The following is a 58,107-nucleotide window of genomic DNA, read 5'->3' as shown; positions in this document are numbered from 1 at the left end:
CAAACTTTAGATGTTACATTTTATTGTTCTGTTAATTGAACATCATTTTCTTCACCATTCCTTTTATGTGGTGAAACTGTGAAAGCCTTGAATCAGAAATTTTAGTTAGTTTTTTTATCATTGACATTTTGTTAGTAATTTTGCATAGCAAAGGATGAGTAGGATTTTTTTCCAATGAAATAAAAATGAAAGTAGCAAATTATGAATGCCGATAATAACTTTCGTCTAAAGCTTTGTTTTGCACTGGATCGGCCATAGGAATGCATATATGATGCTCTTAAGGAAGCATAGAGGAAGAGATGTCTGCATTTTAAGGGAGAATGTTGTGAATAAAGTTTAACTGATGAAATGAAATGAGTAATTTTCAAGCATAAAGGGCATACAAACAATCAGGTCTCTTAAAACAAAAGGCAGACCAAAGAATGATCTGTAATTCTGTATACAAATTTGCAAAACTGGATGGTGCTCCTATATTGTTCAACTCCCTTCTTCAAAGACTTGTAGTTATGAGCGGTTCACCGGAGCTGACTGACGGTGTAGGTACCTGATACATAGGAACATGCATATTTGTAGGAAGATTTTGCAATTCTGCCTCAAAGTTCAGAACATGAACAACTTGCCTTAGTGAGGGCCTTAAGCTTTTATCAGGGTGAACACACCACAATCCTACAACTATCATACACTCTACTTGCTGTGGTGGGTTTTTCTGTATTGCTACGTGTTCATATTTTAGTTTCTGCCACTATTGTGCCATGTTAATGCATTCTGCCACTTTGTAGTTTGTAATGAAGCATTGAAGATTTGAAGTTAAATTGTATTTGTTCATTGTTTGTTTATTAATAGGGCTTCCTCGATGGCATCTTCCGGAGGATATGGAGAAGAAGAGTTAGAGGCTTAGGCTTGCAATTGTTTTATGTATGCTTATTTAGGACTCTTTTAACATTTGAATATTCCAGATGCAATTTTATTACTCTTTTAAGTGTATATATTTTCAATTACATAAATAGAAAAGCTATAAAAATAAAATAAAAATTAAAAAAATACAAAACTGCCTAGGCGCCGCCTAGCTGCCTGGGCGCTCCTCCCCTGCCCACCGCCCGACTAGCGCCTAGCGATTTTTCGAACCTTGGTTAGAATAAATGAATTTTAGTCTTTTGATAGGTTTGTTTGTTAGAATAAATGAGCTAAACTTATTTGCAATGAGTGGTACTTGTCAGTTTTGTTTGTTAGCTTAGTTCATAAAGGCTTGGTCTAAGACAAAAATTGATGTACGTGTAGTTCTTGCTACGATAAGGAATGAAATTATCTGTTTCTTAAAAAAAAAAAAAAAACTAAAGACTTTAATAATAAAGAATAAAGAATAAAGTTGTGTAGTACACTCCTCAAGAATTAGGTGTTGTGCCAACTGGTTATTTGATTTTAAACAAGTTATTAAAAAAGTTTGATTGGCTAGCAAACTCTAAGCACACCATTCTACACCTTTTAATTTCTTCATTTTAAAACAATTTTTTTATAAGAAAAGTACATAGGAAATTACAGGTTGGTGCCTCTAGGGTATCCAGAACCTATTCTATCCAGTCAAATAAAATGGCTCTTGAAATACTTGGGGGCATATAGTTCTCCCAAACCTTCTCCATAGAACAATTGTGACCTAGATGAGCACAGGCATCCGCTGCAAAATTTGCTTATCTATAAATGTGACTGAAGGAAATGGAGTCGAACTAGCTTGCAATCTTCTTGATATCGTTGATGATCTAAGTTAATCTCCAAAGTGGGGTTATTATGTTGTTGACTGCATTAATTACCAACTTGCAGTCTCCTTCAATCTTGATGTTTTTGTAGCCTTTTCTAAAGGCCATCCAAAGACTGACTCTCAAGGCTGTTGCTTCTGCCATCGGTACAGAAGTATTTTCAATGTTTTTGGACACTGCTAGAGCAATGCTTTCGGTTGAGTCTTTGAAGATAAATCCACAAGCAGTTGTTGAGCTGGAAACAGAACCGTCGAAGTTAATTTTAACCATAGCTTCAGGAGGAGGGAGCCATTTAATTGCACCTAAGTTGGTTTGAGTATCTCCTCTGTGGTTGATCTGATTACGCTCTGTATAATTTTTCAGGGATGCAGCAGCAGCTGCAATCGCTGAACTGGGGTTTGCTATGATATTTCTGAAGCAGCAATCATTTATAGCCTTCCAAACTTGCCAGCAGACAGCAAGCATTTTCATAAAGAGATCTTTGTCATAGTTTCTGCTTAGAAACAAAGCATTAAAAACATTTATGTGACCATTGCTCCAGTTTTGAGCATTAGTCAAAGTCATGAAGTTCCACACCTCCTTTATTGAGAGACTACTTTAGATTAAATTCAAAAGGCGCCCTACTTAGTTGAAAAGGGCAATCACCAAAAAGATGATATGCAGTTTCATTGTCAGAATTGCAAAGAACACCGCTATTATCATTAATAAGAGAAAACCTTGAAAGTCTATCTTTTGTTTTAAGCCTGCCTCTAAGTAGCAGTCAGCTGAACATTTTGATTTTGGGGGGCATATTTAAATTCCACATACATCTTGTTAATAAGCTTTATTTGAGGATGCTTTATAGGATTTTTACGTTCAAGTCAAGTTGTAGATTTAATAGAAAACTTACCATTTAGAGTTGGTTCCCAAACAAAGGTGTCTTCTTGATCATGGATGGGAATAGGGAATCCCATTATTTAAAAAAAATCTTTACAGCTTCATTGGCTTTAGTTGATGGCGAGGACTAGTGGACATTAGATGGATGGCTAGTGGCACAGCTAATGTCAATAAGCTAGAAGAGATAGATTGAGTCTCTACTTGGTAGAAGAGATAGATTGGAGATTCCAACTACTTCACTTAATAAACAAAATGTTCCAATGAAGCTAGGGCTTAGTCAGAGTAATGTGATTGTTTAACCAGGGGCGGAACTAGGATTTATTGTTAGGGGGGTCGAGACGTAAAAGGTAAGTTTAAACATATGACATCAACTTTAGTATTTTCCTTTTTTTTTTTTTGGTGTAAGATACTATTATTATTGGAAACATGAGAATTATACTCTTTTCATCTTCAAATCAATAAATTTTTCATTCAACCCATCTCTAAGACCAAATATAATTCATTCATAATATCATTCAAGAAAATAATCAACCAGGTAAGTTTGCTATCTTTCTTTTTCTATTAGACTCATGCGGGCCAATGTTTATGAAGTTCATTGTGAGTGGGCTGAAAATGATGTTGGGGGGGGGGGGGGGGGGGGGTGGGGGGTCTGATCAATGGTATTAAACGTTTCATATGCTTTTTACAACCCTATTACATGACTTTTAGTTGATCTACTAGAAACAGAAAGGGGGATCCGGACCCCGGCGGGCCTCAACACTGTTCTGCCCCTGTGTTTAACCAAGAAAAAAAATTGTTGAAATTCATTGTTAAGATTACTGAAAAGTTTTCGGGACTTATCCAAGCTCTGGAATGTGTGATGGTGCAATTTTCGGTTGGTGCGAAGAAGAAGAGGGGAAGGCCTCTTGGTGCGTAAAATAAAGTTCTTGCCAAAGCAAAGCAGAGCAAGGCGGCGGTTGGTCCTTTTCGACTACGTTGTGAAATATATGCATATATTTTCATAACAGTATTAACATTATTACTAATAGTATATTAAAAGAACATACATTAATTTTAATTAAATTACAAAAAGAAATCATATATTATTGAGTAACTGTACCTAATAAATCGTTGAGAGTTTTTATTGGGACCTCCAAATCTGCTCACTTGACCTCACTCTATTATGAATTATTAAATGACATATATAACCTACTATAAAATGACTATTAAGGACAATAATTATACCAAAAAAATATTATATTTATTTTATGTAGACTTTCCAATTCAATAATATTAGATTGTATTCTTTATTATTTTCCTTATCTATTTTCATTTTCCAATTTCACTACATACTCATTAAAGCATTCATATATATTTAATAAGAACTAAAAATATGATTAAGATCATGTGACACAAAAATGTATGATATATATGTTGAACGCATATTGGTGAGGGAAAACAAAATAAATCCTCTTATGATTTATGACCTAAATCTAAGTCAATCCATTATATTTGCCAAAAAAAAAAAATCTAAAAATATTTAAATAATTAATCGTGTGGTACAAAAAATACAGAAAAAAAAAACATTAAAAAACGAATGATTTTTTTTTTTTTTTGAGAATAAAAACAAATGATTTATGCTATGTTGTAATCGTGTTACATATCGAGTTATCTTTCCGCTATGTCACTGCTATGTTAAAGCAAATAGAGGAGCCAATTGGACACTCTTTGCTAGTTGGTGCTTGTTAGAATACAAGTCTCCTGTAGAGATTTCTGATATTATTTCAGAAAATACTCTAGATGCTTATTGTAATCAGGGGTTTAGGCTCAATGTCCCCCCCATTGTATTCGCCAGTTTCATTAATCAAGGCTTGAGGGCAGCCGCACCAGCCCTTTATTAAAAAAAAAAAAAAAAGTGAGAACTTGAAGATGATGTCTTGATCAATATAAACCAATACTTAGGGGGGTGTATTCAATTCAGATTTTAAAATATTTTGTTTGAGTTTTTATAATCCATGGATTTACATAATCCACAGATTGTTTAAATTCTATATGGACTCTCATTGATTCTAATGGATTGATTTACTAGTATTTGTTTAGATTTTACAAGTTTTTATGATGTTTTTGGTAGGTTAATTTTTCTTCTTCTTTAATTAAGCAATGGATGTATGGATCCAACTATAATGTTATATCAATGACAAAAAAGTATGGCAATCTACCATTCTTTATGTTGTATACAATGATATATGAACAATAAGAGAAAACTAACCAGCCAAAATGTTTCACAAAAAATAAAGTAGTAAACTAACGACATAATTTATTTCTTATCTAATTTACAAAAGAAACATGTGTATATGTACTAAAAATGAGCCGAGCCGGAGTCAATACCAGGGTGATCATGTTCGGCTCATTTGTTTTTTATGGAGTTCGAGCCGGGCTAAAACTTGAATTCTTTCTTCCATGCTCAAGCTCGGCTCGGCTTGAATATTTTTCTTAAGCCCGAGGTAGGCTCGACTCTCGAGCTTAAATAGGCTTGGCTGGGTTCATTTGACTTTAAATTTAAAAAATAAAAAAAGAAGAAAGAAAATTTAAAATAATAATTCAAAATTTGATGTCTAACCATCACACAAATCCCTTTTGACTTTATTGTAATTTATTTTATTTAAATTCTCAGATTCTCTTCCAATTAAAAAGGAAGGTAATAAAAAGAATTAAAGATTTGAGACTAGAAAAATTATATTTTTATTTATACTATATATAAATTTTCATGAGTCGAGTTTTAACAAGCTAGAGCTACTCATGAGCTAGACGAGCCGAATACATCCTTGTTCAAGCTCGGCTCGTTTTTTGGTCGAGCCTAATATTGAGCTCAAACTTGGCTCATTTATCTTACGAACACGAACCGAACGAGCTAAAATCGAGCCGAATACGAGTCGAACGTACACGAGTTGTATCGAGCCTATTTACAGCCCTATAAATACACCCCTTTTAGTCTTTCACATGCACTAAAAATGAAGTTCAAACCTGGAACTCCTATATATGCTCAATGTCCAATCATATATACTTCTTCTTGGCTATTCAATCTGGCTCCATCAATCACTATTATCTCTTTCATCTATTAATCCGGGTGTCTTCCACAATTGCAGTCAAGCGCACAAATCCTTTTACCCAGATTGGTTTACAAGACGAAGCTTTTCATGGAGCCACCCCAAAGCTGAATATGAAGAAGTTGTAATTAATAATAGTGAAGGTATAAAGTTTCTCACCTTCAGAATTCTCCCACGAATCATAAAGAGCAGCAAACAGAATAGACCGACCATCCCTTCTACAGCAACTAGTCAGCGGTTTTTTTTTCTCATGTTCATGGCATAAAGCCAAAAGATGTAATTGTTATTCAAAAAATTTTATTCTCAATATCACTCATAGAGACCCCTGCATAGGGTTAACTCTTCTCATCTCTTTAACCTCTCTATGTACAAAGAGAGTCGATGATATCAGGGTAATCATGTCAAGCCTTATTGAAGCATAATCATATATATGGAACTTGACTAACTGATCCATAGTTTCAAACATGTAATATTGAATAAAAGATCAAGATATATTTGGGTGAAGAAAGAATAACTGATGCAACTTTTCAAAAAATGCATACACAATGCAACTTTTCAAAAAATGCATACACAATTATACATTGAATAAAACGTACTCTATGTTATATGTATAAAATATAAAATTTATGATCAAATAAGTAGATGAACACAAAGTTATGACAGTTTATAAAATTAAAAAGAATACATATGTGTGGTCAAATAAGTAGATGAACACAAATGTACTCTATCTTCATTCTAATTTATATTTCAAAAAAATACATGTCGTGAAATTGGTAATACCGAAACTGAGATGCCAAATTTAGTGCAAATGGTTAAATACAAAACATTTTGGTAGGTAAAATGTAACTCATTTTTAAAACCAAAAACTTTAGCTTTGAATTAGGCATTACCTATAAGCGATTCAAACTAACCGAGTGGCAGCCCTACAATATTACATATTTTCCCTCTCCACCGCCTAAAGAGCAATTGGATAATCGTCTGACAAATGATGTCTTTAACCAACTAGAAGCCACACCAACCGACAACTTCATCGGCGATTTCTCGAGGGTAGTCATGACCATGAACAATGAAATTTTTTAAATTATGTTATATTCTTTCTAATTATTTCTTTGAGGATCATATACCATCTTCTAGATGGTCTTCTTTTTCTTTAAAGTTTCCCCCTTTGGTCAAGTTTTGATGGTTCAATCGGAGGGGGAAGGGATAGTGTGGCATGATTGTTTTAAGACATGCCCTTGAAGAGATGAAGATCGATGAGTATTAGTATTTAATTTGGGTTTTAAAATCTCAGGTTTCATGCATTTTCAATGATAGAAACGCTACTAGGTTCCAAGAGGGCCTTCAGCAATTGTTGTTCAACGCCGATGCCTCATTCCTTACTAAATTCCACCTATTAGAGTGCTTAATGTGACGAAACACATAAATCTCCTTTTGTTTCAAATTCCGTTTAATGAAAGAAGCACGCCTTTTTATTGGTTTTTATGTCAAAGCTTGTATGCGGCGTGCCAAGATGTTCTTCTTCAACTATGGAATTGTTCATGATTGTTTCTAAAAAGTCTAAAATCGGTTTTCAAATTTAGAAAAGCGCTTTTAGATGAGGAAGCACTTGAAAAGTACTTCTAAGACTCACTCCTGAGCCACATTCTATTTTTTTTTTCCAGTTTTCAATTATTTATTTTTATTAATTTAAAACTATTTCTGGGTGGCGGAAAAAGCAATCTTAAGTAAGTCCTATACTAGCCCCTTAACATGTGCTCCGCACATGTCAATTGACTTTTATTTTATCTTTATTTTTTAAATTAAAAAAAGTTACAGCAGCTAGATTCTATCATGATTTTGGGGAAGTTTCTCATTTTTTTCATGGTAGGTATTGCAATTTTTTGAAATATAATATACTATCTTTTTTTTGAAGAATATCATGTCGATATATATTAATACTCAGGTCAGAAAGGACCATTACATATCCTCCCTCTACCATCTCTGGGTAGATAAAGAGTTTGTGGAAAACCACAGCGATACATAAATTAGGTCCGATCATTTGACGGTACCCATGCTCACTTATTTAAGCAAGCTTACAGACTATGAAATAGCATAGTAAATAAGCAAGCCTAAAAATCAAACTTATAGCTGTCCTAAAAACAAAAGGAATTAAAGTTCCCTAAAACAAAGGGAAATATTGTAACTAGACTAACTAAAACATAAAAAGGACTAGGGCAAAAACTCAGTCCAAAAACTCAAAACCCAACTAGGGCATCCACCAAAGGAAGTCCACACAGGCGCATCAGCAAGGTCAAGGTCCAGTCCACCTGCTTGTCCCCTCCCCGTCGTACGAACCCGCCAGGCAGAGCTCCATCCACCGTACGCCGCCTCGGTCCCTGCCGCCACAACCACGGCCCGAACCGCAGCGAAACCAAACCGTCATGGCCCACGCCAGCATGGAAAACCAATCCCCAATCCAGATCCTTGCCCAGCACACGGCCAAAGAGTCGGATCCGTAGCGCCGCCAACTAAGAACCTTCATCAAGGATCGATCGCCTGCCCTGTTTGCACAACCCTCCGCCTTGCACCAACCCAGCCAAAACCAGCCGACAAGCCCGAGCAGCACCTCATTTGGTGGAACCCCGCGAGCAATAGCTGGCAAAACCTGTCCTACAACAGACCTCAAGATGTCAGCGTAGCCGGAGGCCATCCCAGACGCCAGGGCACCACCGGACGAGCTAGAAATCGCACTCGGAAAAAACCGGCCTTTTGTGATCTTTAGATTTGGTTATATGATATATATACTATCTTATCTTCATATAAAAATAATTTATTTATTAGGACTAAATTCAGTTTGTCCCCTTCAAATTTGGAGCAAACATCAGTTTGGTCCCTGACCTTTTTTTTTAATCATGATGGTCCTTGCACTTCTATTTACCATCACGCAAGTCCAAAATTCAAATTTGGCTCGAAAGATGACGTCATATGCTGAGCTGGACCGAACATCCGGGCCCACTTTTTAGATTTTGAATCGATAAGAAGGGCAAAATTGACATTTCTAATTTAATCTAATTTCTTTTTTCTTTTATTATCTAATTTCTAATTTTTTTTCTCTTTATTTTCTCTTTCTCTTTAGCTTCACTTTGCCTCTCTCTCTTGGCCGCACGACCTCTCTCTCTCTTCCCAGACCTCTCTTCTTCTTCTCTTCCTCTGCCATCACCGGAGACCACCACCTCCGGCCACCACTTCACTACATCGCCACCATCATCTGAACCACAACTGAAAACCCGACCAAGACCCAGTCTTTTCATTGTCGATCAAGACCCTCCGTTCACTGCACTCAACCTCCAAACCTCTAAAGCTATTGTTCCACGACCCTCACAGGTTTCCGGCCATCTCCTCGCCACACCACCATCACCACTGCACTCAGCAAGCAATGGAGAAGAAAACCCAGAAGTTTCATCGCCACCCGAAGCCGGACGACGCCTTATGTGCCGTCGCCGGAATCTAGGTTATGCAAGGGCCGATTCGTCTTTTTCTGCCACTTCTGAGATGCACGACCACCCTAGCTGGAATCAGAGCCTCATAATTCATCAAAACCCCTTGGTCCCGACCTTTATTTGCGACCAGAGCCGCCGTTGCCCACCACTTCTCTGCCGCCAGATTTCCATGCCACCATTATTAGAGTCTTGAATTATGACTCCGAAGCTTATGAAGAAAGAAGTGGGAACATAGGCTGTGTGTATTGCGAAATTAGGCGAGGTGATGAAGTCGGTGGGTGTGCAGATGGGGGGTTTGACATTCCCAGACCTGTCCAGGTGGTGGTAATGGGTTCTAGTGACCCAAAAGTGATGAAAGGGATGGTGGTAAGAGGTTGTGTGTGTTGGAGAACATAGGCTGCTGGGATGATGCTCTGAGCGGCTCCCAGTTGAGTTGTGATGTGGTTTTGGAACGAGTTATGATTTCATTTTAGTGTTTCTATAGATCGGTGAAGCTCTTCATTTTGGGCTCGGAGCAAATCAAGAGATTGTTGAAAGCTGGAGATTTGATTTCGGGGTGATGAAGTTGTGGCTGCAATTAACCCTAAGCGGCGGTGGGAGGGTTGTGAGTAAGGAAGAGAGAGGAGAGGAGGTTTTAGTTTTTGATTACTGGTTTTCGATCGTGTAATGGGGCCATAATTGACTCAAAACAGTAACAAGGGTTACTTAGGACATTTCGCGCAAAATGAGAGGACAAATCTGAAAAGTGGGCCCGGATGTTTGGTCCAACTCAGCATATGACGTCATCTTTCTAGCCAAATTTGAATTTTGGACTTGCGTGAGGGAAAATAGAAGTGCAAGGACTATCATGATTAAAAAAAAATGTCAGGGACCAAACTGATGTTTGCCCCAAAGTTGAAGGGGAAAAACTGAATTTAGTCCTATTTATTTGTGAGGGAACATATGGTAGTTCAAAAATTTAACTATTCCCTCAAGAATTGGCTTAATTATATAAGATATAGTAATTCTCACAATCTCAGCCTCTTGGTTTTTTTTTTATAATGGAGCCAGTAGAGCGAATATATATTCATCAAAAGCCAGAATAGGCCATTACATACCATTCCGCTGCAATTTAGACAGACAAGAAGATAGTGGTAGTACCCAATACGGTACATAGAAAATAGACCAACTCATTGTACAATCAATACGTAGACATAGCGGGATCCCCCTTTGGTACTACGCCGGAGGCGCTAGAAGGGTCCGGCCCTCCCAACCTAACTCTTAACCAGCAAATCTAATTGCCTAGAGACCTCAATTGGTGTACAACTAGAGACACTGAAAATTAAGTCAACAAGACCAAGACCAAATACTAAACTAGATGCACAGAGGTGCCTAGAGTGTCCCTGAATGTAGGGAATTATTGAAGACTAACCAAAGTAAATAGGGACCAAGACAAAAGCAGCCCAAAATAAGGCCCAAGAGAGCAGCCTAAGGAAATGAATCCAGCCCAAGGCCCAACAAAAGGTTGACCCGAGCCAGCCACCAAAACATCCTCCTCCAGCGCAGCCGATCACCACCCAACCTGTAGTGGCCACGACCCCCGACAAGATCGCGCAAAACCGCCTAGCCACGCTGCCACCACGATCGCCCCAGATCCATCATGGCCCCTCCCCTACAGCGATCCTCCCAGACCACCAAAGCTGCGTTGCCACTCCGATCTCCCAGAAAACCGCCATAGCCACGCCAACATCACATGTTCAGGAGAGCTCCTAACGAACCCCCGCCGCCAGCAGTCGTGGAAGCTCCGACGACCCACCAAACCTGCACAAACCGATCAGCCTGGACTCCTTTGCCAAAACCTCGAGCCACCCCCATTCAGAAGACTACACGGCCATTGCTTTCAAAACCCGCCCGGCAGCAGCCCATTCGGCATGGCGAACCACCACCGACGAGCGCCGCCGGACGAGAAGGCTAGGAGATCTTGAAAAAAACCTACGCGCAGTCCGAGTTTTTTGGAGTGAATGTGATGATATATTTTACAATCTCAGCCTCTTGGTGATCCTAATCCATGTGTACTTACAAGTCGTAGTTAGGCTAGATCTTTGGATTCTCTAGTATTAACCCTATTATGTTAAGAATTAGGAGAAAATGGTTGTTTAGTCAGTACTTGATTAAGGCATAAATATAAATTATGAATATATCTTGTTAGTCAAGCTTGCACGTGTTACTAAAGAAAGAGTAGTAGCTGCATAGTAGATGGATATTGTGCAAATGTTGGTGTCTCAATCTTTGGGGCATAAATGGGTGGCTGTGACAACGTGTGTGGGTGAAATTGTGAGTCCTCGCAGTTTAGAGATGATTGCTTTGGTGTTAGTTAAGCTTGCACGTTTTACTCAACCGCACTGGAGTGGCCGCTGTTTGATAAGATGATGCTTTCCAGCACGTCCTATGGTTTTCCCTTGTTTCCTCATCAAGGACTTTGTAATTTGGTGCACGTATAGATTTCACAAGGACTACTTTGAATTATTATTTCTATGCCCAACAAGAATACGTAGTGCATTGCGTCAACAAAGTGAACAAACTAATGGTCGTTCAAGACTTTTATATATATGGGATGAAACCCTGACATTTTTATAGGTAAAAAAGAAATGAAAACCTCCCTTCAAAAAAAAAAAAAGAAAAAAATAATGAAAACCTAACATGGGCATATTTGGAGGACCTTATTATGAAGTAATTAAAAAGAGTTCTGTTTCTCACCAAAAAAAAAAAAGTTCTGACATTTTTTTTTTTATCGAAATCATATAGTATACTCAAAGGCTTCCTAAGCCCAGAGACTAATCCGTGTGCGGGAGGTCTTGTTAAAACGCTTCCTCCCCCCTGGCCACCAAGAATAGATTGGGATGATTTAATATTTTCTTGTTTGACCCGTAGTTGGAGGCTAACAAATCACACCCTTGTTTTACCCTAATTAATCTAGTTTCGACATTCTCTTATTTACTTCTGCTATCAAGTTATCAACACCTATATATATATATATATACAGATCCTATCCAGAGCGGAGTTCCGCTTTGAAATTACGGAGTGAACTTTGAGTTTTGGATCACTTTTAGGTCGCATATCCGCATCTCGACCGTTCAGTTTTTAGGTACTAGTGTATAGATCGTCTCTGCAAATTTTCAGCCAAATTGATGATCATTAAGGTATCTAACTCGCTTAAACCAATCGACATACTGAATCTGTCCAACCTTAACCGTACTAGCTTTAAGGCAGTTATCAATGTCTTAACGGTCATCAATTTATATATATATATATATATATATATATATATACATATCCTATCAAGAGCGGAGCTCCGCTTTGAAATTAACGTGTGAAGTTCGAGTTTTCAGTCACTTTTTGGTCGCATATCCACATCTCGACCGTTTAGTTTTTAGGTACTAGAGTATAGATCATCTCTGAAAATTTTCAGCCAAATTGATGACCGTTAAGACATTGATAACTGCCTTAAAGCTAGTACGGTTCAGGTTGGACAGATTCAGTATGTCGATTGGTTTAAGCGAGTTAGATACCTTAACGATCATCATTTGGCTAAAAATTTGTAGAGATGATCTATACAGTAGTACCTAAAAACTGAACGGTCGAGATGTGGATATGCGATCAAGAAGTGACCGAAAACTCGAACTTCACACGTTAATTTCAAAGCAGAGCTCCGCTCTGGATAGGATCTGATATATATATATATATATATATATATATATATATATATATATGTTTATGTGTGTGTGTGTGTGTGTGTGTGTGTGTGTATGTTTATGTATATGTATGTATATGTTGATTAATTAAGATGGTAATATTCAATGTACTATTGTAGATCGAGGGATACATGCAACGTTGCAGTTAATCACAATTTTAAGTTAGCGACAAGCTAAACTAATTAATTAGAGCCTCCGATGGAACTAAGAAACTGCACCTACCTAAGCAATTAGGGACCAGACATTGATTAGGCTCTTTCTGAAAATGAGTCCCATGAATTTGGAGTAGTAACTGGCTAGTAATTCTCCATGAATTACTATTTTAAAGTAAAATATGTATTTCTATATATAATCTCATTGAGAGTATGTACAATAATTTACCGAAATCCTACACCTTAAACCTTAATTGCTATCCTCATGAATTTGGGGTCATCATTTTTATATAGAGCAAAGTATGCATTTGACAGATGCAAGAATATAATGAAACCTTCTTATTAACAAGAATACAAAGACTCCCAAGATCTGCTTGATCATAAACATGTGGAGCCTTTCTCCTTGCTAACCTAAAATTAACAAGGGGTTTTTTAGTTTATAATTACTTAAATTAGGCCAAGACTCCAGTACCACAAAACGTTTTGACCATGTCTAAATGTTAGAGCTGATAAATTAAATATCTCATGCTGTCATGCATGCATCTAAATCTTAAGTAAAGCCGGTTTTGATACACGAAGTTGACTAAGATTATGGGCATGAGGGCATCTTTTATTTACACATGAATACTCAAAAGTGAGAAAGCTTTGATCTCTGGCGTGTTAACTAAGGAAATAGATCTTGTAGAATTCTCTCTGGAGGTAGGCATGAAAATTCAGGCTAGCATAGAAACCGAATTTAAGGTGTTAAGAGCTAGTGGGAAAACTGACATGCATTAATTTGACATTTTGACCAACATAAAAATATCAATCTGGTAAATAACTTAATGGTCTTACATACTGCAAACATATACGTTTCTGCTAAAGCAAAACCAGAAGCTTTCCTTGATCAATCTCATGAGTTCGAAGTACTCCAACAACTTACTGCTGATATTCCCTAAGCAGTACCTTGATTAAGTATGAATAACAACCTGAAGTAGTTGAAACGCTTGAGCCATAGCCATACTCGTGTGGACACAGCATCCCTGAATCAATTTCCAGTTGCACCCTTGGGCTTGGCAATGTTCGATCTCTTGCACAGTGATTTCTCGCCGGTGTACTCACAGGAGAAGATGGCACCGAATAGTAAGTTATTGAAGATGCTGACGATGTGGACGATGACCTTGAATTTGATGGAGAAGAAGAAGAGGCCGGTGATGATGGGGTTGATGATTTTCTTGATCGTAGCTTAGGGAAAATGTTGTGTAAAAGAGGAGTTTTTGAGTACTTGGTTTTCGTTTTAGGCCTTTTTGTGGAATTTGTGTTGTAAAAGTAAGAAGGTGGGGGTGTGAGAGGAGGTAGAGTAAGGCTTTGGTGGTACTTGGATTTTGGAGTACCTGGTTGAGACTCCCAATTGAATGGAACTGAAACCAATGCAGAGGCTCTTCCATGGTAGTCTTCAAGTGATGATGACAAGTTAGCCATGGAAGATTGCTTTAGCAGTTGCTCAGAGAAGTTGTTGTTATACTTAACTAGTCTTGCTGCTTCATTTGGATCGGAGTCTAGGGGCTTTTAACTCTTGTCTCAAATAATAAATCAAAAGAATACACTGATGACTAACCAATATACTAACACATGCATGTTTGCTAATTTGAAGGATCGATGTATGAGAGACTTCAACTTTATTTCTACATGAATGCTTAGATTTATTAGCTTCAATTCCTGTATATAAAATAAGGGTTTATATGTTCTACTGTAGTTTATTGTTAGTGGAAATAAAAATAAAATCCCAGTGACATAGTATTGAAAAGGATCGCTTGCCAACTAATACCCTTCAATTTAGTATAATTTTGGCACAATGTTTAGCTTCTAAGAATGATTATGATGTTTCTAGGCAACTTGAATCAATCAAACCCCAGACGTCACGTACTCCTCTACAATACAGTAACCCCTAGTTTGGATTTATTGTAAAGTGAACTATAAAATACATAATTCCATGCAAGTGTTTACTTTACTGTTCTCAATAGATTACCATAATTTAGTCGGAATGAAAAGGATTACCATGATTTTGATGCACCTTAATTTGAATAGTACGTTCTGCAGATATAGGTTTGCAGCTGAATAACAAATGCGTTTGCGTACTTGGTGTAAATAATTAGTTCGACCATTACTGCAGAATTAACAAATACATGATGTAGCGGTACTACTATTATATATAGCTTGAGCCTTGAGGTCAGATTCATGCCATGTGAGTCACCGAATTGGTTTAATTCTGAATCAATTATACAATTGATTAGGGGACGTAGAAAAATAATGGCCGATTATGTTGGGTGGCTTTTAAAGAACCTATGAGACATTTTTCCTACAATTATTGCCTTAAGAACGGCGACTATGGCGATCTGATAATCAATCTTAACCGACTCCACAGTATTATTGAGAATTTGGCCTTAGAAAGGCATATTAATTAGTCAGCCTCTGCAAAAAATATTTAACTACTTAATCGAATTAACAATTAATATTTAAAAAAGGCATAAAGTCATTGTTTGAAACAGTTTCAACATTTTATATCTTGGATTATAGTTTCTTAATTTTTAGATAGATTAGCCCACTTTGCTAGTCTAGGTCATGTTGTTGACCTTTCTTTAGAAGAGGCTCCTGATTACCTACAGGATGTCCTCTATGAGGATTTTTGTAAAGCTTCTATGAGCGCTAGGGGTTCAGATATTACGTCCCCCCCCCCCCCCCCCCCCGATGCGTCAGTCTATAATAAATAATAATATGGGCGTGGGGCTGAGCCTCCCAGCTTGACTGGGTTCCAAACCCCATTTAAAAAAAAAAGTAAGAACAAATTTGGTTTTTAATCTCAATTGGTAGACAAAATTCTTACCCCCTAAACCCTAGAGAAGGGATATTTTAATTATATATATATATATATATATATATAGCCCTTCTACTAATGGATTCATTTTTTTGGTCTATTATAGGGATAGAGCATTAGACCAAGTTTTCGATCACATTTTGGCATCTCAACAATTCAGTTTTTAGGCCCTAATATGTAGATCGTTTCTGCAAATTTTCAGCCGAATCGGTGATCGTTAAGGTATCAAACTAAATTAAATCAATGGACGAACGAAATCTGTCAAACTTAAACCGTTCATACTTATAATATTAAATCGTTATTTTGAATGCCTTAATTATAATCAATTTGGCTGAAAATTTACAGAACTAATTTACACATTAAGAACTAAAAACTGAACGGTTGAGATGCAAAAATATGATAGAAACCTATCCCTAGAAAAGACCAAAAAAGATCCCTATATATGCGCAGCTCTTTTGATTCTGCAAGTTGCTCATCAAGGGTTTTTCCTCATATTGTGTTAGAGACGGATGCTGAGCAAATTACACAAAATCTGCAATATATTCGATCAGGAGTATATAAGAGATATTTATTAGAACAAGTCAAGAAATCGAGACATTTCTTCTCCTTCACCGATGGATATGAGTGCAGAACTACTAGCTATAGGTCTATGGCTACTTATGCATGGGTACTCGAGATAAATACTAGCTATTAAACTAATTAGGACGAGAATTGTGCAGAAGATAATTAGCAGATCATTTAACTACAACCAATGCTACTCAAAAGAGACATGACTGAATGAACTTATATTTTTGTTTTATATTTGCCCCTCTCTAAATATAAAATTCCGACTCCACGTACACATGTTTATCAAAACTATATGATCGCGATTAGCTTTCTCTTCTTTGGTTGCCTTGCCTGAAATAGGAACATTTTGTACTACTATAGGGCAAAGATACAATTCGTGAAAAGATTTGGTTTGGGTCATGTCTTCTAGGCCGAAGGCCTTTGCCTAAAGCACTCTCTCTACACCCTACTAAAACCCAGTTTGTGATAGTTAACATATACAAATAATTTTTTAGCTTATGTAACTTACGAACTACTATTAGGTGTATCCACTTATTATTATTTACCAAACATCTTTTACCGCCTCAAATTGGGCCTACAAACTATATTTTCACAGCACAAGAAAGCAAATATAGGGTCAAAGATGAGAATCAAGTGACTGAGAAGAAAAGAAGTTCGCTCGACTCTTGCGCGTGCCAGTGGAATGTAGAAATTACAGTGAGGTTTCACCTCCTCTCACGGTGGAGGTCAAATCGGATCTCTTGCACAACTGAAAAAGGATGACATTCTTGAGATCAGGCTTTTGGACGGGCCACTTAGAGGGTTTGAATGGTCAGGTCTCCTTTGACATTGGGCTTGCACTTCTATAAATATAAACAGTTCATTTATTGTATGGGCTTGAGTTTGTTCGGTGAATATATGACAAACCCAACCGCGGTTTTCCTTCCTATCCCCGTTTCGGTTTGTTTCAATGTGTTGTGAGGTCGAACTGTCGAAGTGTCTCAATTGACTTTGCTACCCATTTTTGGACAACCGACCAAAGTGTATGTGCTTATCATGTCACCGATTAATATAAGACTACTTGGAATTAATATAAGACCTATTACAAATCATCCTCAATACCTTTTTACTTCTAAAGACTCCATAATCTTAATATGATAATTCCCAAGATAAGGTTTGAGGTTGGTAGCAGCCTAGAGTTAGGTTAGTATGATACCTAATTATATATCTTTATTAAACAAATACTAATGATTTCCATTCAAAATAATACCAGATGTTAATCATTTACATGCATGCAATAAGGGTGTAAAGTGACTCGATATAATTGCTTGAATTTGGCTTATATTTATTAAAATTAAATTAAATTGAACTTGAAATCAATATTAACTTCGACAAGAGACCAAGTCGAACTTGAAAACTTATATATATTTAGTTCAAAAACTTGCAAATAGCTTTATAATCTTAGGAACCAAGTCAAATATGTTCTTGCATGCACCTCATCAACTAGCACTTCACTGCCATTAATCTGAAGTCTAGCACCTTGTAAACCAATGTTGGCTCGTACCGGGGTAAGATCTTTTCTCATCAAATTCTTCATTGGCAAAACCTCACAAAAATAAAATAATAGGATGAACAATTACCAAAAAAATATTTTGTCGTTAAGAGTCTCTCAGAAAAAATAAAGTAACAAAGAACACATTTATATCAACTAATTATTAATCAGCGACAGCATCCCATAACAATTCAAAATAAAATTGGACACACATTTTCCGATGAATTATTCGTCGGCGTAAGTTACCAATAAAAAAGTAAAACATGACACATGTTTGCGATGAAGTTTTCGTCGCTAAATGTCTCCCATAAGAAAACTAAAATAAAAAGATATGGACTTGTGTGGATGACTTATTTATTGTTAAAAGTCTCTTATAAGAAAAATAATAAAAAGGATGGACTCTTACCACTCGGTTATGCGTAAATCCTAACTCTAGAAAGCCCTAACAAAGAGGGAGGTGGCAGCTTCTATTGGATTTTTCTAATGGCCTTACTACCTCCTTTAGAAAGTACACATAAGAGTCTCAAAAGATCAATGCATTTTATGAAAATGATAACTCTTGGAACATCGACCGACATCATATATTCAATGTGATACAATGTGACCTCCCAAAAAGTGCCTAGTAAATGAAAGTCACACCAACTATTCCTAAAGCTTCTAGTCCTAGTTACCACGTTACAAAATATCCTCACAGAATTTAGGAATGGGAATCTCATACCAACCATTCCCAATAGTGCTTTTCCCTCCTAGCCGTTTGGTGTAGTTTCAATTTCTAATTCAAATCTTCCCGTGGGTGGGCACACACTCGAACCCAACTCCCCGCGCTGGGCGTTTTGGGCTCCAACGTCAAGATCAGGCCCACTTTACTTTTGGTAGCTGGATTGGAGCCGCCCAGGTAATAAATTAAACAAGAAAAACCCAACACTTTATATTTAGGTAATAAACTCTACGCAAAAATTTACTTTTAATATTTTGAATTTGCAGACCTCCATTGCTTGGTTTGCCTCTGGTTTTGGGGATCCATAGGTTTCGGAGTTTCTTCGTCTTCTTCATAAAGGTAACGTCTTTTTTTTTTTGGTTCTTCAATTTTGCATAATTCAAATCTTTCAATCTTAGAAACTATGCCCGCTTAAGGTTGATCAAAGTCTGCTAGTTTTTATCATTAGGATTTGCTGCCGTATACGATTTTCTGATTCATCTGCTTAGTATTTGAAAATAAAAATTGAATCTTGAAGATGTATGTGATGTTATTTTTGTGTTTGAATTAGAGCTGGGTTTGATCCGTATGTGTAATTCTGCAAAAGGGTTGCTTTCATTTCACGGAAAAGTTGAGAAAGGTTGTTGCTTTTTTGGGGTTTTGATGATGGTTCTGTTTGTGATTTTTCAGGGTTGATAGGTTTCAAACCACATAATTTGTGCTGAATTGGCAGTATTGTGTTGAAGGTCGTTGAGGTTTTTTTTTTTTTCGTGGCATAATTTTAGCATTCTACTGGAAGTATAAAAGCCAGGGAATGCTGAAAGATGTGCCTGACCTCTCCGAACTCCGATTCACAACTCCATAAGGTTGTAGCTTCAACAGAGCTACGCTTCAGTTTTCTTGCTGGTGTAAATTACAGTAGGTTTGGTCTTGATACCCAACAGCAGGATGATCCCACAAGTAGGTATGCCATGCCGGTTGTGTTGATGCACGACCATTGTGAAGACGGTTGAGCTTGTTATATTGCTGTAAACTCCTGCTTTGTAAGATTATATATAGATAGTGTTTGCGGGAGCAAGTTGTGTGTTTGTTGTTTATAAGGTGTTGAAGCTTGAAATGGAGAATAACTCTTATATATTGATGCAAAGGTACGAGTTAGGGAGACAGCTGGGTAAAGGCACCTTTGCCAAGGTTTACTATGCAAGGAGCTTGATAACTAATCAGGCTGTGGCTATCAAGGTTATTGACAAAGAGAAGATTATGAAGGTAGGGCTGATGGATCAGATAAAGCGAGAGATATCTGTTATGCGACTGGTTAGACACCCCAATATTATACACCTTTATGAGGTCTTGGCGACCAAAACTAAGATATACTTTGTCATTGAGTATGCCAAAGGCGGTGAGCTATTTAACAAGGTGGCCAAAGGAAAGCTGAAGGAGGATGTTGCACGGAAATATTTCCAGCAGCTGATAAATGCACTTGATTTCTGTCATAGCAGGGGAGTTTATCACCGGGATATTAAACCAGAGAACTTATTGCTAGATGAGAATGATAATCTGAAGATCTCTGATTTTGGGTTAAGTGCCCTTGCGGAAAGCAAGCGCCAAGATGGTCTGCTTCATACCACTTGTGGTACTCCTGCCTATGTTGCTCCAGAAGTTATTAATCGGAAAGGCTATGATGGTGTGAAAGCTGATGTTTGGTCTTGTGGGGTGGTCTTGTATGTCTTATTGGCTGGTTATCTCCCATTTCATGATTCAAATTTGATGGAGATGTACAGGAAAATTGGTAAAGCAGAGTTTAGATGTCCAAATTGGTTCTCACCAGAAGCACGTAGGCTTTTGTGCAAGATGTTGGATCCAAATCCCAATACTAGAATTTCCTTAGCCAAAGTTAGGGACAGTTCTTGGTTCAGAAGAGGACCAAAATCCAAAGAGAAAGAGGTGGCTCCGGCAGGAACAGAAGCTTCAAGTCCCAGTGAGAATAATATGGCTGCTGAGGAAAACGAGGAGTCAGGGAGACCTTCAAACTTGAATGCTTTTGATATTATATCCCTTTCTGATGGGTTTGATCTGTCTGGCTTGTTCGAAAAAAATCCTCTAAATAGGGAAGCAAGATTCACTTCAAGAGAGCCTGCCAGAGTCATCATCTCCAAGATAGAAGAAATGGCTAAGCATCTGAAGCTAAAAGTGAAAAAGAAGGATCATGGATTGTTGAAAATGGATCGATTGGAGGAAGGCAGAAAGGGGTTTTTGTCCATTGATGCAGAGATATTTGAGATCACTCCAACTTTTCATTTAGTAGAGGTCAAGAAATCAAATGGAGATACATTGGAGTACCAGAAGATGTTGGAGGACATGAGGCCTGCTCTGCGAGATATTGTCTGGGTTTGGCAAGGTGAGCAAGAACAGACGTCGCAGGAGCAGCAGCAACATGAACAAGAAGAACTGCCACAGAATCAGCCACAATTATAGCTGAAATGCCTGTTTTCTTTATCATATCTCCCAATTGTTTGTAGATTTCAGTCTCCTAAACTATTAACTTTGTGTTTTTCCTTTTCAAGTCTCACGACTGGTTTAATAAAGTTGTTCATACATGTGCATGGCTAACTTACTCTACTCGGTTCTCTTCTTCTTTTTGAGACTACTCTTCTGATATTATTACTTTTTATTGACACTACCTACTCATTGATTTAGACTTGCTAACAAGATCACAGATGTTCCAAGTGTGACCCTGTACAAAATTGAAAGTTCAACTTTATCATGTACCCAGATTAAAAGAAAAGGTTTCAAGCATGAAACACAGTACAAATACTTCAATCTTTAAGATTTGTTTTTCAAAATGTAAGCATCAATTACTCAAAATCTAAGTCAGACTCTGAATTTCATTTATATTTAACAATTATTTGTTGCAAGTCTTCTGCACATTTTTTACGTAGGAGATTTTCATGAACAATGTGGTGATGATGAGTGGAGCATTTTCTTCTATCTTATATTTGAGCTTTGTACTGTTTCTAATTGCCAAAGACAAAATTGGGGGGGGGGGGGGGGGGGGGTTGTACTTGCAATCTGGCGCGAGGTTTAAAATATTGGCCATAGATATATTAGCACAAATTTACGGAGATATTGATTTCAGTAGTGAACCACATTTCTTGTTGATAGAAAAAATCTCTCTCTGTGATAAAAAATGATATCTCGACAGATATTTCAGACCTCTGAAGAAGAACAATATGTCGACAGATGGTTTAAGTTTTTTATCTTTAATGTATGACATGTGTCACCTCTCTGAGGATACATAGGTGCAGATACAGACATCGACCATATTTTTCCTGAGGTTAGTCTGAGTGCACATGTTAGTCCTCCTGTGGTTCTGTATACATGACCTTCAAAAGCATAAAAAAAGGCTTCCCTATCCAGATTTCAACTGCGTTTACTTATTGATCCCTGCCGACTTCACTAACCAACTATGGCTTGTAGGGTAAATTCTGCAGTATTTTAACCAGCTAACTTCATCCTTTTCAATTTTGACAAACTGTTAAAGTTCTGAACGGCAAGCTCACAAATAGCATGGTAACTCAAAATAACTAACAGTCTCAATGCTCCTCAAACCTTGAGATCAAGACAAAAGAAGAAAATGAAGAATTTATCCCCAGTCAATCAATTATATTCAAACTTCAAATGACTGTTGAAAGTCGGTTTACCACAATTAATTCAAGAACTCAAACATGAAATGAAATGGAAAATAAATTTGGGAACACGACTATGCCAACAAACAAAACAACACATCACCCATCTTCCAAAATCATATCTCGTCTGCATAAGCAGATAATGTACATGAAACATTTAATAACAGAATATGAATTGGCATACTGGATAAGAAAAAGAAAAACAGTTTTATTACCCTACATCTGGCACTATTAGGGTGCTCACTGCTTACAACATGCCATCAGGCAAAGATGACGATAACCCATCTAAATTTGTCGATCAAACAACAACATCGTAGTCAAGCAAACTTGCTTGCTCCAACAATTATTCGTAATAAAAACATGTTTGACTCTCTATAATTGGATGAAATTGGGAGACTTGGTCACTAGTTATCTAAATTTGTCGATCAGACAACAACATCGTCAAGCAAACTTGCTTGCTCCAACAATTATTTGTAATAAACATGTTCGACTCTCTATAATTGGATGAAATTGGGAGACTTGGTCAAGTCGATAATCTCAGGATAAGATGTAGGAACTCTACTCCTCTTGCCACAGAAACCATTTCTGCACAGTGGTGATGGAGTTATCAAATCTACTACCTCAGAATCACAAGGCCTGAGATAACTATTGCTGGGCGACGGTTCATTGTCTGCAACTATTATAGTTGGTGATTGTTCCCTTGCCGGTTGATCCAACTCGACAGTCCTGTCATCAAACAAACCTGTATTCTTACTTGCTTCTGTATCAAATGATGGAATGACAATGGAGTATGGCATTCTCACTGGTGATGTGATATATTCCCCAGTGATGTCTTCTTGTACTTCTTTATCGCATCCATAAACGTGACTAGATGTATTGCCAGTATCCATTTCCAAATCATTTGCTGAATCGTGAACCATAAAATTTGATGATGTTTCTTCCCAGGAGAGACCACTGTTCATAGCTTCATCAGATACCTTATCATTATACCACTCATCTTCTCCTACTTCTTTACTCTGTGCGTAGGCTTCGTTACTTCTATTGCCAATATCATTCTGCTGATCATCTGCTGAATTAGGAACTACTGGGTCTGATAATGCTTCTTCCTCTAATGTATTGATATGCATAGCTTCGTCACTTTCCTTTTCCTTATACCACTCATCTTCATTATCAGAAACATCATCCGATATACAGGAAGGAAGCTCATCCATGGGGCAAATTTTGACCTTCATCTGTTCTGGGAGGCGTGGACAACCAGCAGCATGCTTGGTGTGTTCGGTTGAAAAAAAGTTCACGGTGAGGTTCAAACTGATGACATACAGACACAAAATTCACAACCTTTTAGTAACAGCAAAAACATGTGTATTCATCAACACTCAAGTCACAAAACACGAGAAAAAAATAAGATGATACCTTTCCCAAGGCGGCAAGGTGAGCATTGTGTATGCAAGTTTGATCTTATTGGCAAATCCTCCGAGGGATTTAAAGTTCGCTGCAGCCTTCCTTACTGCCTTTGATACATATGGGTTCTGCCAGGCCCATTCAAACTGCAAAGGAAATGTTGTAAGTCCCAAATTTCAATCAACAGCAATGTCCAATAAAGTTTGATCCCAATCAATATTACTTGGGACCAAAATGACTCCAGAATTGTGCAAACTCAATCTGGGTCCCAATCAAACTGATTTCACATAACCTTTTAAAGTATTAAAGATATAATCTTTGGGTCCAAAATGAACATAATGGAACTTCCCAAGTTTAATCAAGCCAATGATAATACATATAACATCATAAAGTCATCAACTTTGAGAATCATCTAGCTAAATGGTTCCAATTTCTCAAATTCAAAACACATATCCAAAGCAACACACACTCAATATGTAATTCTAAAGAGAAAGAACAGAGTAAAGATCTACCTGGAGAGCTGAAGTGTTAGTTGGGAAACCATAAATGCACAAGGCCATCTCCCATGGCCTCTTCTTCTTGGTTCTCCAAGCACCTCTCCCAATTTCCCCATTGTGCTGCCTTATTCGCCGCCGTGGATTCACCGTGAATCTGCAATTGGGTTTTCACTCATTAGTCCAATTTCTAAAAGAAAGTCTCAAACTTTAAAACGAAATCGAAACCCAGATTGATCAAAATCATTCCGGAATAGAAGTCTGAAAGAATTGGGGAAATTGGATCATACCCAATATAGGTGTGGCCCTTATAACGGGGGCAGCGTGACGTCAGCAGATAGCAAGCAAAGAATCGGCCTCCTTCAGATTCTTCCGGCGTTAGGGTTTCTGGGTTTTCTGATGCGTTCTTTCTTCTCTGCCTCATCTCTCTCTCTCTCTATCAATTTTGACATGTACAGTGATCAGACGTATAGGAATAAAAGGGGGATAAATACAATTCGACCGTTGGGGTCTACGGTGCCTTTAATATTTGAAATTCGGTTCGGTATTTATACGGTCGTGATCAATCAGGTGGCACTTGATAGCATCCCACTCTTTGCCACGCGCCCTCTTTTATTTGCTAAATCTTATTTTACAGAAGGGAAAAAGAAAATAAAATATTACCTTTTAAAGGCCACAAGTTTAGAAAATTTTCTTTTGACCCTCTACTCTTCTCATTCCTCTTGAAGGCCCCCTCAAGTGTTTTTCTTTTTGTCAAAATTTCCCCAAGTTTTAAAGAGTATTGTTTATATAGGCCGGACGCCTAGTTTAGCCGGTTCATGATTAGTCTCTGATGAGAGTTTTCTAAGAACTATGACAGATTGTGTTGCCATATATAGCTTGTCATACGCAGATTGATAAAAATGTATATTCCTTAGAATATCCTCTTTAATGAATTTTGTGTTGCCACTTGCCACAATATGGTATATTGAATTTTGTGTTGCCACAATATGGTATATGGGGTAAGCCATATTTCAAGGTGATGGGCTAAGCCATATTTTATGAAAATACAATTCGTGATTATGTATTAAAATAATTTAGAGAACGCGTATTCAAAACAAACGAAAGTCACCCCGTGACAACATCATATTAATTGAAAACTCTGACAATTAAATATGTTTTTCTCAAAGAAACAACAAAAGTCAATCCGTGACAAAATCATATTAATTGAAACTCTGACAATTAAATATGACCACAAGTCCCACCCTGGACATTTAAAAGAAAGAATCCCCGAAACTCCCTTTTAAAACACGTACTCATGAGCATCAAGTAGCTCCCCTCTACTCCCCATAATGTACAATGACAACATACTAGAGCTCTAACTGATCGTATCCACTCACCCGACCAAAGGCATGAAGTCCCGATATATATGTCTGAGGTCACTCCCAGCCGCCCCAAATCCTCAGACCTCCTCAGTCGTCAGATCAAAACATTTAAAAGCGGTCTCTCAAGACCAAATGTTACTCAACTCTCAAAAGAAGATGTCACCTCGTGACCTCCGACTAGAGGTGGCAAACGGGCCACTAAGCACGAGCACGGCACGCTTAAAAGCGACCCGGCACGGCCCAAGCCCGTTAGTGGCCCGGCACGACCTGAGCACGTTAGAATAACGGGTCGGGCTGGGCCTAAGAATATTGGCCCATTGGCCCGGCCCGGCCCGAGCCGGTAATGGGCCCGGCACGGCCCGAGCACGACATATTGTGGGCCGGCCCGTTACAAACACAAAATTTCATTTTGTTTTTAAAAATATTAAAAAACTACAATGATGAGATTTGAATATGAGACTTTTTTATTTAAAATCTCATGACAATTCCACCAATGCTTTCTTTTATATTGTCAAAATAATGAAACAAAACATTATATCCTTGTTTTGACATAAGTATTTTTTCTAAATATTAAATATATGTTTATTAATAAAGACTAATCTCATAATAATACAACTATAGAATGAAGGAAAAAATAATAGATACTAAATCTTCATTATATTAATAAAGATTAATCTCACAATAATATACTAAAAAAAATATATTTTGAGTATTTTTTTTCTTTCTTTCTTATAGTGGAATATAAAAAATTATTAGAAATCTAATCTTAAAAAGCTAAGATTAAGAAAAACGTTGTAGAACTTAATTTATTTTAATTTTCTAAATAGTTAAATAAAATTAATGTTTATTTGTTCAAATTAAGATTTTAAAATCGTACTTTATAGTGGGTAGGCACGAGCACGGCCCGTTATTGACCCGGCACGATATGGGCTCGGGCCATGGGCCGGGCTGGGCTTAATGTTTAAGTAAATGGGCCGGCACGAGCCCGGCACGATAATAAATGGGTCGGCCCAAGCACGGCACGAAGCACGAAGCACGACTAGGCCCGCTTAAAATGGGTCGGGCCGGGCCGGGCCGGCCCGTTTGCCACCTCTACCTCCGACCATCAGACCTCCCCGGCTGCCAGATCAAAACATTAAGCAAGTCGCTCTTGACCCAAAATGTTAAACCAAATCAAAAGGAGATGTCACCCAGTGACCTCTGAATCCTCAGACCCCCGGTCATCAGATTCAAAACATTAAGCAAGTCACTTTGGACCCAAAATGTTAAATCAACTCAAAAAGAGAAATCACAACCCGTGACTCTCAGATCTTCAGACCCTTGGTCGTCTGATAAAAACATTTCAACTCTCATTAAAGCAACTCACACCAAATCTTGATACTTTTCAAACAATAGAAATTCCCAATTCCCAAAAAAATGTTTCCCAAAAAGTCAAGCCTCAAAACAATAGAATGAAACCCATCATACATATAGCTTAAATCACCCATCAACCCATAAGAATATACATATTTCACATAAATATATATAAATGGTCATTCACTCAGGAATGCCACTAATACTAACTATAGTTTGCAGTTAAATAAATAACTCCCAAAACGATAAGGTAACTTCGTTCGTAAATGAACATTGTGAGATTACTCACCTCTGAATCCTGATGCGTCTTCTATACAGAACAGAGATAACACAATCACCAAATATCTGTCCAAGACAACTTCATCAAGTACCTAATCAAATATGGTCTCACTTAGTACACAAAACACAAGCAATTAAAGTCCGAAACCCCCGTTTTGAACTAAAATCCCCAAAATTAACGCCAATCGAGGTGAAACCTCATCCGAGACCATCCAAAGTCTCTGGAATACTTCTACGATCGATATATCAAAACCACAAGTAGATCAGACAATCGAATCCACACGGATCAAAAACCGAAACAATCGAAAACGGTAAAAAGTCAACCTTCGCGCCCCCCTAAATGAAGCTTCCTGAATAATTATTTGTCCGAAAATAATTCCACTCCATTCCTGAACCAGTTACTCGTACCAACAACCACAAAAATAATTCCAAAAAATCTTCAGAAAATAATAACGAATTTCCAGGGTATTACATGCCGACTCGAGTTTCCACGGATTGAGATCTTCTAATTTTTTTTCTTATTCTTAGCCCCTAGAGAACGCCTAACCTTCCTCTTCTTTGAAGGAGAGACCACTAGCTTACCTGCTTGTTGAGGAAGCTCCAGAAAATGATTGAAATCCAACGAAATGGGAGAAGTTTCTGCACCAGCACAACCACCTTTGACTTTTTACTGTAGGTGACTAACGTCATAAATCCGATCTTTTAGCACTTGAAAGCACCAGAACCTCCACAGAAGCACATTAGACAGGGGGTACCGCCTTTTTAGCCATCACTGGTGTCCGAAACCTGTGCATCTACATGGCCAATTCTTGCGCAGAAACACTTAGCAATGTGAAAGTGAAGGAAGAGGGAGTTACTATGAATGGATTAGGAACCTGAGCCTGTGCCACAAGCTACCTGAGATTGGATGGTGGTGCGGCCTTAGAACCAGACGTACTGCCTCCACAGCTACTGTTAGGGTTAAGGTTAGAACCTTGAATCCCTGCCCCTACTCTGATCTGGCTCCCCTGCACTAGCACTCACTTGACTCCCCGCCAAGACACAAACGTCGGTCTGGAGGGCCGCCACAGCCTTGATGGAGGTGTTCCAGTAAGCTGCACGTCCAGCAAAACCTGAAAGTCTTCTCATATTTGAAGCTCAGAGTACCTCAACGCCGAAACCAAACTCGAACGACATTGAGGGTAGACCTACTTCACCGGATCAGAAACAAAATGGGTGACGCATGCCCTGGCTCTAGTACCGCGATGGATACCTAACCTATCCAATTGAATGATCTTTCCAAGCATTGTGCCAACCATCTCAACCGCTTCATTGGCAAACAGCGTCAGTGGCAGCCCCAATATCTCAATCTAGACCTTAAAACTTTGGATCATAATTATTGTAGCATCACTTAGACCGTCATATTCAGCCAACAGGAACATGGAGCAACTGTAAAACCATGGTCCCCCATAAACAATCTACTTGCTTTCATCCTCCTTTGAGAGTTTCAGAATGAACCTATCTCTTTGATTGCGAATCGATAAACAATTCTTCAAGCCCCATACAAATGCCATAGTCCCCATCAGAGATTTAGGGTATGTTTTTCTTCTTTTGAGAGATCAATTTCCCAACACCAGAAGAGTAATCAAGAATTGCAGCTACCCCGACGGTGCCAAAGGACACACATCTATTGTCCGAGATAGCAAGTGCGGCGGCGAGCCGTGTTGAGACCTCCTCAATCATTGTGGATGACAACAGTGCTGAAATGAAAGTTCTTGAAACCCTAACTCTGAGAAACTCTCTCCTTTCTGTCTTGAGGGATAGTTGATGTGCTAGCGCATTTATGCCCATACAATTTTGCTATAATGGTATATGAGTAAATAACATCAAACTGGCAGAGGTTTGATGGTTAATAGTCTGAATGTTTGATCAAATAAAATATAATATATGAAAATAATAGATGTGTTTGTTGGATATATCAAAGACCCATTTATATCCGACAAATTAAATATTTTTTTTAAGAGAATGTTGTCAATCCATTAAGAGTAAAAGTAGGTAATAATATATCATGACTCACCCTCTACGCGCTACGTCAATATTGAGTCATGTAATGCTACCCTAAAACAACCTAGATGTAATTATCCTAGCGTGAACCACAAGTAACCAAGAAGACAACGCTAGGGTTTAAGACCGAAATCCGTGCTAACCTATTTAAAATATTTATGACTGTCTTACGCAGAGGGGGCTTCCCCAGGATCAATACTAACTAAAACCAAGTCCAACAAAATCCAGACTAGCCCTAGCATAGCCCGAGCCCGAGCCCAAACCCAAAGGTAAAGGATCCAGACCCGCATCAGTGGTCAAGCCACCATTCCCACCACCTGCAGCCAAGATATCAGAACTTGTACCGCCGACTAAGTCCAGACCAAACTCGTTGCCGCCATAGCCAACCCCAATCTATTCGGTTGTTTCCAGCTCAACCTTAGCGCCACCGTCACACATCGCTAAGGAAATAGCAACAGCCAAACTTGAAACGCCTGCCCCAGCCTGTGATCAACTCCTCGCCATCAACGAAATCCCGACCACCATTAACCCAGCATCAAGCCGAGCCTTCACCACACAAAGTCGATGAGAAAAGCCCAGCGTCGCCATCAACACCAGGCTTCAGAAGAAGAATCCAGAACTGCCTTCAATTCGAGGGAAGGAGAAGCCAGTCACCCCACTCCAACAAGATGAAACGCCCTCGAAAGCATAGCAGTAGTATGAGATTAGAAAGACCCGATTGCTGCCGGAGACATGGCCTGGAATACCAGCGAAAAAAGAACAAAATGAGGAAACCAGCAACAGGACGAGGCTGGCCCTCTGCTTAGCATGAACTGCGTATACAAATGCAGCATTTGGTAAAAAAAACAACTCTCTTATTAGCAGAACGGAAGTTTTCAAATCTGTGCTGCTTGCATTCACCTAAAACTTAATTCTATCTATCCTCAATCAACACTGAAAATGTGAGTTCTATCATTTTATTTGCTTATCCGTGGTACATCGACATGCAGCCATGCACTCAGTACAGCCACGTTATGCAGATTCACCAACCAACCAAAACCGACATATAGCTTGGGTGCCAGAAGTCTGTTGAAAGCTGCTATAAAATATCAGGTCAGAAACTAGTTAAGGAAACACAGGTGTAGAAAACACCTCGCTGTGTGCATCCCATTTTAAAGGAACTCCAACAAAATATGCTGGCTCCTCGATTCTCATTCTTTATCTTGGAATGAAAAGTGCAAAGATCATTATCAGGTAGATCAAGGGTTTACCGCAAATGCCCAATTCCAACTTTCAATTAAGGAAATCCTGAAGCAGTTGCACTCACATGGATTTCTGTAACCCTAAAGCATGCATAAATTGAAAGTTGGAACTTGAGCCTAACAATTCCTCATACAAATGATGCTCCTACCCCTTTTCAACAATTAAAACAGAAATCAGATGCCATAATACCACAACATCGAAGACGATGCTTGTGACGCTCCTATCTCTTTTCAACAGTTAAAACACAAAACTCATAACTTTGACATCAAGGAACTTGAGCTTTGCTTGGCCACATGGTTTACGACTTATGGATTGAAAGCTGCATAAATGAACGCGAACAAGCTGAAGCAGAGACAATTTGAGGGCAAAGAATGGTGAGAAACAGTTATCAGAGAACAGAGATTATGATTCTACTATGAGATGACCTCAATTCAGTTGCTACTGCTTCATGAAGATTGAAGAATTTCACAGAACAATGGGAACAAGAGTTGGAATATTAGAGTTTAACCAACAACCACAGGGGGACAGAGCCAGGAGTATTTGCTTGGTGCAGTTATCTCTCTAGAAAAGGGTCATAACCTCACTAATATTTGGCATACAACGACACTGCAAAGAACATCTTAGCCAGTATGAGTTAGAATCATGAAGCACATATTCTAGCAACTAAGAATCCACATCCGGATTACATCTTTCCACATCTGGATTACACCTTAACTTAGAATATGAAAGGCATCACAACACTAACGGATGCCATAACACACCAACATTTCAACAATGAAGATGATGCCTATGAAGTCCAGCACAACTAAGCGACATACGCTGCATGTGGTATGCACGCATGTTAGATAGAGATTCCTGATATGGAACTTCTAATGCCTAAGCCAGTAAACAAGAAATGCCACAGCCAAGGCAACCAAATACTTCCATCATCCCTAACCAATAAAGAGATAGAACCTTGACAGACGCAATTCCATTCTAAACTACGTTTCAGAAAGTGTCACACTAGAAAACATTTCCGAAAATTAAAGTCGATAGAGGTGAACTTGTTATTAATAACACTTCCTTTCTATAAACAACATCAACAGAGTAGCTGAAGTATAAGGTATAAAAGTAGCCAAACCTTGTGATTTTTAGCTTTTATAGGATAGTAAGAGAACCACACCACACTCAATGTTAGATACAGAAACCAGATAAATGGATATTGCAACAATTACAACTTACAAAGACACTAGGATGGACATTGATGAATGGTAATTACAGCTACATAACCATTCCCAAAACAGCACAAAACAATGGATTTTTCAATTGGATCTCTAAAAATTACACATCTTAGCAAATGAGCTTTCAATATCATACACCACCACCACCATAGCAGTTAATCCCAAACCTGAACATACACGTGTTATTAGAAGCAAGACCCAGTTCCCCAAAGAGGTCAATCCGTTGACTTTGTGGAAGACGTGACCAAATGCCTCCAAAGGTATCGTCCACTGGCCATGTCCACAAAGGTCCAGAACCCAGATTCCATGGCTGAGCAAACCTGCAACAAAAACCAAAGATTGAAACTTTATCCAAAATGATAGAAACCCAGAAGAGAAAGATTGAAAGCTGGGTTACCTTGGAAAATCGATTGGGGGAGTTTTTGGGGTTAATCTCGAGGTGGGTGTCATCGTCGGTGGGGGTCAATTGGGGCGGCTCGGATTTGAGGTTTCTGAGGAGGAAGAAGCCGGCGAGAGTGGCGGAGAGGAAGACGAGGATGAATCTGAGAGGACACATTTCGATTCTCAATCTCTCAGACGGAGACGGGGGAAGGGTCTGAGAGAGAGAAGAGGGATTGAGAGAGAAATGTGTGGGGTTGGGTGATGATGATAAAATGAAAAAGAAAAGGGAGGGAGGAGCAGGAAGGGTGCAGTTGAAGAATGGTCAATTTTTGTTAGGGGAATGAGATCATTGACTAACATTTCAAGTGGGGTGGGTTTTATTTGTAACTTTGGATGCATGCGATAATTGCATTCGACCTACCTCATCCACAGATGTCTTAATTCACTTTTTTGATAAATACCTTTTTTTTATTCATACATTGATAGGAATGCACTAGAAACTCCGATATATAATTTGGTAAGGTAAGCAAAAGTTTGAAGAGAGGAAGGTTATCTTTAGAACTCCGAAATACAATCTCAATTCTGAAAGATTAATGTGGGACACGTCTTCACAAACTTATGTATCAATTTTCGCAAGAGATTTACAGATCGCGTGATCCAAAGCATTACTGCTAACAACAGGGATCGAACTTGGATTGGGGCTCAACCACAAGCACGCCCATATCAACTAGATTAACCCACGTTGGTAGTAAAATATATTCTAGGTGTGTTCAAAATATTTTTTTAATATATATTTTATAAAAAAAACAATCATTTTTATCCTCATCCTGTGATGTTAGTGAGTATCTATGATCTCTGTGATGTTAGCTATTCTAAATAACTAACATATTATAATTCACCGATAAAATAATTTTTTCTTAAATTTGATTTAGTATAGTTGAGTTTTCTTTTTGTTATTTAGTTATGTTCATGTTGCTTTATTTTATCATACAATTTACCATCCCAAGTACAATTTGATTCTTAATGATTTTTAACTGATGAAAGAAATCTAGTAGAAGCCAATGAGAGGAATCATGCTTAAGAATTCAAATCACAAACATGTGAAAGCAACATGCTAATATTATGAAGGAATGAGAGGAATATGAACATATGCTCAAAAATTCAAAATTGGCTTTTCTTGTTTACCCTCTAATTTTGGCTGAACCAACCAATTGGAAACGAATTTTTCATGTATAATATAAATGTGTACAAAGTCTCTGTTTTCAGACCTAACCGCGTCACCTACCATTGATTCTCAGACTATGTCAAGCAAAATTCTATGACAACTGTAGGCTAATGAAATTATCCCAATTGAGGAGATAAAGCTATATAACAAAAAGTCCACCATGTTGCAATTGGCATTGGATCCCACTAATTTTCACAACCAATGCAAGTTTTCAACCACTCACCAAGAATGAGTCTTTTATAATCGAAAAACCAAGAATTAGTCTTCTCTTCGCAATTTTCTTTTGTTCAAGGGTTATCATAACTCTCTTTTAATAATTGATGAACCAATAAATTTCCATCAACATGACCACTCAGTATCATGCCAAGCACATATTAGGCTAATTACAGGTCAGTTCCATAGCAGATCACTGTCAAAGGCACAACATGAAATCGAATCAGCCATCCTTTTCTTGCCTGTAAGTCGGAAAGTGATATTCTAGAACTCCTAGTCAGTTCACGCAGGCAAACAAATCTGCAGCGTTGTGCCTTTTATTTCTGAGTTTGAGGCTTTCGGCTTACTTGGAATGGTGAGCCAAAACATTTGCACAGGAAGTGGATCGCGCAGCCTGCAAGGAACGCAAGTAAAACTTCATCAACTAGCTCGGAAGAAAACCAAAATGTTGAGAAGTTGGGATACAACAATTATTCATAAGAAAGCACTCACCTGACTACACATTTCAAACTTTGGCAACTCGAGCAATTTTTGCCAGCACTGTTCGTAAACTACGTATACCAGCTCCAGTTCTCGAGCTCATCATCATCTGAAATAAGAATTAAAATCCAAAGTAGTTAAGTTATTGGTAACATAATGCTGTACAAATTTGTGTTTGTGACTATCAGCAGATCAAATAATAGAGGGCATACCACAGGTTGGAACACAGACTTATTTGCCTTGAGGCTCTGCAATATGAATTTTTGAATTAAAAATGTTAGTCTTATCCAGAGAAATTGCTGCTTCAGTTTTTAGTAGATAGATTACCATTTTATACGATCAAATTACCTCTTCGATTTGCATTGCACGACGTGCTACATCAAGCGGGAAAACCGCATCTGATTTCGTTAATAAGATCTGATACTTGGTTTGAGATCTGTATATGAAGTAATGAAAGTCATAAAACTCGAGCACAAGCCATAAAATTTCAGTGTGCACATATACAAATATGTGCAAACAAGTGTGTATTAGTGTGTGCACACGCAGGACATGAAGAAAATAGAGGGCTCTGTATCATCGTCTACCACATACACAGTGCCACTAATAAGGTAATACCCACACTCATCAAACTTAACACTTTCCAAAGATTGTCTACATGTAATTTGTACCTTTCCATCAGGTCAATGAGTTCACGATCCCTAGGCTTCATTCCCCATTTGGTATCAATAAGTAAGCACACTCGTTTTAGACCAACTCTTGTGGAAACATACTCCTTCACCTACAAAGTTTGAAGCATCCAAGCACATACATTAGCACATATTACAATAAGATCACTGGATTCACTCGTGCATACCGGAACAAAAGCGAAGCTAATATGCTAAACATGTGACTAATATAAAATGTCACTACAGAAAAGAAAAGGGAAATTTAAATACTCACAAGCTCCTCCCAAGCATCCTTAACCTCTTCTTTAGCATAAGCAAAGCCATATCCAGGCAAATCAACCAAACAGAGCTTTGATCCAAGATTGAAGAAATTAATACTCTGCAGAAGAAGTGCAGCTGTCATCAACAAACTGAAAGCTACCAAAAACAAAAAACACTGAAAAGCTGCTGAAATCACAGCAACAAAGTTTATTTCTAACCTGAGTAAGACCAGGCTTATCTGATGTTCGTGCAACACCCCAATTTCTGGTAAGTGCATTAAGTAGTGATGATTTCCCAACATTTGACCTTCCTAAAAAGGCAACAGAAGGCAATCGTATCACTTATTATCTCACTGAAGAAGATTATATCTACAAAATTAAACTGTAAACTTTCTGATTCCAATAGTCTGAAACGACCTGAATATTGCAAATTAATGAGGAACATCAAGTCCATCAAAATTCACAAACTCAAGCATACAAATCAATTCTCCCCGATAGGGAGAGAAAGACGACTTCTTCAAAAAGTGAAATATTTTATCTACCAATCAAAAACAGGAAGAGGCATACTCAAGATTATACACTCATAAATCACATCAGAAATAAAGTAACTACAGTTAAAGAAGAAAAGGCAATAGTAAGGTTTCGGTGAAAAAAACCAAACGAACCTGCAAATGCAATCTCCGGAAGATCAGGAGGTGGAAATGATGATGAAACTTTTGCAGCAGCAAAAAATGTCAATTTACTCCTAAATATCTGCAAACATTAATTATCAACAACAATGGTTCCATATGAGACAGTAAAGAGGCTTACCCTCCCAATAAATGAATTTAAGCTTGTTTCAGAAAACATGGAAAAAAATACATCTAATATTACAAACATGAGGATGTTTATCTAGACTTGTATCACATACATTTTCCTCAATCCGCTCTCTTTCTGAGCTGGTAGAGAAAGGAGTGTTATCCAATGGTGCAGAAATCTCAGTGTTGTAGCCTGCCCTCCTCAGCTCAATCAAGCGTCTACGACCCAACAACTACAAGTAATAAATAAATAAACACATTATTCGTAGAGATGAACAGGAGAATATATAGCACAAAGATTGGAAAACCTGTATATAATCAATATCATATATCCAAAACATCAAAAGACCTGTCATACAAATTACATTATCTTCGACATAGGAAAGGATTGATGGACTTGGTTGGATTGCACGAAATTGTGCATTCTTTGATATCTCAGCTTTTTCCTCAACATCTTTTTCCTTCTCCCTTAAGTTTTCTGCATGACAAGAAAAGTACAGGTGTAATCACAATGAAAACTACTTTATATAGTTTAGAAAATGTATCGCTTACCAATGGTAAATAATACGTATATATAGAAAAAATTAAGCAAAAAGAAATTGATATTAAGAACCGACAACACATATATTTCAGTAAAGATATACACACAAAAGGTATTGATAAAAACTGACCATTTGTAGCAATACTATCATCAAGTCGTTTATTTGAAATGTCATATGGATCTAGTCGCATTCGCTTCTTCTTCTTTCGCTGACCATCTAGCACATCTGATCCTTCATCTGAGATATTCTTTTCCCGTGTTTTTTTCTTCATAGTATTTGGAAGAGATATATTTGGGGATTTTTGCAAGTCTGGTTTTATTTGGTTATGTTTCTTCAGTGAAGCACTCCGACCACCATCAGTTGTAATGGATTCCATCTCATCAACATCCTTAACTTTGGTTTTATTGGAATGTTTCTCACTTCTAACCTTAGGAGAAAAACATTTAGTTTCAGAAGCAGTGATATCAGAACCCCATGTAGAGCGAGGACGCGAAGGAGATCTGCTGCTACTCTTTTCATTACCAAAATTATCAGCCTCCTTAAATTTTGTTTCATTGTAAACTTTTGCACTTCTAACCTTGGGAGAAAAACGTTTAGTTTCAGAAGCATTCTCTAATCCATCAGAACCCCACTTAGAACGGGGACGAGAAGGAAACCTACTATTATTCTTTTCATTGCCGAAGTTATTATAAACTTTTGCACTTCTCTCCTTGGGAGAAAACCGTTTAGTTTCAGAAGCACTCTCATTAGAACCCCACTTGTAACGAGGACGTGAAGGAGATCTACTGTAGTTCTTCTCATTAATATAACCATACTTCAATTGATTCTGTCCTTTTTTAGATAAAACCTTCCTATAAGGTGCCTCCTCATTACTGTTAGCCTCCCAAGCCGCATCTCGATCAACATAGATTCTCTTCCTTCTATCAAAAACTCCCCGACTCCCTTCTTGAGCAGTATGAAACTTCTTATCTCTTACACTCGATTTATAGTTCTCTCTCTTACCATTCTCACTCTCATTGACATTATCTTCAGCCTTCTTTCTCCCACTATTTGAAAACTTAGAATTTCCAACTGCTATTTTGAGTTTCTTATTGAACTTAAACCTTAATTTTTCCTCTGCAGACATTCTCTAATCACTAAAGACTAGTTTAAAACCCTGAAATGTAGAAAATAGCAATTCCCCTACCAATAACTTAAAGATACAGAAGATAATAGTCACAACTCACAAGGAAAATCTTCGTCCGGCATACACTTCAGAGCCAGGGCTGAAGATATTGAAATTCAAGCCTGAATCCCACCTATAAAATATACCGGATAAGAAAGAAATCAGGGAATACAGTGCATTTACATTTTCACTAGCATTAGCGTTATCACTTAAAAAACCATCAGTTCATTTGTTTGGAATGAAACAACAAACAAAAAGAAAAGAAACTAACATATCAAACTATATTCACATTTCCCATCATACTGAAAACCTCCATTCTACTGAGCCCAATACAACTACTGGGCGCAGCGGAGATGAAAAACATAAGGACCACCACAGATAAATTCTAGCATAAATTTTCACAAAGTAGATATAAGTATCTGATCTTCAAGATTTAATCAAAACAGCAGTCTTTTGCAATCAAACAAAAGCGCTGTTTGTTTCTACAGATGGGCATTACATTGGGTCCTTCCAATACCAAACCCACAGTTTGGATGAAGTTCCTAAGATTTTATCCGTACCAAATATTCTCAATATAACATCTAGGAATCATCAATACCTCATTCAACTCATGGGCACAGCAGAAATTAAAAGACTAAGCATCTTGACATACAGTTTGAGCTGAAATTCTAACAAAACATATTCTTTTTCATTGAAACACAGTCCTTGGCAATCAAGCAAAGTCCTTTCAATGCCGAATTCACAGTTTAGATGAAGCTAATGGCATTTCATTCCATACCAAAAGGAATATCAACTAAGAACAAATTCGTTTGGTACTTACCGGACTCCTTTGAACCTCAACGGCGACCACCCTAAGCACGAAGCCTCTAAAACCAGAACCCAACTGTAAACCGCGAATTGGATCACTACTCCAGTTTCAGTTGTTGCAAAACCAAGTCTTAAACCCTAAACCCTGACAATAAAAATGGAAAATGGAAATGTCTCTACACACCAAAAAATCATTCATATATGTGATGAAAAATAATTTATATTTAAGACTAATTGGGCTTACTCAGAACAACCAAAAATGGCCCATTTAAACTGGACATCGTTTATAAATGACTAGGGCTTCTTTAGCAGTCCTTTTCATGAGGAATTTGATTGGCCCATTTAATTTATTTAATGGACTGAACATCCTTTTAAATGGCTAGGCTTCTGCACAGCCCTATTCATGAATTTTTGATTTGGGTAGGCCTGGGCACGGGCTGATTTTTCTCTGAAAGAACTGGGCCCGAGACTGGACTGAGTGGCATTTTTTCGGGTCGGGTTTGACATATTAATACTGAGTCCGACTAAAGCCTGAACCGACTACTTTCGGGCCAGTTTTTGGGGTTTTCGAGCCCATTAAAGGTAGCCTAGACTTTGGCCCTATAGCCCCTCAAAATCTTTTTTTTTTTTATCTTAGCCCATCCATTGGAGATGAAAAATCTTAGTTTTAGGAGCTAAATCCAGCTCATAGATAGGTATGGCATAAAAACCCACGGGTATGGGTACTCACGGGAGAAATTTTCTCGTTCTTCAATTTTGCAAAAGCACCAAACTTCCCCAACTTATAAAATACTATAATGAGGTTATATATTCAAGAATTCAGATGAATCTAAGTACATGCATGATCGATGTAATCATATGAGACTTAAAATAACTTAACTGAAAAGCTTTGTTTACCTTTGATTATGATCTTTGGCTCCATCTTCATTCATTGTTGGAGGGTGAAACTGCAATTTTTGTAGAGCAATTAGCTGTGAACTCTTTGGGCTATGAGAGAAGCGATAGCATTGGAATTATGGATTGTTTAGGGTTACTTTGGTGATTTGATAAACGACAAAAACATTGCAGATAACGGTAGTTAGCTAACGGAAGGCGGAGCAATTTTTTTTTTTTTCACGTCATTTTGGTTTTATTGTTTGTTAAATGCAGGGCTAATTTACCTGATATGAGTTGTTTAAAAAATTCCATGTGGCGACAATTGATTGGGTTGTCATACCATTTGGCACTCCTATATGGTTCTACGGTAGGATAGAAGAATTTCTCGTACTTCACGAGTACCGGTTCCATTTGGGTAAAAATATTCAGGTATGGATAGCAGTAAATTACCCATGGGTAAACGGGTAATGGATGTTAGATACCCGCTCGGATATGGGTATATCCGCGGGTACCCATACTCATATAACTTATTAAACTTTTTTTTATATCCAAACTTTCTACAGAAAAAACTGTTTTTGTTTTTTTTTTTCCAATTTTCAATCACAATTAAGTTAAAAAAAAAAAAAACAAAGAAACTTTTTCTAGCGATAATCCCAAATCTTCATCTTTTCAGATTACAGTTTCATCTCAGATCTTCATCTTCTTAAATTGGATTACTAGTACAACAGCTCTCTTCCTTCCTCCCTTAATTTCGAATTGGGCTCTCAATTTTCGTCATTGATGGACAACTTTCTTCCTTCCTCCTTTGATTTCGAATTGAGCTCCTAATTAATCTTCGTCGTCTACTGCTTCGACGCCGTCAACGTCACCAAAGCCGGCGATAGGAGGCTTGTCATGGTTGTTCTCGTCTCCGACGGTGAAGCATGCTCCGTCCTCTTCGAGATTTTTGGGTGAAGAAGGTTAGAAATTGGGCTTGAGATGAAGAATTGAAGAATTGAAGGAGCTGGCTTCGAGATATACAGTACTATTCCCAGAGCAAGAGATCTACGATTCTACTGGGTTTTTTTTTTCTTTTGTTAGGGAAAAAAAAATTTAAAGAAAGTAGATGGGCAGTTGGGTACCCATTTACCCGATGGGTGGGTATGGAAATACCCGCAAAATATAAACCGGGTATTATGGGTAATACCCATTTTGATTGCTGGGTGGGTATATTACCCGCGGGTTTTACCCAATAGAAAAAATGCGAACTTGACAGTCATAGCCCACCATTGAAAATTGCCTAACTTCCTATTTTTCATAATCAATTTCTACAAACTTTCTTCTACAATCTCTTGGAATAATGGAATGAAAAATAAGATTGATGAACATGAGCAAGGAAAATCAGTACAACTATCAAGTAAAAAAAAAAAAACACGCCTCGGCTTCACCACCACCTGCCTCTTGTTTCTCTGGCGTCGAACCTCACCGGCACCGAGATTTAGAGCCTGAGCTCTTCCCGGTGGTCTGTTTCTTAGAGAGGTGTAGTTGTGAAGATATGTCTATCTCCTTAGCAGTTGGAGTTGCAGACTTCCATGCTATCACGGGCTCACATAGGTTTTCCAAAATGTCTATTATTACTATTTATTTACATCATATATTTCTCATTTACAATAAATAATTTGAATGAACAGTGTCCTGCCTCCAGACCCATGCCAACGGGTGAAAACAAACATAAAAAAACAATGAACAATATTCTGACCCATGCCAGTAACCCAACAAGTGAACTTGCTCTTATATACATATGCATAAAGTTATGATTGGACGTGTACAAATGTAATATCATACACCAGACAGTTTTCTATGATGAGTAGCTTGAACAATGTACATGACCATTTCAATTGGTCTTCCTCCAGTTAGTCGACCACCGGAACAATTCCAAGATTGACTGATAATCCGATGGTGGAGTGACTGGGGTCGCCCTCTATATGAATTTTTTTTTCGTTGTAAGAGTTTATAATATACATTGTCTGACCTTGTTATTACCTTGTTATTTGACTGTACTAATTCGAACTTTACGAAAGGGCTGAAAACATTTCTCCGGTATTAGTGATCATTTGCGCACCATCATTGTCAGTGGCGTAGCCAAAAATCTCTCTTAGGAGGGTCAAACTTTATTAACTAACAAATTATATTCATTTCTAGTCGTCCTCTAAAAATAACACAATCTTTTGCCCAAAAATATATATATATTAGTATAATTAAGAAAATGTAGGTGTAATATTTCTTGTACTAATGCTGAAATTGAAAGATCCTTAAATCATGTTGAATAAATTTTGGGATTTAAGATGAATGATAAATATAGAAAAACTTATGTGTTACTTCAATTTAGCATATTAATAAAGAATCGTAAATATGTGCATATGGGCATATATCGATCAATAGGGTAAGAAAACCTTGAAAAGATTCGTATTAATTAGATATATGTAGTGTATTAATAGTGTAAAATATTATTTCATTCCATTAAAGTTCAAGGATAATTAAAATAAATTTGTATTGAATTTTAAAAATTGAGACTAATTAAGGATTTTTCAAAAATTGAGAATGGTCAATTTTATTTGGGCTAAATACTGGTTACTACCTTGTGGTTTGGGTCTAAAATCAATTCAGTCCCTGTACTTCTAATTTCATCAAAAACACCCATGTACTTTCAATTTTGATCTAATAGGTCAAATTTGTTAATATTCTGTTATGGGTTCAAGTTATAATTGGACTATTTGTTGAAAAACTATTTATTTGATAGATTTCCAATAGTGGGACTCACTCCAAAATTGACTATGCAGGTCATCTCGACACCACATCATAAAACATAGGCTATATATTAGCCACGTTAACAAGTTAAATGACTCAATTATCAGAAAACTAACAAATTGGACCTATTAGATCAAAATTGAAAGTGTAGGGGTGTTCTTGATGAAATTAGAAGTACAGGGATTGAATTGATTTTGGACTCAAACCACAGGGTAGTAACCAGTATTTAGCCCATTTTATTTCATTCCATTAAGATTCATAGATCATTAACACTAATTGAGGATTTTCTAAAAATTGAGAAGGGTCGCCCTAGGCTAGCTACGCCCTTGATCATTGAGTATTTGTTGTTGGCGCGGTATTCAATCCCAATATTTGGTGGTGATAGAAGCACATTCTCTAATCGACATCTTGACACGATCTCTCTTATGGTAGGTGGCTTTGCTTCAGTTAAACTACTATCACTAGGCCAAAAAAGCTAACAGACAACGGACCAAATTCGTTGTGTGATTTGGACGATCTCCGTTGTGTATCGGAGCGTTGTGTGATGAAAAATGGCACAACGGTGGAAACCCGTTGTGTGAAACACAAACAGTCAACACTTATTTGTTAAAAGTGTTGTGCCTTCTCTCGGCAGATGGCAGCCACAGTTGCCGCGCAGTCATGCTGTGTAGTAGTGTGTGTGGCATGTGCATCCTTCAGACAACAGAACTTGTTCCAAAACTGTTGTTGGAAAGCCTAGTCAGACAACAGTTTTTTTAATTTCACCATCGTCTGATATACCATCACACTTCAGTTTTGCAATATGCTTGTTGTGTGAATTGGTTTTGGACAATAGAGTTTAGTTTTTACCGTTGTGTGATTATAATGAATGCATTGTGTGAATGGCCTAATTTTGTGTATTCAAACAATGTTGAATTGCCGCACTATAAAACTGTTGTACAATCATTTTCATTTTCTATATTTTGTGCACAATAATGCTCAATTTTACCTAATGAACGCAATCAATTAAAAAGAAAACACATTACAAACCATCAAATGAGTAATCCAACCCATTCTATATATATCAAATGTTAAAAGGGAGCATTTCTCAATCATCCAAGCCAACATTAAAAGAAAAAAAGTATTCTAATACATGCCCATCTACTTGGGATATCCAAAACTGATACAAATTATTCCAAAACAAGATAGCATTCTAGTGCCATGCCATTATCAATATCAATAAACCATCAAAAATTAATATGATTATTGACAAAAATATGAGCAGCTGCTGCATGTGAATACTATATGCCAGCAGACGCAGAAAATGGTGCGCCCATCAATATTTTCCCTCTTTTGCAGAATCTAGAATGAGTCTGTAAAGCCTTCTTACTAGCTTGAGGATCTCAGTTATCTGCAAAAGCAAGAGGATAGGCTGGATTAATATAGAACTTTAATCTGTACATGTACGCACAATTGGGACTTTCAAAGTGATACTACTATGTTAGTTAAGTCCACAACCTCTGTTATTAGCTGAAGCAAAAGAAAATACAAATGTCCAAAAACAACTTTAAGATGCATCCTAGCAAAATTTTATACATTCTGCAAAAACTTACCAGAAATTTGACCCTTTATATCCTGGTATTGGAGATCTCACAGAATGTGAGCAGATGATTATCACATTGCAAAATATCTAATCTCATGTTAATCTAAAAATGCAGCAAGTAGAATACATAATACAATATGCTGGAACAATTTAAAGTGGAACTCAATTCATGTGGTCATTTTAGAGCTGAAGACACTAAGGGAAAACAATAAAGGGCTCTAAAACGACCTCTTTATATTGCAAGCAGAGATATAATACAATCTCCTCATAATAATTGCTTTCATGTCCTTATACTAACTCATGAGTTATGTGTACGGAGACCGTATGTACATTATCAATATGGCAGCAATAACACAAGGAGACTGCAAATTTCTAAAAATTGAAGCAACTTACACCAAACACTGCTCTTCTCATGGGTCCATTGTATTTGATTTGGACGTTGACTATTGTAGCTAGTCACAACTACTATACAAGAAACATCAACAGATAGTACCTTGCCCACCTCAAGATTTTTCTGTACAACTAGCATCAATGGAGAAAGCCAAAAAAATTCTATGATTAGTCCAAGTCCAACTAAGAGATCACTAGCTAGATTGGCCAAGAAAGAAACATTATTCCAAGAGTTTTCAACAAAAGTAGCAGAAGTTTATCCTTTTTTTTAGCATTTCTAATAGAACATTTTACGAACTGCAAACAATGATGCTGCAAAGAGCCTTTTGTATCTCTCACTTTTCTGAATGTCCTATGCATCTCCATTTTTACTATCACTGAAAAGTTTTATGAAAGAGTATTCTTGAAAAGAGAGGTTAAGATTTTGCTAGTTTTGTTCAAAAGAGGTGGTTTGATTTAGCAAATAGATAAAACCACACATTTAAATTGACATCTAACAACTAAGAATCGACTGAACATATTTGTAGAATCTGTGGCAGAATGCGTCAAGAAATGCTTACCAGATCCACCTGCAATTATAAATGCAAGCCCTTGGCCAGATAGCTTCTGTCTATTGCAATTGCAGAACTGATAAACTTAAAGAAACCAGAAGAAAACCTAAACCATTAATGAATACAGGTCACCCAGAATGGATAAAATAGAACAATCAGGCAATTATAAAAATTTACCAGCAAATTTTTCAAGTATTGTCCTCCTAAGTAGCTAAACCAGAGAATACAGAAAACAGATAGGATTCATCATAATATGTAACTTTACCTGAGGATGCAATCTTTACCAAAAGAGCATGTTTGTACTCTACACATCATCAACATCAAACAAAAAAAACATGACAAGACAAAATATTAGAAACTCAGCCAAAATACAAAATCAAACGGAAAAATACATAATCTGGAACATGGATAACAAAGGGACGCCTAAAAGACTATAATCCACTAAAAGATCATCTAAACCAATCCAAATAACGAGAAAGAACTAGGCGGGTTTTATACGAGAAGCAAGCAATCCAAAAAGCTCAACAACAGTACCAAAAACAGTTGAAGAAAACCTCTCCGAAAATTCATCATTCTACCCAATATACTCATATACATAACAAGCGAGAAATGTTGATTGCATTCACTGACTTTGACACTGTCCTACAATGTTTCAGCATCTTCATGGCAATATAGCAAGCTTATAATGACTGACCTTAGAAAAGGAACTCGTTGAACCTTCATCTGTAGGAATTTTAGAGAGATTGAGCTTCAATGTAAGATTAAACCTGCTATCTCTATGTGGGTCAAGAATCTGCACTACTGATCCATACGCAGCCTTTATAGCCTCTATAGCCCCAGCAGGAAGCCCACTCAAGAACACAGTTTCCGGCAGCGAAACCGAAAGCAGCACAATGTGTGGGTTTTTCATCTCGTCACCTGCATCAAAATCTCAACATAAAAACAAAACCAGTTCATTTATTCACCAATCTTAAATAGCTTAGTATTACAAAATCAAATAATTACAACATTTCTACCAAATTCAATTTGGCCACAATTTCAAGACTCATAAGCTTCTTTTCTGACGCCCAATATACTCAAGGAACATTTAAAAACAGAGATTTCAAGAAGCCACCAAACAAACAGATTAATGCAATTGTATAGTTCCACTAACCAATTCCAACAAAACAGGTCATGATTTTAAACCAAATAACCACAATTTTTCTACCAAATCCAATTTGGGTTCAATATCAAGAGTCACAAACGTCTTTCCCTTTCTCTCGAGCACAATTACTAATCTAACATTTAACAAACAGAGATCTCAAGAAACCACCAAAAAGAAAAAGACTCATATAATAAAAATCCTAATTCAAGAAAAGGGAAATGAAAAGGTTAGAGAATCAAGAACATACTGGGGCTCTCAAACATGAAGAAATATAAACCTCCATAGAGTAGAACCGATCACAGCAGGAGAGAAGCCTCCATAGAGGCATAGATCCTCTCAGTCCCTGTAACAGAAAGAAATATGAAGCAGTAAATCATCAAAAACCCAGGAGGTGAAGCACGTATTTAACTTTACCTCCAATATATCGAGCAATGGTGAAGATAGCGTCCCAGTGTTATTGCAAGTCAGAAGATTGAAGATTCGACCTCATTAACTTGAAACCTGATGGGCCAGTCCCTGGGCCAGTCCCTCCTTAATTGGAGGAGAGAAAGAAAGAAAGCAGGAGACAAAGAAAAGTAGCAGAAAACAGGGAAAAGGAAAAGTAGCAGAAGACAGGGAAAAGAGAAAAACCTGCAGCCGGCTTTGGAGAGAGAGATGGAGAGAGAGTATGGGATATATAATCCCATATCGGCAGTCGAAGAAGCACAAGGAGAAAAGAAGGCAGAAAGAGAGTGCAGAAACCAAAAGAGGCAGAGAGCCCAAACTACAAACAGTGTGAGAAAAACATCTTCATCCAAGTAGAGAGTGAAGAGTGTTTTACTGCATGTTGAGAGTGTAGTTGTGGTTAGGCAGAAAAACAAGTGTTAGAGAGAGTTTCCTTCAAGTAGTGTTCTTGAAGCTGTGTATCTCTTGTACCCACATTATCATAGTGGAAGTTCTTGTTGTTGCTGCCCCGTGGACGTAGGCATTTTGCTGAACCACGTTATATCCGGTGTTCACTTTCTTTTACTCATTTTATTTCCTTGCATATTTATCCTTTTGTGGTTGGAGTTGTTATTTCCATTCTATTACTTTTCCCAACAGTGGTATCAGAGCTCTTGGTTCGTGAGGTGTTAGAATGGAAAGTTCAAGGAGTACCATGATCCGACTCAACCACTCTAATTGGATTACATGGAAGCCGAGAATGGAGGATATTCTCTATTGCAAAGATTTGCATGAGCCAATCGTAGGAGAGGAGGCCAAGCCGGAAGGAACTTCAGTTCCGACCTGGACGAAGCTGAACCGCAAAGCCATCGGTCATATCCGCGAATGGGTGGATGACAGTGTATTCCACCATGTGTCTAATGAAACCAATGCACATGAATTATGGCTAAAGTTGACGTCCTTGTTCGAGAAGAAGACTGCTGCCAAGAAAGCATTTCTAATCAAGGAGCTCGTAAACATGAAGTACAAAGATGGTGTTAGAGTGACCGAGCACCTCAACAACTTCCAAAGTACAATCAATCAATTGGCCACGATGGACATGAAGATTGATGACGAGTTGCAAGCCTTGTTGCTATTGGGATCATTGCCGGACAATTGGGAGACCTTTGTTGTAACTGTAAGTAATTCTGCTCCAGATGGCGTATTGTCTATGGATAATGTTAAAAATAACATGTTGAATGAAGAAACTAGAAGAAAAGCTTCAAGCTCGGACAATAGCCAAGTCTTTGTGACAGAGTATAGAGGAAGGAGCAAAAGCAGGGGACCCAAAGGCCATGGAAGGAGTGTGAGCAGATCCAGGACAAGATTCAATGGAAAATGCCATCATTGTGGTATTTTTGGCCACATGAAGAGGAATTGCAACAAGTTGAAGAAGGATCCGAAGGAGGGTCGAGATGGCAATACACATCAACCGAACGATGACACGAGAAACACTGCAGCTTCCGTGTCTCATGATAAATGTGAGTTCCTTTGTCTTGAAGGTGAATGCTTACATGTTGATGATTGTCCAGGTGTTGCATGGGTCGTTGATTCTGGAGCCTCTTTCCATGCTACTCCACACTTGGAGTACTTCACTACATACCAAGGCGGTGACTTTGGAACGGTGAAGATGGGCAACGATGGTTACTCCAAGATTTCAGGAATTGGAGATATTTGTTTTGAGACCGATTTGGGCAACAAGCTTATGTTAAAAGATGTTAGACATGTTCCGGGTCTACGTTTCAATTTGATGTCAACCGGTGTGCTTGACCGACAAGGGTTTCATCATCATGGAGGTGATCAAAAGTGGAGGCTTACCAAGGGATCATTGGTGGTTGGTAGAGGGAAAATGTGTTGCACCCTCTATAAGACATATGGCAAAATATGCAAAGGAGAGTTGAATGTTGCAGACGACTCTTCTCCAAGTTTATGGCACAAGCGACTAGGTCATATGAGTGAGAAGGGATTGCAAGTTTTGGCAAAGAAGTCTCTAATTCCCTTTGCCAAAGGTACCTCACTTGACTCTTGTGATTATTGTTTATTTGGTAAACAACATAAAGTTAGTTTCACAAGAACATTTACAAGGAAAGAAAATGTATTAGACCTAGTACACTCAGATGTATGTGGCCCCATGGAAGTTGAATCAGTAGGTCATAATAAATATTTTGTCACTTATATTGATGATGCTTCACGAAAGGTTTGGGTTTATTTGTTGAAAACAAAAGACCAGGTGTTTCAAACCTTTAAGGAATTTCATGCCATGGTGGAGAGGGAGACAGGAAGAACCCTCAAATGTATCCGTAGTGACAATGGCGGAGAATACACTTCGAACGAGTTCAGAGATTATTGTTCAAAGCATGGCATCAAACACGTGAAGACAATTCCTGGCACCCCACAACATAATGGTGTAGCAGAGAGGATGAACCGCACCATTCTAGAAAAAGTGAGAAGCATGCTGAAGACGGCCAACCTGGCAAAGAAGTTTTGGGGCGAAGCAGTGACAACCGCATGTTACCTTATTAACCGAACACCATGTGTACCGTTGGGCTTGGAGACTCCCGAAGGCGTATGGACCGGTAGAAGCGCTTCATATTCCCACTTGAGGGTGTTTGGGTGCAAAGCATTTGCACATGTGCCAAAGGAGCAAAGATCAAAGCTGGATGACAAGGCCATGCCGTGTATCTTTCTTGGATATGGCAATGAAGAGATGGGCTACCGGTTGTGGAATCCAAAGACCAAGAAATTATTCAGAAGCAGAGATGTGGTGTTCCATGAAGGTCAAACCATTGCGGATTTTGACAAAAATGAAGTAGAACATGCAGACCAGCTCACCTACGATTCATCACCGCTTCAAGAAGAACCTAGTGACAAAGCTCAAGATATGGTAAATGAAGATGTTCCTGATATGGCGGAAGCAGAAGCAGCAGAACCTGAAGATAATGATCAGGGGGAGCCAAATCAGGGGGAGCAGCTAGAAAATGCCCAAGTACCAGTTCGAAGATCCAACAGAGAGCCAAAGCCAAATACCAAGTATCATTCTTCACAATATATATTGGTGACTAGTGATGGAGATGATCCATATTCCAGATACATTCTGTTGACCAATGATGGAGAGCCTGAATGCTTTGAGGAGGCAAAGACTCATGCAGACTGTGATAAATGGATGTTGGCGATGAAGTCTGAAATGGAGTCCTTATTGAAGAATGACACCTACGAATTGGTGGAGCTTCCTAAAGGCAGAAAATCACTCAAAAATAAATGGGTGTTCAAGTTGAAGAGAGACGAGAATGAACAGTTGACAAAGTTCAAGGCTCGCTTGGTAGTGAAAGGTTTTGGGCAGAAGGAAGGAATAGATTTTGATGAGATCTTCTCACCAGTTGTCAAGATGACTTCTATTAGAGTCATTTTGGGCATGGCAGCTAGCATGGATCTTGAGGTGGAGCAGCTAGATGTGAAAACGGCATTTCTTCATGGTGATTTGGAAGAAGAAATATACATGGAGCAACCAGAAGGTTTCGAAGTCGAGGGAAAGGAGCACATGGTTTGCAAGTTGAAGAAAAGTCTATACGGGCTTAAGCAAGCACCAAGGCAATGGTACAAGAAATTTGACTCATTCATGGTGGGTCATGGATACAAGAGAACTGATGCAGATCCATGTGTGTATCTCCAGCGGTTTACTGGAGGTAACTTCATTATTTTGTTGCTCTATGTTGATGATATGTTGATAGTGGGCAAAGATGTTTCTATGATTCGCAAGTTGAAAGCAGATTTATCAAAGTCATTTGATATGAAAGACTTAGGGCCAGCTAAGCAGATTTTGGGCATGGAGATTACTCGTGACAGGCAGGCGAAGAAATTGTGGCTGTCACAAGAGAGGTATGTTGAACGGGTGCTTGAAAGGTTCAACATGAAAGAAGCTAAGTCAGTAAGCTCACCTTTAGGTAATCATTTCAAGTTAAGCAGATTATTATGTCCAACCACACAAGTAGAGAAAGACAAGATGGCAGGTATCCCTTACTTATCAGCTGTTGGTAGTCTTATGTATGCCATGGTATGCACTCGCCCTGATATTGCACATGCAGTTGGTGTTGTTAGTAGATATCTTTCTAATCCTGGCAGAGAGCATTGGGAAGCTGTCAAGTGGATACTCAAATATTTGAGGGGCACCTCAAAGTTGTGTTTATGTTTTGGTGGATCAGAACCAATCTTGGAAGGTTTTACAGATGCAGATTTGGCAGGAGACCTTGATAATCGAAAGTCCACTTCTGCATACTTATTTACATTTTCTGGGGGAGCTGTGTCATGGCAGTCCAAGCTACAGAAGTGTGTTGCATTATCCACCACAGAATCAGAGTACTTAGCAGCAAATGAAGCTGGCAAGGAAATGATATGGCTGCAAAGGTTCGTTCAAGAGTTGGGTGTGAAGCAGGAAAATTATGTGGTACATTGTGATAGTCAGAGTGCTATTCACTTGAGCAAAAATTCAATGTATCACCCTCGCACTAAGCACATTGATCATCGGTATCATTGGATCCGAGATGCAGTGTCAAAGAAGTTTTTCCAGTTGAGGAAAATCCACACCAACAAGAACATTTCAGATATGTTGACCAAAGTTGTTCAACAACAAAAATTTGAGTTTTGCAGAAGCGCGTCAGGACTGACGCATCCCTCTATCTAAGTCGGGAGGGGGAGATTGATGGGCCAGTCCCTGGGCCAGTCCCTCCTTAATTGGAGGAGAGAAAGAAAGAAAGCAGGAGACAAAGAAAAGTAGCAGAAAACAGGGAAAAGGAAAAGTAGCAGAAGACAGGGAAAAGAGAAAAACCTGCAGCCGGCTTTGGAGAGAGAGATGGAGAGAGAGTATGGGATATATAATCCCATATCGGCAGTCGAAGAAGCACAAGGAGAAAAGAAGGCAGAAAGAGAGTGCAGAAACCAAAAGAGGCAGAGAGCCCAAACTACAAACAGTGTGAGAAAAACATCTTCATCCAAGTAGAGAGTGAAGAGTGTTTTACTGCATGTTGAGAGTGTAGTTGTGGTTAGGCAGAAAAACAAGTGTTAGAGAGAGTTTCCTTCAAGTAGTGTTCTTGAAGCTGTGTATCTCTTGTACCCACATTATCATAGTGGAAGTTCTTGTTGTTGCTGCCCCATGGACGTAGGCATTTTGCTGAACCACGTTATATCCGGTGTTCACTTTCTTTTACTCATTTTATTTCCTTGCATATTTATCCTTTTGTGGTTGGAGTTGTTATTTCCATTCTATTACTTTTCCCAACAAAACCTGGTGCACACAACGTCGAGGGGATGCATAGCGGCGACGGTGGCGAATCAGGCGACGGCGCAGGCGGTGGCGTTTTCCCACTGCCACTGCGGCGATGCTAATAACCATTTAAATCACTTTCTTTAAAACCAGAGAATAAACCCACAGATTTAAAGATTCGAAAATAAACAGATTGAAAAGAGAGGTTACCAGCGAGGTCAAGAGAGAACTTGATGATTGAAAAGAGAGGTTCCGCTACTAGGAGCTCTACCCATACCCAGCATCGTTAGCAATGGAGGAGAGAGAAATCCCAGATCTGTTTTCTCTCTCCTCGAATTCTTTCTCATCTGCGTGCTTTCTCTCTCCTCCGTTGTGTTGTAGAGGTGAAGAAGGTGAGAGTTGAGACAGGAAGTGAGAAATGATGATTGTTATAGGGAAGAAGACAAGTTGTTGGTGTCGTGCCGGAGAAGACGAGCGAGAAAGAGAGAATGACCTAATTGGGTTTCGAAATTGAAGACCCGGATTCCCAATCCAAGATTTCCCTTTAGTATTGGGTGATTCAAAGAGACCAATTTCAGTATTGGGTGAGTGATGGTTGTTTGGCTCGAATGAAATTCTGAAGAGGGAGAGTTTGGGTGCTGGCACGAAGAAAAGGGAGAGTTTTTGTCAAAGTGTTGAAACAACTTTAAGTGGGAGTGAGAGAATCTCATAATAGAGAAGGTAGCTAGCTAGCCCTAATTAATTTGTCAAAGGCGCGCATTTGGTTCTTTTATTTTGTGTCCGTGACTCAGACAACACATAAATCAAGTTATGTTGTCTGATTATTTACATATTAAAATTGAGATGAGGGAGCAAAGCGGGAAAATTCCCGCTTATGTGCAATCAAAGTATCACTTTTGGCGCTAGGCATAGGCGTTTTTCATTCAGACAACACAAATAAGTAATTACGTTGTAGGAGTACATATATGTAACCTACATTTCAATCAAAATTTGTTCGCTTTGGGGGAAATGAATGTCATTCTGGGATATATCTAAACCTTCCCAATATATCCTCCTCATTTGGACAACACAAAGTAAAAAACTGTTGTATGACATTTTGTAAGCTACACTCATACAACAGATACAAATAGACTGTTGTACTATAGAGGAGGGAAGTTTGAGCAGAAATAGGAGGGAAATGTGCCTCTTATTTTTTTTCCATTCACACAACATACCTTTCTTATAAGTATTGTGCAATGAGTTTCTAACTAAGAACTTTTGAATTTTAACGACCTTATACGACGAAAGTTTCTTAAATGTGTTGTATGATTCACTTTCCTTCATCACACAACAGAAAAAAAAAATTCATTGTGTAAAAAGTGTTGTATATTGATGTTATTGGCCTAGTGTATGTGCGCGTTATATATGTTGGCTTTGCTTAAGTTAAATGAATGAACATAAGCAATACAACACAAGCCAAATACTAAAGATCAAAAACACTAAAATAGTGTGTTTATATGTAGTGATTTTAAGTAACGACATTTTTTTTCCTGCACATATCTTTCAATGATCAACAAAGTCTAAAGTGAAAGAATTTTTTATGAATAGAAATACAAAAAGCCAATAAAAAGAAAATTAAGTACATAAACTAAAACTATGCCCAATCTTAATCTTTGAAGAGGGATGCTGCCCCTGCTCTCCAATCCGGCGATCAAGATCAGGGGGATCTAGATCTAGGCCAAAGAGAAGGGGGAGGGAGACTGAGAAGAGCATTCCATTGAAGAGAATGGAGCACCGACTGAGACTAGAATGATGATAAAAGAACTAGAATGATCATAAAAGAAGGTCAGTAAAGGACCAAGTTCTATTTCCCATCATTTCAATGTAAAAGAAAAAAAAATGTCAATAAAATCTGGGTGTTAATGCTCAGGATACCGAAGGCTGTTGGATCCTGTTAACGCGAACTAGGGGTCCGGAATCTCGGATGATTTAGTGAGGTAAGCGATGATGAAACCTGTCAATTGAAATACACCAGTGTCAAGAGGAATACCATGGTTGGCGGTCTCTGCTCCTATGATGTTAAAGTCAGTCAATATATTTATGTTGACAGAGTAAAGGTAAGTGGATATTAAATGTGTAATGAACAAAGAGAGAGAAATAGACCTTTTATAGATGAGGTGACAACTGACCTCTACTTTGTTTTCGATATGTAGAACTGATAAGTTCTATTTTGATGCTTTCAGACTCTCTTTGCGCGGCGCATGATGGCGAGTCAAGATGCCTTTCGGCCTGAAGCTTGGCCTGCAGTGTTCTATAGGCTACACTTGTTGGACCATTCAAACAATGAGAGGTAACTCTCAATCTGTGTTGCATTGCAATGTATGTACACTGGAGCCCCTCTCGTGTTTCCAGAAAAGAAAACTTCAACAAGTATAAAATAATCACTACAAGAAAATGACTCTTTTACCGCCCACATTTTACGGCGTGCATTAATGCGTGCCGTAATAGGTACACATTTACGGCGCATTTACACGCAGGCCGTTAATACCCTTTCTGATATGGTATTTTACGGCGTGCATTTAATGCGTGCCGTAATAGGTACACATTTACGGCGCATTTTCACACAGGCCGTTAATACCGTTTCTGATATGGTCTTTTACGGCTTGCATCTAATGCACGCCGTTAATGTTATTTTTCATTTAGTCTTTTACGGCGTGCATTAGATGTACGCCGTTAATGTTATTTTTCATTTGGTCTTTTATGGCATGCTCTAATGCACGCCGTTAATGTTATTTTTCATTTAGTCTTTTATGGCATGCATAGATACACGCCGTAATAGTATTATCTTTTACAACGTGCAAGAGTAGTGCGCCGTTAATGTCTTTTTAGAATGGACTTTTACGGCATGCATTTATGTGTGCCGTAAAACTAAAAGGCGGAAAAATTTTCACTAAAGTTTTTATTTCCCTCCATCTCTTCCCGCTACACATTTCAATGATTTCATTTTCATTTTTTTTCATTCATAACACAAAAACTTTTCTCTCTCCCCGACACATACCTCAATTTTCGCATCTCTTCCTTCCACGTCTCTTCCCACCGCCAAGTCCCCGTTCACTGGATTTGCTCCACCACAGAGTCGCCGGCCGCGTACCTCCCACCACCACCACCACGACGTTCTGTGCTCTTCTCATCGAGATGTCGTGGATCGATTGAGCTGCGAATTAAAGAACATTGAAGTGGTTGCTGCTCTCAGAGATTGGGGCCACCGGTTTCAGGGTCTTGAAGTTTCTGAAACCCTTTTGGAGAAAGTTGAGAACTTTGGCCTTGTCTTGGTCATTTTCTCTCAATCTTCATATTGAGTTGTAGTCTTTAGTAGAATCAATGATTAATAAGCATGTGTAGGAACAAAGCTTAGCCATTTTTGTTTCTGGGTACTCTAATCCAATTTGGTTCATTGCCGGTTGTCTATGTAATTGGGAAAGTGGGTTTCTTTATTTGCTATGTAATAACTCTGCCAATACTTTATTAAGCAACCCAAGTGGAATTTGATGTTGTGAATAAGCATGTTTATGTGAAAAGATTGAGGATGAACTGATATGGGTCTTCATTGAATTGTGCCTATAATTGTTTATACTGGGAAAAAAGAAACTAGTGCAGGAGAATAGTGGCTATAGTTAAATTATAAGCTTGCCTAGCATATATTCCTCACACCGTAGATCCTAGCATATGTTCCATGCTTTTTTTTTTTTTTTTTTTTTTTATCTTCAGCAGGTTTTTGACTTTTAAATTAATGTGCTGCAAGGTATCAGGTTCTTTGAACCAGAGGTGGGAAGAATTGATTGCTTACATTCTGTATCTGGAGTCAGAATTTTTTTTTGTATAAAGTTTAAACTAGAACTTGAAGTGTTATATTCCCATTAATTTTGTAAGTTTCTTTTAGTAACTATGAAGCATTGGTTTATTGATTGAACCAGATCAAGGGAGATTCGCCTGAAAAGGTGGAGTACGTTGGGATGAAAAATTTGATTAATGCTCTAAAAGAAAGTGTTGGACTTCAAAATGGAAAGCTACTATTTGGATATGAAGGTACACTCTTCTATATCATCATCCTATGCTGTGTCATTTCCAGTAGTTTTTGTACAAATAATTTGGAATCAAATAGAATACTTTTTTGAATTGAATCACTAATTGACAATTTAAATTGTAAGATCAAGCTTAACCAGTTCCATAAGATGAATTATCTAAACATTCATTCATAGACACCTTGGTTGAGCCAGGAAAGAATGTGAATATTGGTCTGGCCAGCACAAGTCACTGACTTTTCTATGGGATTCTACAGTTGAGTATTTGATATATCAAAATGAACTGAATTTTTTGGTTTGATCTTTTATGCTTGTAACGTCTTTGGAAAAACATACAGAAAAAATAGTTATGATTCTTTTCTCTGACCCAATAACAAAAATTAATAATTTTCTTTCTTCTAATCTTCAGGTAATAATTATAGGGAATTGACTTGGGGAGCTTTAGATGATGTTGTGATGGGTGGAGTGAGTGAAAGTACATTTCTGATCGACCCAAATGGCAGTGAAAATGGTGGACCAACTGGACTTTTTAAAGGTCCGTTCTTTGTAAACTCTAGACTTTTGGTTGTCTAGTGTTTTTTTACTGGTGATTCTATAAAACTGTAGTTAGTAATTATTTTTTTCATATTGGGTTGCATCAACTCAAACATTTAATATATTTTGTATGTCTCCTTTAGGAGTTGTTTCCACTGCAAATAACGGTGGGTTTACAAGCATCAGAACAAAGGTAAACAGGGATGCTTTCTCTTGATTGTTAGAACTTTTTACCCAGTCATGAATGTTTTTTGACATCCGAAGTTACTAAGTCCTTGTCAAGTGTAATATTAAGTTTGGCAGTCAAGATACAAGATATTCTAAATTGCTTGCTTTCCTTAATTTACTTGTGGCTTGTTTTTAGAATCTATCAACTCCTGAGGATCTCTCTGCATATGATGGTATAGAGCTGCGCCTTAAAGGTGATGGTCGTCGTTACAAACTAATTCTTCAGACAAGTGGTGATTGGGATACTGTTGGTTACACAGCAGGCTTTGACACTGTAAAAGACCAGTGGCAGACAGTGAGTATCACAATGGTCCTCTCAATTTTTCTCTGGCCAAATCAAGGTACAATTTTTTTCACTTATTGTTTCAGTTTTCATATTCTGCTTGATCTATTTAGGGTTTTCAATTGTGGGAAGGTTTCTTGTCTGGTTTGCCTAGTTTGTTGGTTTGACTGCTTGTTTGACCGTATGTACCTACATTTGAGGTTTTATTTTGATCAATCTTGATTGTTCTTTTTTTGAATAAGGGGCTGGTCCCCCCCTTGTATCTTGATTGTTCTTAGCTTTAGTGGGACTTTAGTTGGAGTGTGTTTTGATTCGAGGAATCAAATCCCATTCTGGGTCTATTGAGTTGTGTTCAAATTATGAGTTTTCTGCATTTATGATCAAGCCCAGATAGATAGTTTAGAGAAAAAGTTTATATTTTTTTGTTAAGTTTGAAGTTGAATATGTGCTTGGGTTTGAATTTTGAATGGTTGTTGTTTTTATCTATGATGAAAAGAAATGTCTGAGATTAGAGAGTGAAAAGTTTGAAATTTGGGTAATGTATAAGACCTGGATAAGTGAATGGCTGGGTTTGGATTATGAATTCAACGATGAAATTTATATTTGGCCATATATATATATATATGTATATATATGTATATGTGTGTGTGTATATCTCTTTTTGGTTTTGGTTATCTTTTGTATATATATGTATATATATGTATATATGTGTATATGTGTGTATATGTGTGTGTGTGGGCTTTTGATTTCTTCTATCTTTTTGGGTTTTGGCTCAGAATCACTTGCTAGGTGGTTTGAGCTGCCTCAGCCGAGCTGCCGGGCTTCACACTCACCAGAGGAACAAGAGAGCCAGACTTTTCGACTTTCAGGTGGGTTTCTTTCTTTCTCATTTTATTCTTGCTAGCTGTGTTGAGGGCCATAGTTTGCTGAAATTCTTGTTCACATGAACATGCAGAGATCTGAGACAGATTCGTAATAATGAGGGAGGAGCATGATGGGTCTATTATGATTTGGAACTTGGTTTTATTTAACTGGTTTGGTGATCATTGCTTTTGATCAGAGTAGATAAATTGGATGCTGAAACCAGTTGTTCATAGTTGAGATTGGTTGATTTATTACCCGAGCTGGCATCCAAAGTCTAACAGCCTTGATTCTCGCACTTGGTATGAATTTCTCAGCCAATCTTATTCTTTCTTGTTCCCTAAAATTGTTTGAGATCTGCCTACTACTGATGTATTATATGTGATTCTGTACTTTGTAATTTTTGAATCTTGTATTTTGTTACTGATAAAATATTATCAGTATGACCAAGCATTTAAGTTTTAATCAAACTCCCCAGCTGATCAGGGAGGATGAATTTTAATTTGGTGATGATGATTTCTATGACTAGGCTGAGATTGTAAGTGTTTTTAATTAAGCATGATTATGAAGTTAGTTTTGTGCAAGTAGATAATACTTCCCTTTTGACAGTTCGATTATATATGATGTACTCTTTTGAGAAAATCTTGTGAGTTCATGTTGTCTTCTGACCAAATATTCACTACTGCAATCCTTTACATTACTATAGGAGTTTCAGTAATACTATAGGAGTTTGATTGTATTAACTTAAAT

The 58,107-nt window shown here is 37.9% G+C and overlaps 5 protein-coding genes across 5 annotated transcripts; 2 read left to right on the top strand and 3 right to left on the bottom strand.

The window, feature by feature from the left end:
• Positions 1-18,930: 18,930 nt before the first annotated feature.
• Positions 18,931-21,321, top strand: LOC133728920 (CBL-interacting serine/threonine-protein kinase 10). The gene is made up of 2 exons (XM_062156369.1): positions 18,931-19,084; positions 19,415-21,321. Exon 2 carries the CDS (start codon positions 19,841-19,843, stop codon positions 21,197-21,199), a length of 1,359 nt encoding a protein of 452 aa, XP_062012353.1. The 5' UTR covers positions 18,931-19,084; positions 19,415-19,840; the 3' UTR covers positions 21,200-21,321.
• A 1,277-nt stretch (positions 21,322-22,598) lies between these two features.
• On the bottom strand, positions 22,599-24,778 carry LOC133731738 (uncharacterized). Its single transcript, XM_062159148.1, has 4 exons — positions 24,596-24,778; positions 24,324-24,462; positions 23,824-23,957; positions 22,599-23,718 (listed from the first exon to the last, which is right to left on the bottom strand). The coding sequence occupies exons 1-4, from the start codon at positions 24,727-24,729 to the stop codon at positions 22,905-22,907; spliced, it is 1,221 nt and encodes a 406-aa protein (XP_062015132.1). The 5' UTR covers positions 24,730-24,778; the 3' UTR covers positions 22,599-22,904.
• A 6,913-nt stretch (positions 24,779-31,691) lies between these two features.
• LOC133728921 (uncharacterized) lies at positions 31,692-32,543 on the bottom strand. The gene is made up of 2 exons (XM_062156370.1): positions 32,204-32,543; positions 31,692-32,126 (listed from the first exon to the last, which is right to left on the bottom strand). The coding sequence occupies exons 1-2, from the start codon at positions 32,360-32,362 to the stop codon at positions 32,022-32,024; spliced, it is 264 nt and encodes an 87-aa protein (XP_062012354.1). The 5' UTR covers positions 32,363-32,543; the 3' UTR covers positions 31,692-32,021.
• An 898-nt stretch (positions 32,544-33,441) lies between these two features.
• On the bottom strand, positions 33,442-38,515 carry LOC133731789 (uncharacterized). The gene is made up of 12 exons (XM_062159195.1): positions 38,355-38,515; positions 36,499-37,667; positions 36,193-36,305; positions 35,941-36,060; positions 35,696-35,783; positions 35,250-35,341; positions 35,045-35,149; positions 34,774-34,883; positions 34,454-34,541; positions 34,318-34,353; positions 34,118-34,214; positions 33,442-34,019 (listed from the first exon to the last, which is right to left on the bottom strand). The coding sequence occupies exons 2-11, from the start codon at positions 37,493-37,495 to the stop codon at positions 34,131-34,133; spliced, it is 1,833 nt and encodes a 610-aa protein (XP_062015179.1). The 5' UTR covers positions 37,496-37,667; positions 38,355-38,515; the 3' UTR covers positions 33,442-34,019; positions 34,118-34,130.
• Positions 38,516-55,173: 16,658 nt separating this feature from the next.
• Positions 55,174-57,494, top strand: LOC133734848 (probable complex I intermediate-associated protein 30). Its single transcript, XM_062162448.1, has 7 exons — positions 55,174-55,194; positions 55,344-55,455; positions 55,861-55,986; positions 56,129-56,178; positions 56,350-56,554; positions 57,273-57,365; positions 57,452-57,494. Exons 2-7 carry the CDS (start codon positions 55,383-55,385, stop codon positions 57,457-57,459), a joined length of 555 nt encoding a protein of 184 aa, XP_062018432.1. The 5' UTR covers positions 55,174-55,194; positions 55,344-55,382; the 3' UTR covers positions 57,460-57,494.
• The last annotated feature ends 613 nt before the right edge of the window (positions 57,495-58,107 follow it).

The sequence above is a fragment of the Rosa rugosa genome, chromosome 2 (genome assembly GCF_958449725.1).
Source record: "Rosa rugosa chromosome 2, drRosRugo1.1, whole genome shotgun sequence".
NCBI classification, from domain to species: domain Eukaryota; kingdom Viridiplantae; phylum Streptophyta; class Magnoliopsida; order Rosales; family Rosaceae; genus Rosa; species Rosa rugosa.
This window is presented reverse-complemented; position numbering and strand designations above follow the sequence as displayed.

Coding starts and splice junctions, on each gene's coding strand:
- LOC133728920 (XM_062156369.1), top strand. CDS start 19,841: ATGGAGAATAACTCTTATATATTGATGCAAAGGTACGAGTTAGGGAGA.
- LOC133731738 (XM_062159148.1), bottom strand. CDS start 24,729: ATGAGGCAGAGAAGAAAGAACGCATCAGAAAACCCAGAAACCCTAACG. Junction 24,463..24,595: donor AAGGGCCACACCTATATTGG/GTATGATCCAAT, acceptor ACCCAATTGCAG/ATTCACGGTGAATCCACGGC. Junction 23,958..24,323: donor CTAACACTTCAGCTCTCCAG/GTAGATCTTTAC, acceptor TTTCCTTTGCAG/TTTGAATGGGCCTGGCAGAA.
- LOC133728921 (XM_062156370.1), bottom strand. CDS start 32,362: ATGTGTCCTCTCAGATTCATCCTCGTCTTCCTCTCCGCCACTCTCGCC. Junction 32,127..32,203: donor CCCCCAATCGATTTTCCAAG/GTAACCCAGCTT, acceptor TTTTTGTTGCAG/GTTTGCTCAGCCATGGAATC.
- LOC133731789 (XM_062159195.1), bottom strand. CDS start 37,495: ATGTCTGCAGAGGAAAAATTAAGGTTTAAGTTCAATAAGAAACTCAAA. Junction 36,306..36,498: donor TGATAGTATTGCTACAAATG/GTCAGTTTTTAT, acceptor CTTGTCATGCAG/AAAACTTAAGGGAGAAGGAA. Junction 35,342..35,695: donor TCCGGAGATTGCATTTGCAG/GTTCGTTTGGTT, acceptor TTGCCTTTTTAG/GAAGGTCAAATGTTGGGAAA.
- LOC133734848 (XM_062162448.1), top strand. CDS start 55,383: ATGAAAAATTTGATTAATGCTCTAAAAGAAAGTGTTGGACTTCAAAAT. Junction 55,456..55,860: donor GCTACTATTTGGATATGAAG/GTACACTCTTCT, acceptor TCTAATCTTCAG/GTAATAATTATAGGGAATTG. Junction 56,555..57,272: donor TTTTCTCTGGCCAAATCAAG/GTACAATTTTTT, acceptor GTTTTGGCTCAG/AATCACTTGCTAGGTGGTTT.